Source organism: Eleutherodactylus coqui, chromosome 1 (genome assembly GCF_035609145.1).
Source record: "Eleutherodactylus coqui strain aEleCoq1 chromosome 1, aEleCoq1.hap1, whole genome shotgun sequence".
Classification (NCBI taxonomy): domain Eukaryota; kingdom Metazoa; phylum Chordata; class Amphibia; order Anura; family Eleutherodactylidae; genus Eleutherodactylus; species Eleutherodactylus coqui.
The window spans coordinates 176492794-176553741 of NC_089837.1; the positions used below are offsets into that span (position 1 = coordinate 176492794).

The following is a 60948-nucleotide window of genomic DNA, read 5'->3' on the forward strand; positions in this document are numbered from 1 at the left end:
CGACTCCAGCAGAAAACATCCACGTTCAATGCAGGAGACCCCACACATATATCCCGCAGATCAGTGCAGCATTCTTTAGCTTCCATGGTATATGAGAACAGAAGACCCATCACAGTGCCCCTGTTAACACTATGACACCAGGGCTCATGAGGTTGCTATCTGGACCCTAGAGGACTGGCAACACGTGGCATAGTCAGATGAATTACATAGTAACATAGTATGTAAAGACAAAAAAAGACATATGTCCATCCAGTTCAGCCTATTGCCACCCAATGTTGATCCTGAGGAAGGCAAAAAACTCCAATGGGGTAGAAGCTAATTTTCCTCTTTTTAGGGGAAAATTCGTTCCCGACTCCAATCTGGCAATCGGAACAATTCTTGGATCACTGACTCTTCTAAAGTAATTAGGGATTATAACATGTAATATTGTAACTCTCACGAAAGGCGTCCCCTCTAAAACTTTTTTATTGAATTCGCATCACCACGTCCTCGGGCACAGAGTACCATAATTTCACTGCCAGGGGCAGATTGGGAAATCAAAACTTTATTTTTTTTTACATTTACCCAAAAACTTTGAAACATGTCCTCCCCTTCACCTAGGACCAGACGAGCATTCCCGGTGGTTTGTATGGCCAGTCACCCCTGCTCACTGCTCTTGCAGTAAAGAACCCCCTTTTATATCAGTGTAGAAACCTTTTTTCCTCCACATGTAGAGGATGCCCTCTTGTTACAGTCACGGTCCTGGGTATAAACAAATGATGGGAGAGATCTCTGTATTGTCCCCGGATACATTTATACATAGTTATTAGGTTGCGCATTAACCATATTTTTTCTAAACTAAATAACCCAATTTTGATAACCTCTCTGGGTATTCTAATTTGTCCATTCAATTTATTACTGCAGTTGCCCGCCTATGTATCCACTCAAGCTCTGATATGTCCTTCTTGAGTATCGGTGCCCAAAACTGTACAGAATATTCCAAGTTTTGTTCAGTGACTTGTAAAGAGGAATAACAATGTTCTCGTCATGTGCTCCTAGACCTCTATTGATGCACCCCATGATCCTATTTGCTTAGGCAGCAGCTGCCTGACACTGGATGCTCCAGTTAAAGAGTAGCTGTACTCTCTAGTTCAGGCACAGCTGTTCTATAGAACAATGTATTAGTAAATGTCTGCTTTGTTGTTGTTAGCAGTTTAGTCGTTCACGACCCTCAGCGACCCTACAGGCTCCCTCCCTCCATGTTTTTCGGTTCTGCACTGCTTCTTTCAGTTGTGTGATATCCATGCCAGTATCAGCTCTGACAGTATCAGACATCGTGTCTTTTGGCTGCCAGGTCTTTTTTTGCCACTGATCTGTCCAAGCATTATAGATTTTTCTAGCGACTCTGTATTACATGGCCAAAATACGTGAGCCTGAACCGGGTCATCTTCCCCTCCAGTGATGTATCGGGTCTTATATGATTCAGGACTTCTCTGTTTGTTACTCTCGCCATCCAGGGCATACGCAGCAGCTTTCACCACCATCACAGCTGAAACGCATCAATCCTCCTTCTATCAGCTTTTTTCGCAGTCTAGCTTTCATATCCATACATGGCTATGGGGAAAACAGTGGTTTGCACTATCCTGCATTTATTTGCTATACCGATATCCCTACTTTTCTAGATTTAGTCCATGTTTAGCATCACGCTTCACCCCAATGCTATTCTACGTTTTATCTATGGCATTGAGTCTCCAACCTGGTCAATTTACAAACCAATGAAGATGAAGTCTCGCACGCATTCTATGGCCTCGTTGTCGATTTAGATTTGAATTTGACCATTTTTTGAAGTTGTCATAAGTTTTGTCTTCTTTAAATTTAGGTAGAGGCCCATTTTTTCACTTTCAGTTCTAATCTTCCATATCAGCTGCTTCAGGCCTGCTTCGGATAATGGCGATTACGTAAAGGTTAAAAAACAGTTGAAGTTTGATGCTCCTTTCGGTTTGGGCCACGCTGACCATACAGCCACTTCCATGCAGTGCAGCCTCCTGTCTGATACTTATCAGGCACCATCTTGATGGTGAGATTTTTTTACTTGCACTTTCAAATCAATCACATAATGCAGCAGCACAGCATTAGCTAGAGGCTATACCATTTGTACCTTCTGGGGGAACAGTTTAATTATCATTACCTTTTATATTCAACTAAATAAGCTACAGACTATAAGTATGCAGTCAGAAGGATGAGCTGTGATCTCCTCTATTATAACTGTGTAACAGTAGCTGTGTTGTCTTCATCAGTAACTCTGATAGGAGTGTTTGTGTCCTCCTCCATGCAGTTTAAATTTGCACCTATCTGAGCTGGTCAGAACTGAGATCATATCTGAGGAGAAGGTTTAAAGGGGTTGTCCCGCGAAACAAAGTGGGGGTATACACTTCTGTATGGCCATATTAATGCACTTTGTAATGTACATTGTGCATTAATTATGAGCCATACAGAAGTTATTCACTTACCTGTTCCTTTGCTAGCGTCCTCGTCTCCATGGTGCCGTCTAATTTTCAGCGTCTAATTGCCCGATTAGACGCGCTTGCGCAGTCCGGTCTTCTTCCTTTCTGAATGGGGCTGCTCGTGCCGGAGAGCGGCTCCTCGTAGCTCCGCCCCGTCACGTGTGCCGATTCCAGCTAATCAGGAGGCTGGAATCGGCAATGGACCGCACGGTGCACCATGCGGTGCACCGTGGGTGAAGATCCCGGGGGCCATCTTACTTAGGTAAGTAAGAAGTCGCCGGAGCGCAGGGATTCGGGTAAGTACTGGCCGTTTTGTTTTTTTTATTCCTGCATCGGGTTTGTCTCGCGCCGAACGGGGGGGGCTATTGAAAAAAAACAAAAAACGTTTCGGTGCGGGACAACCCCTTTAAGATAAAAACGAATAACTAACCAAGGTAACACTAGCTCACTTATATATACTCGGGGGCTGGATACATACTGAATGAAAAAAAATCACCAGAGTGGATCTTTATGCTTACAGTTAACTAAGATCCCCAAGTCCTTTTGCATGTCAGTGTTCCCCAGTGGTTTCCCATTTAGTGTGTAATGGTGACATGTATTTCCCGTCCCGTGTGCATAACCTTACATTTATCAGTGGTAATCCTCACTTGCCACTTTTCTGCTCACTCCTCCAATTTAGGGTGGCCACCCACTTGTGTTTTTCTTGCGCGTTTTTTTTTCATGCGATATCACTGCTTTTTTAACGCAATTGTCAATAGGACTTTCTAATGTTAAAAACACATTGCAAGTTTATGCTTTGCAATTTTTGTGTGATGCGTTTTTAACATTAGAAAGTCCCATTGACAATCGCGTGAAAAAAAACGCAGCGATATTGTGTGAAAAAAACACATAAGAAAAACGCAAGTGGGTGTCCACCCTTATCCAGATCCATTTGCAACTGTATATTGGGGTGTCTTGTGTTAATTACTTAGTTTTGTATCATCTGCAAATATTGATATCTACTGTACTTATTGCCCCCTGTACGTCTGTATTTAGCCCCATTGGTTTTCTCCTATTCCTAATTCTTTTTCTCTTGGAAGGCATGAACCCAGTCACAGTTAGTGGCAGGTTAATGGGACCTTAGGCCTGGGGCTGTTCACACAACTTGGGCCCCTCCACACACACACAATGCTTCGTCACTCTTCCCCCAGTAAAATATTATTGGTCCCAGAGGCTCCTATATTGTTCACAGGCCAGCTCATCACTCACATAATCGTTGCATCCCATCACTTCCTTCAGCGATTATTACTGCATGACTGGCACATGACTGCTGAAGCCAATGATTGCCTTCAGTGATCATGGGAACAATGAACAAACCCATGAACGCTGCCGTAGCTTATGGGACCAGAGTGGCAGCAGAGGACTAGAGGAGCATTAAAAAGGGAATATAGCTTTTGCTTTATTATTCACTGTTAGGGTGCATTCACATAGATCAGCTTCTGTGCAGAATTTGATGTGGATCTGAAGCAGATTTCATCCCTTTCAAATTAAAATGTGAAATCTGCTGCGAATCTGCATCCAAATCCACACTACAAAAAACCACTATGTATAGACCAATATTACCCTCGAGTGACCAAATGACAGTAGATACCAGCTCTATACAGTTGCTCTGCCAACCATGTCAGTAATTACAGTACTATTATATCCAGTGATCACAAGTAACATCCTCTCTGACTACAATCATTCACTTTCTCTTATCGTCTCCAACTGGCCCAGACCACCACATCTTCTCCTATTCACAATCTCTCTGCAGAATTTGACACACAGACACCGTTAACTCCTCAATTTCCCAGCCAACTGGCTTTGTTTTTTACAATCTCCCCAGTCAAACGCACAAAGTAATAATAATGCTGCCCATGGTGGTTCCCTGTAGGCCCTACATAGTAAGTGCCAATTTTAGAATACTCCTCCAGCCCTCCAGCCATCATCTCCTCCAGCACAGTCGCACCCTCTCATTTGAGATATTAATAATCTTTATTTATATACCGCCAACTTATTCCACAGCGCTTATGATAGAACCTGTAGTCAATAGCAGAGTTGGCCCAGTTCTCCAGGAACCCAACACCGTCCTTTCTACACCAGTTCTTGAGCCACATATTTACCTCCCTAATCTGTCACTGCCTTTATGGTGTGACATGTGGGACAGGTAGTATTTCAGAAAATACTACTTTGGTATTTGTGGCAGATTCCCCCCACCACCACCACCCTGTCTAGCCTGCCCTGTGCTCCTGCTCCCCTTCTTACTGGAGCAGAGTACCCCCTGGTGGTCAAAGGACATGTCATTCTACAGCAGCAGTGCTAACCCTAAAATGGCATTCCCCTTCTCTGCCAACTTGTTGGGGTGTGGCAGTTCAGGACCAAGCTTTCAGGCACTCTTCCCTTTGTGCCTCCTTCTGTCACCCAGCTAGTTGCCTGATCATCTTGCACTCCCTTGCTATCATCCACCCCCACATCTACCCCAGTGTATATCTGCTCAGTGGGCAGCCAACTCCTTTTCATGTCATCAATGGATCTCAGTATTGCAAGCTGTTCATTTTGATCCAGGACCTGGTCTTCTAAATGTACAACATGCTCACTTCTTGTACAGCAGTATGCACCCTCAAGCAGCTTTTCAAGGGCTGCATACATGGCACAAGATGTACACTGGATAACACTGTCAATCATGGGGCACTGTCTAAATGGGGATAATACAGTTACAAATCAAAGCAATTTGTACAAGTGAAAAATTAGAGATAAATAGTAAGCAGGTATGAGTGATTACCTGCTAAGTCGCTGAATCTAAATTCACTTGATCTTTAAGAGGTTCTGTCGGAAAAATAAAAAAAATTATACTCACCTGTGTCGCACAGGGCCGGTCACCAGGATCCTGCAGGTCTTCTCCTCTCCCTCCGACAGCCGTCCCATCGCAGGGCAGAAGCTGGCAAAGTGCGAGCTTCAGGCTCTGCTCCGACCACTGCCAGACGCCAAGTACTGCCGCCCGGGTCAGTGGTCGACGCATCACAAGTCGGGAGAGTTGATGGCGAGTGCACATGCGTCCCGCTTTTCGGCACACACGCGCACTCGCCGTCAACTCTCCATGGACGGCAGAGGTTAGATGCGGCCAGGGCGGCGGGAGAACGCAAGAACAATGGGATTCTGTGAGTGTGCTTTGTTTTTTTAACTTTTCTGTTTCCACAGGTTACACTGTAAAGTGATGCAGGGCAGGATGGAGGTGAGTATAGTTTTTTTTATTTTGCTGACAGAATCCCTTCAAGTCATACACTTAAGGCACAATTCACTATAAATCACAACACAGTCACACGCACCCACACTCACTTTTTGGTTTGCTTATATTGCTCTCAGCAGCTGTTACTCCTCTAATGAATCCTCTGATTAGATAGGAAGGGGGAGGGGGGAACAATTGTTTCGGCATGAAGGTAGGGTTCATGTGTGGCACAAACCCCATGAAGCCATGGATTCCAATTGTCAACAAGGCACTGTGCAGGCTGGTGGTGGTTCCATATTGGTATGCGGTGCCTACTACGTTTTACTGCTTGTTGACTATTTGCCGCCCTTTATGGACTTCATGTAGCAGGATCATATGCCATGCCATCAGGATCAAGTTGTCCAGAACTGGTTTATAAAAAAAAAGCATTCTGAAGAGTTCCTGCAAATGGTGTGGCCTGCATGTTTGCAGACATGAGCCCAATCAAGCATTCACTGGATGTGGTGAAGAGGTCCATTTGTACCCAAGACACTGCACCAATAAATAGCATGAAGCTGGGTGTGATTATCCAGACAGCATGACTTAATATCCTTCCAGATGTCTTCCGTTCACTTGTGGAATTGATTTGATGATGAGTTGCTGTAATTCACCAAGCTAGACGGGGTCCTACATGATGCTACTTTCTGTCCCATGGCTTTTGACAGTTTATTAAAGTGGTTTTCTAGGAACTAAAGATTAATGGCCTATTTGTAAGACAGAATGTTTGAATGGTTGGGGTCCCACTAGAACAGCATTTTGGCTCTGTTTTTTTTAACTTTTTTTAAAGCATTTGCCGTGTGGAATAAAAAAATGTTCAATTTATTGTACGGGATTTTACAGATACAACAATATCAAACATATGGCTTTTTGTACATTAAATTTTTATACATAAACTAAGTGCAAAAAAAATGATGCACATTTTTTACATAATTTTTTTTATGTCCATCTAGAGGACTTGAACTTATGATCGCTCAAATAATACACTGCAGCACTTTTAGACTGCATTGCATTGTTGCTATTATTCATATTGATAGGAAAGCCACCGCAGATCCAGAGGCCATGGTTAGGCCTTTGGTTTCCACAGCAACCCATCGGCCCTTTGTGATTTCATGGTAGAGAAACATTGAGATCACAGAAGGAATGCCCTCCCTCAGTTAACTCCGTACATGCCGCAATCAACATTGATTGCAAAAAGTAATGGATTAACGCCAGTGATTGGCGGTCTCACCGATCCCTGCCATTGAAGAATGAAACCAGCTGCTGGTCACAGAGGCTGCACCATTCATATACCTTAACTGTATGGCTTTCCTTGGGAATCCCCTCCCACCCATGCCATACATGTACATCATGGGGAAGTAACGAGTTAAAAGGATTTTTTAAATGCTGTATACCACTCAGTGAATCCCCTGACACCCTGCAGAAGTCGGCTGCAAACTTCTGGGTTATTTGATTTCCTGCATTCTTAGTGCTTCTCAAACCCATCACGACACCAAAGACAAAAAAGATCTTGTGTCTCTGACTTAATCAGCATTGTCAGACGCATTAATGCAGCACTTACAGATTGATGACTGTTACAATAACGTGGCTGACGACGCTGCTTTAGTCAGAAATAGAAGATCTAGTGACAACTATCAAGATTTTTGTGTCCTGGCAGTCTTGGGTGCCATGGTAGGGTGAGGGAAGAGCTGTGGATGGTGGGTAAAAACAATCTGGAAGTTTGAAATTATTATGATATTTGATAGATCATGAGGTTGTTTTTTTCATGACACATTGAACTTTGTTAGTGTTAAATTTTGGTTGATTTGTCTTCCATTTATTTCTAATCAAACCCCCCCATAGTGTCATGGCTAGAGATGAGCGAGCACCAAAATACTTGGGTGCTCGTTGCTCGAGTTGAACTTTTCGTAATGCTCGAGAGCTCGTTTCGAGTAACGAACCCCATTGAAGTCAATGGGCGACTCAAGCACTTTTGTATGGGACCGATGCTCCGCATAGGTGATGACTTGTCAAACACCAGAAAACATCAGAAAGTCATGGAAACACCACAGAAACGGATAGGGAAGGGCAGGAGCAGCATGCATGGCTGCATCTGAGGCTCCCAGGTCCAACTATTAAGCCAAAATGGGGGCCAGAATCAGGCATCACCCCCCTAACAGTTTACTTTGGACAAACCCTCATTAGCAAGTCACACGTGCTGCACATCTTAGCTAAGCACCACACTACCTGCAACCAAGGACAATCACTGCTTGTGGGTGACACCGCTGCCTCTTCTCCTGGGTTACATGCTGGCATTGCTGTCCAACCCCCCCGCATGATCCTGCGTCCACAGCACACACAAAATTTTACCTGCGCAGCGTTCAGCTGGCCTTATGCCACACGATCGCTTCATAGCCACACCACCCTCATGTCTATTTATAGGTGCGTAATGGATGAGGAGGAACCGGAGGCACGCAGTGCAGAGGGTTGGCAGGGCTAGGCAGTGACCCTCTTTAAAAGTGTGGGCAATAGCCCACAAAGCTGTTGAGAATTGATGATAAATTGACGTACGATCATCATTCCAATCCCATGCCACCTCCATCATAAAATTGTGAGGAGCCGCAAACGTGGGCATAAAGGGGACTCAGGTGCCAGCACTTCTACACATCTCCACAATGCAGCAATACTCTGTGTGGGAAGCATGTGAGTGGGCCCAGGGTCAGGCTCGGTCCCAGCCTCCACCTTGTGTGACCCAAGGTGCCGCGAGTTACATAGCAGTGAGAAATCCATGTGTCCCCACACAATTCATTCTGTGTAGGTGTCAGATAGCTCAATACCACAATGGGAAGTCTTTGAGTTCCTTGGGCTCGCCTATGCTGTCGGTACACAAAGATGGTATTACACAGGAAGAAATCAGACTGCCCAAACATGGCAGAGCTTCACCCCGCCAAGGACCTCGGCCTCGGCCCACATTTCTGCCCTAGTCAGTCAGTGTATTTGTGCCATATAGGTAAAACAACGCAATGGGAAGTCTTTGTGCACCCACAGCATAGGCGAGCTGCTGGAACGCAAGGAAAGTATTACACTTAGAGAAATCAGACCGCCCAAACAAGGCAGTTCCACCCTGCCAAGGACCTCAACCTCGGCTCACACGCTCAGTAATTGTGGAAATAAAGCGGACTCGGATGCTAGTGCAGCTGTGAACGTCTTATTAATGCAGTAACGCTCCTTTTGTTTGGCCCAAACCAGTGTCTCAGATAACTGTGGTAACACGAGAGAAAATACATGTTGCCCAGCGCTGATCCCCAGACCCCAAGCAGGAGGAGGAGGCGGCATAATAAGGCCGAGAAACTATGACCGTGGTAGGACCCGCAATACTCTGTGTGGGAAGTACGTGAGCGGGCCCTGGGTCAGGCTCGGTCCCAGCCTCCACCTTGTGTGACCCAAGGTGCCGCGAGTTACATAGCAATGGTAAATTCATGTGTCCCCACACAATTAATTCTGTGTAGGTGTCAGATAGCTCAACACCGCAATGGGAAGTCTTTGAGTTCCTTGGGCTCACCTATGCTGTCGGTGCACAAAGATGGTATTACACAGGAAGAAATCAGAGTGCCCAAACATGGCAGAGTTTCACCCCGCCAAGGACCTCGGCTTCGGCCCACATTTCTGCCCTAGTCAGTGCGTGTATTTGTGCCATATAGGTAAAGCACCGCAATGGGAAGTCTTTGTGCACCCACAGCATAGGCAGACCCCTGTTACATTTCCGTAGCAAGAGTATAAATGGACCCCAGTAACATTTCTGTAGCAAGAGTATAGGCGGACCCCTCAAACCATTCAGTAGAAAAAGTAAAGGCAGACCCTAGTAATATTTCTGTAGCCAAAGTATAGGCGGACCCCTGTAACATTTCTGTAGCAAAAGTATAGGCAGACCCCTGTAACATTTCTGTAGCAAGAGTATAGGTGAACCCCTCAAACCATTCAGTAGAAAAGGTATAGGTAGACCCCAGTAACATTTCTCTAGCAAAAGTATAAATGTTGATGAAGTAGTGGAAACAGCAGATCAAGGTGCAAAGCAATGAAGTTTCTTTATTTCTTTCCTCCCAGACAGAAAAACACGACGTTTCGACTACAAGAGTCTTTGTCAAGTAGCCTTTGTAGCAAAAGTATAGGCAGACCCCAGTAACATTTCTGTAGCAAAAGTATAGGCGGACCCCAGTAACATTTCTGTGACGCTAATGATTGCCGCATCGCCGCTCACCATCTGGGTAGACTCCTCAAAGTTTCCGAGGACCTGGCAGATATCTGCCATCCATGCCCACTTCTCAGTAAAGAATTGTGGAGGCTGACTATCACTCCACAGCCCATGTTGCAGCTGGTATTCCACTATTGCTCTACGCTGCTCGTACAGTCAGGCCAACATGTGCAGCGCAGAATTCCAGCATGTGGGCACATCGCACAGCAGTCGGTGCTCTGGCAGTTGAAATGTTGCAGGGTCCTCAGGGTGGCAGCGTCCGTGGTGGACTTGTGGCGGAAATGTGCGCAGATGTGGGGGTAGTTTTTCAGAAACTGCTGAACCACCAGATTGAAGATGTGGGCCAGGCATGGCACTTGTGTGAGGCTGCCGAGCTGCAGAGCCGCCACCAGGTTATGGCCGTTGTCACACATGACCATGCCCGGTTGGAGGCTCAGCGAAGAAAGCCCAAGGTCGGTCTGCTCTGTCAGACCCTGCAACTGCTCGGGGGCCGTGTGCCTCTTGTCACCTAAGCTGATTAGTTTCAGCACGGCTTGCTGACGCTTGCCCACCGCTGTGCTGCGGCGCACTACCGACTGCTAGCGACGTGCTCACACTTCTTAATTGAGAGGTAGAGGTGGCGGAGGAGGAGGAGTGGGAGGGTTTGGATGAGGTGGCATAAAACGCCGCAGATACCAGCACTGAGGTAAGACCCGCTATTCTGGGTGTGGGTAGGACGTGAGCGGTCCCAGGCTCTGACTCGGCCCCAGCCTCCACCAAGTTCACCCAATGTGCCGTCAGGGAGATATAGTGGCCCTGCCCGCCAGTACTTGTCCACATCTCCGTGGTTAAGTGGACCTTCCCAGTAACCGCGTTGGTGAGGGCACAATTTATGTTGCGGGAGACGTGCTGGTGTAGGGCTCGGACGGCACATAGTGGTGACTGGGGACCGAGTAGCACGAGACCGCCGCCGGCATCATGTTTTTGAAAGCCTCTGTTTCCACAAGCCTGTACGGCAGCATCTCCAGGCTGATTAATTTGGCAATGTGCACGTTTAAAGCTTGTGCATGTGGGTGGGTGGCGGCGTATTTCCGCTTTCGCTCCAATGCTTGTGTTAGCGACAGCTGAACGCTGTGCTGAGAGACATTGCTTGATGAAATGGAGGACCGTGGAGGTGAGGGTGTGGGTGCAGGCCAGGAGGCGCTCGTGCCTGCGTCCTGGGAGGGGGATTGTATCTGTGTGGCAGGTTGGGGCACAGGGGAAGAAGCAGTGGTGTGACCCGGAGGCGGTGAATGGCCTTCGTCCCACCTTGTGGGGTGCTTGGCCATCATATGCCTGCGCATGCTGGTAAGGCTGGTAGTGGTGGCTCCCTTGCTTATCTTGGCGCGACACAGGTTGCACACGAGTTTGTCGTGACCGATGCCCAACCTTTGGAAAGTTCCCGGAGTCGGGGTGATGAGGCTGGGGACTTCTGGCAACTGTCTCAACAGCTTTTTGTGGATGAGGATGATGAGACACAGTTGTCTGTCACTGAGGTAGTAGTAAGGGCAGTAAGTCCGAGGGAGGAGCGCACAGAGGATTCGGAGGAAGAGCAGCTGGACGATGAGGTGACTGACCCCACCTGATATGCTAAGCCTACTGAGGGCAGGGTTTCAGAGGGGGAGGCAAGTGCAGCAGCAGGACAGGTTGGAAGAGGCAGTGGAGTGGCCTAGGGGTAATTTACCGCTCGCAGAGACTTGTAGATAAGAGAGGCTGTATGGAGTGGGAGAAGACTCTAAAGCCAGTGGATAGTGCTGGTAGCTGCGGCTATCTCAACCCCACCAAGGAAAGGGTATTGGGAGACGCTCTGCACAGTGGCAGAGCTGAAATACTTTGCAGTGGCCCAGGAAATATTACTGTACTGTTTAGTGGGGAGACCTCTGTCTAATGCACTGCAGACACAGAACGGTATAACTGAAGTCGTTTGCAGTAGGCTAGGAAATATTACAGTACTGTTTAGCGGTGAGACCTCTGTTTAATGCACTGCAGACTGAGACTGGTATAACTGAAATACTTTGCAGTAGGCTAGGAAATGTTAGAGTGCAGTTTCAAGGTGAGAGCTGGTTGTACGGCACTGCAGGCTGAGAACGCTATTACTGAAAGGCTGGGAACAGGCCTAGATGCGTAATACAAAAGTTGGTGCACTGCAACTCCCAGCCAGCCACAACTGTAAAGCACACGGTCAGATGTAGCCATAAAAGGACCATTGGGGTTCTTGTACGGAGGATCAGGACTGTATAACTTTCCCTATAGAAGCACTTCTGTCCCTAAACTCTGCGTTATACACTGCAGGCTGAGAACGCTATTACTGCAAGGCTGGGAACAGGCCTAGATGTGTAGTACAAAAATGGATGCACTACTGCTCCCAGTCAGCCACAACTGTAAAGCACACGGCCAGATGTAGCCCTAGGAAGGAGCGTTTGGGGTTCTTGTACAGAGGACGCCGGTGGGGACTTCTGAGCGCTGCTGGACGAATCGCTGAGCGGTGGTCGGCACTTGTGAGCGCTGCTGGACGGATCCTTGAGCGCTGCAGACAGGGCGGTCGGGACTTCTGAGCGGAAGTGGTCAGTTGGCGGCGCTGTGGAGGCAGGTGACAGCAGGCTGTGAGTATCGGGACTTAACATCGCTGCAGTGCCACAAATCAGTGAGCGCTGCAAAGGGGGAGGTCAGGATTTCTGAGTGCTGCGGGGCACCGGCCAACGGCGTGTAGGAAGGTGACAGCGGCTGGTGGGGAGTTCCCTTCGCTGCTGTGCCTCGAAGCGGTAAGCGGCGGCGGTCCCGACTTTACAGCGCTGCTGCCGCACGGAACGGTGAGCGTAGCAGAGCGGTGGAGGGGCCCTGTTTCAGTTTGGCTGCAGCAGAGGGGCACGAGTGTATGTGCATGGACGGACAAGCAGCTTCATGATTTTTCCGACAGCTGCCTGGGGTCTATGTTTGGTTAGGGTTAGGGCTGGTAGGACCTACATGAATGTAGCCAATCGGGAGCTCGGGGTGTGACAGGACCGTTCCTGCCTCCAAGCCCTTTCACACCCCTAGCTTCAGGTGGCGTCAAGATACACTAATACCACATTGTTGTGCTCTTTTGCTTGCTGGAGTCGCACATTTCGTTTCTCTGGGCTCCTGCACCCTGGCCAGAAAATTGTGCGAGATTTGTTCGTTGTGAGACACACAAATATGAAACCCATTCTTTTGAATGGGAACAAAGACACGATTTTGCTGCGATTTTCTCGTGGCAAAATTGCGCTTGCCCATGTGAAACTGGCCTTAGGCCAGCTTCATACGGGTATAAACGCACTTATGCGCAGATTGCATTCTGTATCTGTGTGATGGGCATTGCGTTTTCTGTGCGCGCTTCATTGTATTTTTCTCATGCACATGCTGTGTGTATTTGCATGCGCAAAAAAACATGCAAGTCGGCTCCCATTGATTTCAATGGACAACTAGGTAAGTTTTATATGTGCTTGTTCGCCTGCGATACGCACGAACATAGAACATGCTGCATATTTTTTAGCACAAACGAAATGCGTGCGCAAAACACGCTCATATGAACAATGGGTTCTATTCACTGCACTGCGCAAATGCGCTCGTGTGAATAAGCCCTCAGACACAATGGTGATGGAACCGTTCTGCTGTTATAGCCCTGACAAACTAAGGAATGACACGTTCTGTGTGCTGGTACGCTAGTTGGACCTCCAGCGTTGTATTTAGTTGCAGTTTGCTTGACGGTTCAGCGCCTGTTGGTCAGAACGGTTTTTACTTTCTCCTCTGACCCCATTCGGTGACAAGAAAACCCCACGCAATTGGCAGTGAAATCCAGGCTAGTCTGGAGCCCCACTGACCAAAACGTATGACAGGTCCAAAGTTTTTGTAAAGTTACACTTTCAAGTCACCGATCCTATTGATCAGATGTTCTCAGGATGGGCCATCACCAGGTGATCAGCCAGAGTTTGTGGCCAGCTTACGTTGGGTTCACACTGGACGGAAATCCTGCGGAAATCTCGTGGCACAAGATTTCCATTGGAAAGCTTCAGCTTCAAAACTCGCAGCATTTCGGCACGGGTTTTGGAGCGGTTTGGCCACTGGCATTTTGCTGCAGCTTTCTCTCCCCATAGAGAGGAGTGAGGCCACAGCGGGGAAAAAAAAAGAAATGCGTGCCATGGAATTGAACTCCGCACCGCGTGTCCGTTTCCGCCTGGCTTTGCCGCAACGGATTGGCCGCTCTGTGTGGATGACATTTTTGCAAAATCTCATCCACATGGTTGGCTAATCCTGGCACTGGTGAGAAAACATAAAAACGCCTACGATTGCGTGTAATAGCCGTAAGACTGGAGCAGTGGCTTCCTATTAACCCCTGTGTATAGTGGCAGACCCCGCCTATCCTGAAGACACACCAATAGTACATGTGCCTGGAAACCCTCAATAATGCAGACTCCCACTAGGTTTTACACACAGTCCTGCAGGCGGCATGAGTCCTAATACACAGTATGTAATATTTCCATATCCATCCTACTGATGGGCCCCAGATACCCCGGTATCACTATGCGGGGAGCATATTATCAATTTCTGTAACAGCTCAGCTGTATTCAGCAATTTCAGCAACCTGATTGGTTCTGATTTACAATTCCAGCAACCTGATTGGTTGTTTGGGTTGGCTGATTCGACCTGATTGGTTGTTAGGGCTGAGCTGTTACAGAAATTATTAATATGCGTGCGGGGGACAGCAGAGCAGAACACGTAGATTATTCATAACGGTCCTGTGATTGGATCATCACTACAGCAGGATAGCGCCCCTAGAGGCCACCTGCGCAGTGTCAGGCAGTCCCCGTTCCGTGGCACGTGCTGCTGTCAGTGGGATCGGACTACATTTCCCGGAATGCCACTGGTCGCTCTCGTAGTGACGTCACGGGCGATCAGCGTGCGGCTAACGCGGGAAATAGACAAGTCGGGCGGTTGCCGGCAACGCAAGTGAGTGGGAGGGAGAGACGGACGTTGAAGGGGCGGGCCGCATCTGTCGGACATCCTGGGGTGAGATGCGGGTGATGTGCTGCGGTCTTCCTGGCCGTTATGTGCAGCAGTACACAGAGCGGGGGCTCTCCATACTGCCCCCTACTGACGGTCACGTCTTACCGCCTGATCTATGCCGGCAGGCTGACACCCGGTTTCTATCTCTGTCTACAACTTTTAATTTTGCCCCATTTTTACGTTTCTGGTGAAATTGTGCTTTAGGCCGGCGCACACGGATGTTTGGTAAAGCGCAGCTTAGCGGTCGGTGGGCTGCTTTATGGCAGCGTTTGTGCACGGCGTGCGACTGTAGCTCGTGCACGCCGGCATACGCAGCCTGACTGGTGGTGGATCCCCCCTCCCCCCCTCCCTATACTTCTTGCTCTGTCGCTTAGCAACAGTGCGTATAAACGCCGCACGGACGTAACGTAATTCTCTCCTACACAGTGTTATGGAGAGAGAGGAGAATGCAGAAGTCTAAATAAGGCTGGGTTCACACGGGGCGGATTCCCGTCGGAAATCTCGGGGTTTGGCCGCAGCAAAGACCGCGAGATTTCCGCCGGGAGAACCGGCGTGGTTTAAGCCGCGGCGGTTTGAAGCGGCCCGGCTGCTTGCTTTTCCGTTGCGGCCGGTGCTCCATAGAGGAGAGCGCGGCCGCGACGAAAATAAACAAAAGAGGAAAGGTAAATAGACCTGCTGCATCTTCTGAAACCGTGGCCGCCGCAGCCGTTTCAGACGGATTTACCGCAGTGGATTGGCCGCCCCGTGTGGACGAGATTTCTGAGAAATCTCACCCACATGGCTGGCTAATCCCGAGATTAGCGGCCGCGGCCAAATGCTGCGCGGCAAAGCCGCGGCAAATCCGCCCTGTGTGAACCCAGCCTAACTTCCAGTATTTGATCCTGTGATCACATGACCGCCGGGTGCCCCCTGCCGTGGCAGAGCTGCAGGTCCTAGCAGACCCCAATCACCTCTGTAACTGGGGCTCCTGTAGATGCTACAGTGGAAATGTGTGACATTAATAGACAATGTGAATGACCCCAGAGGTCTTATATGAGGTCATGGGGGGGGGGGGGGGGGGGGGGAAATAGTTACAAAAATAAGTTAAAAAAATGTACAGAATGAAATATATACCTAAAAATGAAAGCGACCCACCGCTGATGCCCAAGCAAAACAGTCGCTGTATGCGCCCGTACTCCAAAACTAGACATATTAAATATCAAAACTTCTTAAACAAAATGAGGAACCCGCTCCCATTCTTTATTTTAGTATAAATATACAAATTTGTTTTTTTAGCTCTTTACCCCTAAAAAAAAAAAATTCACTAAAAATAAATTAAATCATATCCCTATGTATCATGGAAAAAAAGTGAAAAAGAAAAAAACAGGGCAGTAAAACTGCCACATGGGTAAAATCCCTAAAAAGTGTCTGTTCCTCTAACAGAAGCGCTCTGGTCCACATGGGGTTCGGGCCAATGTCCACGGGATCGGATCCCACACACAGAATCCCACTGTGGCCGGGGACACTTCTTACCCGTCTGGGTCTTCTATTTCCTGGCCTGCGGATGCGTGCAGAAGCGCCGGCTGTCGTGGAAGCGCAGTATTAATTTTCCCTCCGTCTTTCCCGCGATGCAGTTGTGGATGGGCTGCAGATCGGACGGTATCCACTGAGTTCCATGGAAGCCGTCTGTGTGGGATCCGCACTGCAATGGAGCATGCTGCGACTTGTTCTCCGGACCAGAAGGTCCACACATCAGATCCACATGCCTTATTTCATTTGCGGACGCCCATGGAAATCAAACCCGCCCGTGGACATTGGGCCTAAAACTAGTTGGGCATTTCATTGGCTGAGAGCATCGCTGCGTGTTGCGCACAATTCCACATGACTTGTGTTCGCAGAAAGTACAAATAGGTTAAAATGTAGACAAACGCAATGAACGTTCTGCAGATACGCCTCCGTCCGTGTGAACCGCACCTTACAGAGAATTGGTCGTATGGGATTGTCTGGTAGGTCTGGGTGGGCTTTCTGTAGGTTGTGCCCCGGTGAGCTCAGTGTGGTCTCCAGCGGTGAGGTGGAGCTTGCAGGAGCGCACGCAGCACTGCGCAGTGTAGACAGCGGCCCGTGCCCCCATAACTGTCCTCCTTCCCCTACAGCAGTGACCTCAGCGGCGGCCGCGGTTCTCCTGTGCGATGGATCGCGAGGAGACGACTAACGAGGAAGAAATGCAGACAGAAGGAAGCCGGAACAGCGAGGATGAGATTGAGTTTGTCAGTGTAAGTACAGGACCGGGCGGCGGGGCGATTGGGCCAGAAATTAAAAACATTTTTCTTTTGTCTTTTAACTTTTTGGTCGATTTCTCAATTTTTGTTTTGCTAAATGAACTGAAGGAAAATACTAAGAGCGCTAACTGTGCGCCGGACTTCCTGGCATCGCTGCGTGCTGCCACCCAGAACTCTTTATTTTTGGTCAAATGAGCTGTGTGATGCTCCGTTTATTGTGAGCCCCGGTGTGTTTTCTATTGGTACTGTTTTTAGGTGCTTGTGATTTGATTTTATTTATTTATTTTTGGTTGCTGTGTTTTTTTGTTTTTGTTTTTTTTCTAGGAGCCGAATGAAAAAAATAGTAATTCTGTTACTTCTTAAAACTCCTCATATGCCGTGCACCTCGCAGGATATGATATTTTTATAGTACTGCTTATTACGAACGCGGTGTCACCTAATGTTCTTTTTACGTTCTTTTTTTCCATAGAAAAGGCGCTTTACACGGAAAAGGTTTTTTTGTTGTTGTTTTTTAACACTCATTGCCAAAAAAAAAAAAAAAATCTCTCCCCTAGAAAGCGTTGTTGGAACGGACTGAAGCTTTCAGTGTGTGATTGTCTCACTGCGAGAGTGCTGTACGAGTCATGAAGGTCCCGGTGCCTGCTTGCTTGCTGTGTGTCAGTTGTGCGTCGCAGCGACGTTACTGGACCTCTCTGGGCAGCAGGATGGCAGTTGGGATTTTATAGAAACCAACTGATGTGGCGCATGCTGACCGGCACACTGACTAATATAAGGAACAGTGGTAACCTGCCAGTTATACACCAGTCAGTAGCAGGGCACGGTGACTGCTGGATGTGTTTTCGGCTGGCGTGTGCTCCCCGCCCAAAAACTAACCAGGTTACGGTTCTGGAATTCCTGAAGCAGAGCTGCGGTGGGAAGCCTGTTTTAGTGGTCGGGGGGCGGGCTCATGAAGATAAAAAAAAAAAAAATGGAAATGCTCGAGTCCAGCCGCCTCTATTGGCTCCCGCTGTCTGTCTGCCACTAGAAGTGCCCTATCGGTGGCACTGCAGAAGTTGATGGGGGCAGAGTCAGCACAGCGGCGCTCATCATTATAATAAAATCTAGCAATTCTTTGAAAAAAAAAATGCAATCACAAGCCATTTCAAGGGCAGATTAATTATTTTGATTATTCATCCAGCCCTGTATTGGGGTATTCCCAAAACTGACAATTATGGGACAGGATTAGAGGTGAGCGAGCATACTCGCTAAGGGCAAATACTCGAGCGAGTAGTGTCCTTAGCAAGTACCTGCCCGCTCGTGAGAAAAGATTCAGGTGCCGGCGGGGGTGAGCGGTGCGGTGGGGGTGGGGTGAAAGAGATCTCCCGCGCTCCCCGCCGACACCCGAATCTTTTCTCACGAGCGGGCAGGTACTTGCTAAGGACAATACTCGCTTAAGTATTGAGCACTGTGCCATCTTTAATGGTTACATCAGTGTGATGCTTTCCATACCCGGAACGCTGTACTATTCACAGCAGCTCTTCTGAGTACTGCAGTGTTTTCCCATTCACTTTTATGTATATACGCCGCAGCCCGGCCGTGTAAAAGGGCGAGAAAACGGAAGATTTAGCCATGACTTGTTCTTGGATTTCTCCTGTTCATGTGATTTTCGGCCACGATGCGGGGACAGATGATAATCGTAACGTCTGTGTGAAAGAGGCCTTAAGGGGCGCTTGGACCAAGCTATTATTGATTAAAATTGCAGGATCATTCAAATTTGACCGATAATCAGTGTAAACAGCCAATGATCAAATGATGAACCCTAATTCATTTATTCATTTACTGCAAACATGAAAAAAATTGTTGCCTCGTTCGCTAATCATTCAGTTTAAATACAAATCATTCAGTCACTCTCATTCACTGAGAAAATCACCAAAAATTATTATAAAATGTGTGACACAAAGATGTGATTTGTATACTAGATAGTTTTCTGATGACATGTTCTCCTTAAAGGGGTTGTCCCGCGCCGAAACGTTTTTTTTTTTTTTTTTAACCCCCCCCCCCGTTCGGCGCGAAACAACCCCGATGCAGGGGTTAAAAAAACAAACCGCTCAGCGCTTACCTGAATCCCGGCGGTCCGGCGTCTTCATACTTACCTGCTGAAGATGGCCGCCGGGGTCTGCTCCCTCCGTGGACCGCAGCTCTTCTGTGCGGTCCATTGCCGATTCCAGCCTCCTGATTGGCTGGAATCGGCACGTGACGGGGCGGAGCTACACGGAGTCGGCATTCTGCACGAGCGGCTCCATTGAAGAGAGCAGAAGACCCGGACTGCGCAAGCGCGGCTAATTTGGCCATCGGAGGGCGAAAATTAGTCGGCTCCATGGGAACGAGGACGCCAGCAACGGAGCAGGTAAGTATAAAACTTTTTATAACTTCTGTATGGCTCATAATTAATGCACAATGTACATTACTAAGTGCATTAATATGGCCATACAGAAGTGTATAGACCCACTTGCTGCCGCGGGACAACCCCTTTAAGGCTAAGTTTGAGTGACTGTTTTGAGCGGTCATCTTTGCATAGTGTATAGTAGCTAAGTAGCTACTTAAGAGCTATGCAGGCGGAGCGGGACACCGCGGCTATTGCTCTGCGAACAATACAGCTGTTCTGCATAAGCAAACAGCTGTATTGTTCCCCGTGATTACAGTCGGCATCCTGCTGTGAACTACCAGCAGGACGCGGGCTATGAGAATCGTATCCGCGCTGCCAACTGTGATAACGGCCTACACCGCTGATAAGTTCATTGTTCAATTCAAGAAAACTAGAACTGAGCGAGGGACGACTCCTGCATGAAAACTTAACAATGTCCGTTCATTTAGACGCAATGGTTATCGCTCAAAAGACGGCTTCGAGCGAATTTCGAGCGAAAATCATTGGGGTCTAAATTGGCCTTAACACCCTCCTCTCCTCCTAGTACATTTTTAACAGTTTTTTTTTTTGTGCGTACCTCTGCACGCATTAATTTAGTGATGCATATGTTAACTTATACGCTAACATTGCCTTACTATAATAATAAGTAATATCTTGGGCAGTTGATCAATAAAGCTCAGTGCTTCTACTGTGTGGCGGAGCTGGTCTCCTCAGTCAGAGACCTCCGACCAGTATTGTGCTCGGATACTATAGCGGCCCAGTCAGCTAGTGTGAAGGAAGCTGACTCGGATCGGCTCCCTGACGTGACCGTGTGTTTTCTCTAATACAGGAAGGCCAGCTGAGACCTGTCCTGGAATGCGTTGACCTGCTCAGCAGCGATGATGAGACTCCGAACTGTTATGTAAATGTAAGTATAAAACACTATGCAGTTTATTACACCAGAAAGCTGTATTGCATGCTTGTCACACTTATCTGGTGGTGTTGGACACTTTCAGACAGTTATTCCAACTTGTCTGAAAAGTGGGCGTGGCCAGAATTGCACCCAAATTTCAGCACAGTTTTTGGTGAAAACTAAGCCAACTAATGGACTACACTGTCTTAAAATTCAACAATTTATTGTTCCGTGATTTTAAGACTATGTCGTCTGTTCGTACTGTCTAACTTTTAGTAAATAAGCCCCTTTACATGTCCTGTGGTGTAGTACACTGCTCCTCATCTACCTCTGCGGAGACCATCCACGAGTTATTACTGTGGGGCATAGGCTGAAAGCTGTTTATCTGCAGTACTGCTGGGTGTCCATATATGAGGGGGTACCAAAAAGGAACAGGAATCTTCTTCTGGTGGGGGGTGTTACTAGTACAGGCTTCTGTTGCTAAGTTAATGTCTGCGGAATGCTTCTGAGCGGTACGCCACCTGATGTTGGGGAAGGGTTGTGTTCGGCTCCAGTTTTTTTTTGTTTTTTTTTTTGTTTTTTTTTTCCCACAAGTTCAGTTTTTCGCCTATTTTGTGATGGCTGATTCATATAAACAATGTTCATTTGTTTCTTTGATTTGGGAGGAATAGTGTACAGAACTTGTAACTCGGGGTCACTCAACCAAAGTATTGAAAAGGTACGGAAAAAAATGCCCCAATTTGTGGCAAACGGGTGACTGCTTCCTCCATCATGACAACCTGCCTGCCCACACACTACTGAAATATTTTGCAATTTTTTGAACACTCTGTATTCACCCGCTCACTCCATGTTAATTTTTTAAATTTTATCGGGTTAAAGGCCTCAAAGGGAAATGTTTTGCTGATGTTGAAGAGGTGGAACAAAAACGGCACAAGTACTAAAAGACATCAATGAAGTAGAGTTTAAAAAAAATGCTTTGAGCAATGGAAAAAAGTTTTGCTTTTAAATGGGGAGCACTTTGAAGGAAACTGAAGTCTCAAAATTTACAAATAGATTTTTAATGGATTCCCGTTTCTTCTGTGTACCTCCCCAACCGGTATGTGGCAGCTCTTGCACTGCAGACCATCACGTTTGGCTCCAGTGTAGCTCTTAGCTAGGGGCCCTCTATAACGGACCAGTTACTGTTCAGATTATCACTAGATAATGCAGTGACTGAACCATAATTTGGCAGTATAGACAGGCATAAAAAAATCCAACTATGATTGGTCTGTGTAAACAGGCAGTTCACCTATAATAGACTGCCTGTTTACTGTGAATGGAGATGGATGGCTGGAAGTGATCTCCGGCTCGCTCCGCCACCATTTACTGAAAGATTATCACTGTGTGAAAGCGTAAGAGCGATAATCGCTGAGATGATTATGTCTTTAGCGCCCCACAATCGTCCTGTGTAAAAGGGCTCTAGTGTATACTGCAACAGTGTGAATCCAGCCTCCAGTAAAGAGGGATCACAGTCAGAATCTTACTTCACCATGCTGTTCTAGTTAGTATGAAAGGAGTTGTCGCATGGTAGGACTCCAGTTGTTACAGCAAAAACTAATATTTTCTACTTGTTATATTGAAATGTATTTCTTCTGGATCTTAGAGACCCATAAAGGACCATATTGATCGTCAGAAGGATCAGGTGGCTTCAACACTTGATCGTCTTGCGCGTGAGGTTGAAATAAAAAAGCAGCAGAAAGCTGACAAAAATAAAGCATTTCAGGTGAGTTAATGTCGGGTTTTTTAATGTATAAGTAAGCCTTCCTTCAGTCTCGAATGGGAAAACCCATAAGAGGTTATTTGGTTTGTAGAAATCTATGGCCAATCCTCAGGATAGACCATCAATATCTGATCAAAGTGGCCACATCCCTCGTGTGAGCACTGCCACGTCTTTAATAATTACATCAGAGGGGGATCCTTTCCACACCTGGAATGCCGTACTATTCACAGCAGCTGTTCTGAGTACTGCAGTGTTTTCCCATTCACTTTTACATATTCAACTGCTACAAACAGTACGGCGTTGGCAATACAAACCGGATATTACTCGGATATAAACATTGAAGATGCTGCAGTGCTTGCATGAGCAGCGTGGCCCCTTCAATCAGCTGCTTGCCAGGGGCCCTGGGTGGGGGACTCTCACTAATCACATACTGATTGTCTATCCTGGGAATACGCCATAATTTTCTACAAACCAAATAACTGCTTTAAAATTGTAATTTTATTTAAAAAATGTAAAATCTGTCAACCCCTGGCAGCTGTGCAGAGTGCTGCAAATGTCCATGATGGTGCAAGAACAGGAGTTGTGCCCATGCAATCACTATCAGCTGCTGGCTGTAAGTAACAGCCAACATCCTTCTGTAACAGTTGTTATCCCGATGTTCAGACCTTCAGTATCTACTGTGACGAGCGAGCATACTCGCTAAGGACAATTACTCCAGCGAGTAGTGCCTTATTCGTCTACCTGCCCGCTCGTCTCTAAAGATTCGGTGGGGAGCGGCGGGGGAGAGCGGGAGGAACAGAGGGGAGATCTCTCTCTCCCTTTCTCCCCCCTGCTCACCGCCGCAACTCACGAGGTACTCGAATAAGGCACTACTCGCTCGAGTAGTTTGCCTTAGTGAGTATGCTCGCTCATCTCTAACTGTGACAACTAAGTGGAGTTAGACTGATGGAAGAGGCTGCCTTTGTAATCCGGTCAGTACTCCTGCTATGTGATCGCAAGGTGCCAGTGGGTATCCCCAGCTGCCTGGGACCTAATACACTGTAATATAGAAGTACTGCATGGTCAAGTCCTAGTTGGGCAAATATGTTAAATAAAATAATAGACTTTGTGTTTATATGCTATAGAAAGATGGACCATGTGGTCTTTTTCGATCATCAATTTTCCATCTAGTCTCTTTCCATCATTTCCTTTTTATTGTTCTCTTATGCTTACCTCAGGAATTTATTGTTAATTTTCCAGCCAGCAGCAAATAGGTCATGCCTCGGGTAATTTCATGCTGTGGAATTCCGCAGCATGTACATTGAGCTATTGGGTTCAATAGAATCTAATAGCTGCAGTGAAACGCCGCGGAAATCCGGCCGTGTGCATTAGGCCTAAAGCTGTGCCGTTTAGAGTCCAACAGGTTGTTAGTCTTTAAGTTGAGAAATATCCTCTTTTTTCAATAGAGTTTCCATTAATTTAAGTACTAAAAATGTCAAACTAACTGTCGTGTAGTTCTGGCTATATCTCTGCTACCTTTCTTATGAATGGGTACAACATTGGCCAGTCACCAGTCATAATCTGCTGGAAGGGGCGGATTAAAAAAAAATCAGTTTGGTGCAATAGTCACATATTGGAGCTCTTTAGGAACTTTGGTGTTGATGCCAGCTAAGCTTTTACCTTATTCAGCTTTAAATGTGCATTTTTACCTAAAACAGCCTCCCCAAACACTGGATCAAGGGCAGTAGTTCATAGCTACTCCACCACTGCCTTTTTTGTACTGTATTTCCTGTACAACATGTGCCCAAGTATGGCTATTTCCCATTCATTATAATCCTTGACTCATGTCTGTTATGGCAACCAGATCTATTACAGCCATTAGCGCACAGATCTTATTGCCTAAGCTATGGGCATTAGTACACATTGTATAGAGAACATTACTTTTTGTTTTATTAGTAGCGTCTACATCCTTTCCTACTCCCACCTAACTTCGCACATGGCATTGCAGGAGCCACTATAAAGCCGTTTCTGCTTGGTAAATGTAAGGGAAAAAGGAAAATAAAGAAAAAAAATCAGATTTGCTGTTTGTTTATCCTGCCTCCAAAAAATGGAATAAACTGTGATCACAAAGTCGTATGTACCTTAAAATGGTACCAATGAAAATTACATCTCCTACAAAGAACAAACTTTCGCACATTCCATCAGCAGAAAAATAAGTTCTAGTGCGCAGAATAGAGCGACGGAAAACAAATTATTTTTCTCTTTCCAAAATTAAAAAGTTTCGACTTGAAACACGATAGAAAAACACAAAAGAAGGCCCCAAGGGGTTAAAGTGGGAGAAACCGCACAGTGAGAGAGAAGGCTGTCTTATACGAGGAAACAAGTCCTGCTGACGAATATAGAGGCCATGTGTATAGAAGGCGACTACTAATACTTTCTGCTCCATCCATTCTTTGTCTTGATAGGTACACTTTAATTCTAAGCTTAAATGCCATTTACCTTGTTTTAATGCTAGAATTCAACTTTGGGGCAGAAATTCAGACCTCCATTCCTGAAAAAAAAATCAATAGTTTTATGGTTCAAATAAATTTTATTTTGTTTACATGTCAAACAGATAAAGATGCTATTTCAATCTTTGCGTCGGTACCATGACTTCTTATTTTGAACACAAAAAACTGTAACCGTGCTAATGAAGGAAGGTAAAGTGAATATGAAATGAGGAGAGGTGGTTGAGAGGACAGTTCTGGGTGAGGAGCGTGTCTGACACAACCGTCTCGTTCTGGTGTTGGCTGTCCAACGGGGTATCTTCTTACGCACGTCCTCGACTTCTCTCCTCTACTTTCCTAATCTGTTCGAGACTGGGGAACTTGTCTAGAACTCGAGCAGGGGTGAATACGGAGTTCAACCTTTCCCTTCGTATAAATTTGTCTTAACTAAAACACATACATGGACAGATGGGACAGGGAGAGAGGATATGGAAGGGGGGGCGGGGGGGGGGGGAGGGGAGAGATGCATGTGGAGTAGAGGGTCTTCTAGGCCCCCGACCCTTGTGGTGATTTAATCCAGTGAGCCTTGGTCGACCCATCGTTTAAAGTCATCCAACCCTCTAAACACTACCCAAGGCTGCCATGTCTTATAGTAAGCTTCCCAAGCTTTAGGGTCCTCTGCTCCCAGTTCATCGAATCTCATAAGGGTGTGTAGTTCCTCTACCCACATGCCCCTAGTTGAGACGGTCGCAGAGCGCCAAAACCTTGGGAAGAGTCTTCTCACTGCTAGGATGAAAAAATCAATAGTTTTAGATTGCATGGTCATTAGAAGTGTGATTTGTTTTTGCATGGTGTCATTTTCAGAGGACATTTTTTTTGTAGGCAAAGTTGGAGTCTCAGCATGCTCATGGTTTGCAAGAGCTAGAATTTATCAAGGATCTCCCTGGCAAACATGCTGCACGAATGTGTGTCAACGAGTGGGTGAAGATGCCAAGTAAGCAAAACAAGTAAACTAATGGGGAAATAAAAATTCTCTTTGATAGAATACAGCTTGTCCTGATGGATGGTACTGATGAGAGCGGCTACATGGCATCTCATCTACTCCAGATTCCAGTTGGGGATGGATGACAGCCGACTTGGCCAACTGAGTTGGTTGAGTGCTGAGTGGCTTAATGGAAGAGAAAGATGCTAGAGGGTATTCCGGTGCTAAGATTTTGATGGCCTAGCCTCACAATAGGTAATGAATATCAGAGTGGTGTGGGTCACTGCTAGGGACCCTGACTGATCAGCTGTTTGAAGAGGTTGTGGCACTTGTATGAGCTTCTGAGCTTCTTCTCAGGCATGGGATTGTTGCCTTCATCTACCACATATCCTGAGAGCAGCTTAGTTCCATTCAAATGAATGGGATTAAGCCGCTCTACAATGTGCAGGACTTTGCCTTGTGTGTGCTGAAGTATTTCTGGTGTTCAGCTCAAACAGCTGATTAGGGAGGGTCTCCTGTATCAGCCCCCTACTGATGTAGTATTGATGACCTATCATGAAACTAGGTCATCAATATCTTGGTCTTCGAAAACCCTTTTAAGTGTCTTCTAGGTAATGTGTTTATATGAATATAATAGGGGTAAAATTCGTTCAACCGACCGAAAATTAGCAATAATTGTTAGATGTTAACTCGGGCATTGTGCAGTTTTCACTTGAATGATGATTTTAAGGTAAACTTAAAATCCATGGTTCAGCTTGTGAGAGATAAAGTACCTCTCACTAGACCTCAGGCTGGAATCTCCGCAGGAGGCAGCACATAACATTGTATTCTGCCAGCAGAAGAACAATGCAGCTGTGATTAGTCAGACAGGGCTCTGCAAACGACTCCTGGAGGCCCTTTTATATGCAAATGAAGATTATAAAATGTCAATGGCCATTAACACTTTATGCAAAAAGATCGCAAAATCTTGCAGTCATTTGAAAGATTATATTTGCGTGTAAATGGGCCTTAATTTGCTAGGTGAATTTTTAGAAAATTGCAGGAAACGTGATATAACTGCAACATGTGAATAGAAACGTAATGCTGTTCTGACATAAGGTACTAGTGTTAGTCTAGAATTGCTGCAGTTTTACAGTAGAATACATGTGACTGGGGTTTTACAAATCCCCATCTGCATGAAGTGAAAGTGTCAGCATGCTCATTATGTTGCAGAAAGCCGCTGAAACTTATTGCTAATTCCATCTTTTGCAGAACATATGGGGTCATAGATAAAATGATTCATCATAATTTTTAGAGCAGTGGTGGCAGATTCCTGAAGATCTCCCCCCACCCCTCATATGTTGCAGTTATTGGGTAGATGACATACACAGAAGAATGCCCTATGCATCAGCAATATGTCTTCATTCTGGAGATCACTTAGTGCACCTAGCATCAGTATAAGTCCAATACTAACAAGGTTGCCCAAGTTTAACATTTTGAAGACCTAGCCCATTGCGAGTAATAGAGCCAATTGTAATGTGTCAATCTAGTACAGAGATTTGCACTCACTTGCAATGTGAGGCATTGACACCTGGATTACACCATCTTTGACCCTTCTACTCCCATTTTTTTCCTTCTACCAGGCTGGAATATAAATGCACAGTGCACTCTCCTATACAGTGTACCTCCCAGGATGATGATTTTTCTTTTCTGTCCTAGTCTAGTGGACTCCCACGGGGATGTATGCCTATATAGTGCTGCAGTCTACTGTGCTATTCCATGCAAAATGGGGGGAGGGGGTTAAGAACAGTATCTCTTGTGTATACCATCTGACAAAGGTCCAAAGAATACTCTTCTGGACTTAGTTGGTGTAGTTGAAGCCTGTGGGCATGGTCAATGTGTGCATGGTCAATGCTGCAGCTTTCCCAGCATTTCCATTAAACCCAATGTGAAAGGAGCCTTACAATGAATACTATGTTTTCAAATTCAAGGCCTGAAACCCGGTAGTGTGTCTGCCAGCCGGCGAAGTTTCTGTAGGTCCAATGACCCCAGTCCTAGGCAGAGTCAGTCAATCACATGCCCTGTTATGAACTGCAACAGGAAATTTGAGAATGGACAACTGCTCCTGGGTCATCTCAAGAGGTAAGATAAGCGTGGTGTCCTATCCTGCGCCAAAATAACTTGTCCGTTTTTGATTTATACATGAAACTTTTTATTCAGGAAGTCCATTCCTAATTTAAGCCTTTTTGATGTGGTAAAGTAAACATGGGTACTTCTGTTCTGGTTGCAATTATTAGGATATGTTCACATGTGGCAGAAATTTCAAACACTTTTCCATTTGAAAAAGGATTTTAAAAATCCTTGGACCTGCTGCAGAAATGTCCCCAATTGGGTCATAACTTTTATGATCATGTAATTGTCATCCCCCACTAATCTGCACCGATCTAAATGCATGCTACAGACCATGTTCACACCACACTTCCTGAATGTGTCGTTATGTGGGGTCTCCATGGATCGGATTTGTTTTTCTGGAAAATTCCCCTAAAAATGCGATCAAACCCAAGCGGTAGGGAATTTGGTGGAGAAGTCAGCACCTTGACCTTATTTGTTCTTTAAGCTGTTCCTAAACTATTTTTGTAGTGTGGCTGGGCACATTCACCTGCTGATAGATGCCACTGCCATAAAGGGATGAACTTGGTCTACTAAAATGTTTTGGGTATGGGGTATGTGTTCCGCCAAAGTCCGTATCAACGGTTCAACCTCTGCTAGTTCTGAGACCTCGTCTGGTGTTCGACAAGGTTGCGTCTTGGCTCCTGCACTCTTCTGCAGGGCCATGGACTGGATTCTTCAGCGTCTTGTCCAATGTAATGGGGCCACTCTTCCAGAGTACTACTTCACCGACCTAGACTATACCGACGATGTTGCACTTTTGGATGTCATATCTAATAATCTGAGACACTCAGTGGAACAGTTCGATTTTGAGGCGTCCTGCCTTGGGCTTCACATCTCCTGGCAAAAAACCAAGCGGCAGAATCTAGGAGCCGGCACAATCCCTCTGGACCTAGACGTAAACGGACAGAGTCGACGCTGTCAGTGAGTTCGTGTACCTCAGCAGCGTTCAGCACACAGATGGGAGGGTGCTTCCAGACATCCTGCGGAGAATAGCGCTGGCAGCCTCGGCGATGAGGTCCCTGGATAAACTCTGGCGGAGGCAGAAAATAACACTCAGGACTAAGATTCGATTGTATCTGCGTTATGCCAATATAATTGTACGGCTCAGAGACTTGGACTTTGCTGTCGCATACCACTGAGCGCCTGGAGTCCTTTCACATGCAATGCCAACGCCAGATTCTTCGTGTCCGTTTGTTTGACTTCATCAGAAACAGCGAGATACAGGTTTGCACGGGGCTTGAGTCAATCACAATAACAAGGAGACAACTTGCACTTTTTGGTCATGTTGCACGCTTTTCAGAAGTTGTGCCGGCCCACGGTGCTCTAACCGCAGCAATTGCTAGGAAAATCGAGAGACGATCCCCTGCCGGATGGCAGAGGCCTCCTGTTCGTCCGCGGCGTTCGTGGGTGAAACGGGCAACGGTACCTCCTCCGACATCAATACCGAATGGAACAATGCCCTTGGTCGTGGTCATTCTAGATCAGTGCTACGGACCCCCGTTGTCCAAGCAAGATAACTGTGTTCTCCAGCAGAACATTGCTCAGAGCATCCGTCTGCCAGCTTGTCTTGTTGCCATAGGGCATCCTGGTGCCATGTCTTCCCCAAGTAAGCGATGCACACATCAACCGGCCAAAGAAAATGTGAATCGGGCACCTTCCATTTCTCCATGGTCCAGTAATGATGCTCACATGGCCATTGTAGGTGCTTGCAGCTGACGGGTCAGTATGAGCACTCTGCAGTCAGCGGATACCTAGACTCATATGTGGCAAGCAGTGATGCACTTGCTATCATGACAGGAGTTAACTTGCAATTTGTGCTATGGTAGCTTTCATGTAGCATTGGACCAGATGGCTGTGGTCAGCTCAGAAATTAATGAAGTTTCCAACATTACTGCTTAGTCCAAAAAAATTATAGACTGTCCCAATAGAATACATGTGGCTGGTCATGGGAACTAGAATGAAAACGCTGTTTATATTTGTGGCTGTAATAAAAAAAAAATTTAAAAAACCCCTAAGAATTGTGCAATAAAAAACTTATTGTGGAGTGACTTAAAGAAGGTAAAATCCTAGCCTAATAGTACATACGTTGTTCTTTAACAATGACCATCTTTTTCCCAAGGTTTGATCATTCACCATGTGACCCAACTATTGCTCTTCATGGGGTTTGTAGCAACCTGTACTCTTGTGTTCTGTGTCGTGCACGCTTTGCAAGCATTGGAGCGTATAACGAGCATCTCACAGCCAAGGTTAGTTAATTTTACTTTACTAAACCATCATAACTTAAAGAGGTACACCAGTTACACAAGGTTGCTGTTGAATGCTAATCAAAAGTTATTAAAATTTGCAGTGTGGTTCTGCTTTAGATTTTGTGCCTGGAGTTCTATAAACCATCTTCTCCTGGCACTTCAGAAGTGTTTATTCCCAGGTTGTCTCTGGATACTTGGATGAATTACTGACCAATAGCAGGGCAGCACTTAGTGGGGGCACACAGGAAGGAAGTGTGGATCAGGAAATTGTGTGAAATGTAGTTTTAAGCTGCTTAGCAGCTGGAATGCGGTGGACCTCTTGGAAAATAGTGATGCAGGGAAATCTCACAAAAAGGGCATTATAAGAAGGTAATGACAGCTTGATTTTAGCTTATTACTACCTGTGCATAAGTGTGGTGCAAAACACCTTCTCATATGTAGAATTTAAAAAAAAAATTTGCTTTGCAATCGGAATACCTCTTTAATGTTTGTACTGCTCAGTGTGTCTAATCATGCTTAAAAAACCGATGTCATCTTTCTTGGCTTAAACTCTTTAGGATGCAGCCTAGTTTAGTATAGTTTGTTACTCAACCCTTTAAGCCTAAAGGGCGTACATGTATGCTCTACAGGTGTGGGGTTTGTATGGATCAGGAGCTAATCCGGTTCCATACACAGCGGGTGCCTGCTGTCTTTCAAAGGTGCCACCCGCCCGCAACAGCTGCAAACGGCGCTCATTCTGATCGTGGTAGTTAGCCCTTTATAGCGGTTGTCCTTTCACCAGGCAGCCCTGCTTTAATAGGGCTACCTGCATTAAAACAATAAACTGATACATACTTCCCCCTCCACAGTCCTGCTGTGGTCCCAGGGATTGTTGTCACAGACTAGGTCATAGGAAGTCTGATTGCTGCCACAGTTGCCTGGTACTAGTTTAGCATGTCTCCACCGGAAGTATGGGTTGGTAGGCCACCACTACAGTTCACGCCCAAATCTCTCAAAAGCTCCTGATTGACACCCACACACACACACACCTTCACAGGTTCCTAAGTTCTGAACTGAGCTGACCAGCAATCAGCCCAGAGGCTACGGCCACCTCCGAGGTCCCAACCGGCTAGCATACGTTTTCTTCTTGCAAAATGTGTACTTATTTTAATCGGAAACCATTGCTCGGCTGCGCTCGGGAAGGGGCCGTGTCATTGTCGGGAGCTCAGAGGTGCGTGTGCTCAGAGCTCGGAGGTTGGCGTGGCTGTAGCCTCGAGGCTAATCGCTCAGCAGCTCAGCTTGGAGCTCGGAATTCTGTGAAGGTGGAGGTGGGCATGGTGGCCACTTGGGAGCTCAGAGATTGGCGTGGCTGTACAGCTCGGGAATTCGAGGATCTGTGAAGGGTGTGTGTGGTAGCCAATCGGGAGCTTTTGGAGTGACCTGGGCTTTACCTATATCTGACCCCGGCCAACCCATACTTCCAGTGGAGACATACTACACTAGTACCCAGTTGCCTGACTTCATCTGTCTCTACAATCACAGGGACCACAGTGGGTAAATGGACAACCGCTTTATATGCCATGGTCAATTCTTCAGGGGCATTTAAATGCTCCAATTGGTGTTCAGGGGAATGATTATCTGTCAGAATACAGTTTAAAGCAACACCTTTAGGGTAACGCTATGTGACTAGAATGAGTAACAGAAAAAAATTTACTAGAATGTGTAAGATAAAAGAGGTTTTAAAAATGGTTTTAAAAGTGAAGAAGAAACTGCTTTGGCTACAGAAATGTTTTTACAAAAACCTTGTGGATAGCCCAATAAATTAATGATAGCAGTCAAACTAAGAAGTATTAAAGCAACTAACCTTTTTGTATATTTTCCTGCCACTGACATGGAGCTTGTCACCTTTCCGTTGACCGTTCGTGAATGGGTTTAGTCCCTGAAGTACTGTTTACATGTCTTGTAGGCAGCGTTGGCTGATGGCCATGAGAAACGGCTGCCTTCACTGCTAATCCAGTGCTTCGCCTGTCCAGCCTGCTTCCTACTCTTCTACCAAAGAGATGACTGTCTGAAACACATGTCTGCGAATGATCACTTCAAGAAAACTATTGTTTTCAAAGGTATGGGCTAAGGACTTCACATTTGGTTGTATACTTTGTTTCATCATATTGTATTATTGAGATGGCGGATTCAATGCAAAAGTCATTGGCATTTAAAAGAAGTGCCCCATAACTAGCATTATTTTTTTTCTTTTCTTTTTAACCAGAACTAACCTATGTCCACTAGTCACTGGAGGCCCACTACTAGGGTGGCCCCTGATGAAGAAGGAATTTTTTTTTTTTTTCTTTTAGACCTGTCCAGTTTGAAGAGGTGAGGGGCTGTAAACGCATGGTGATCCCTGTGCAGGGGAACTTTTGCTATCTGCACTGCCAGCTCTGGAGGATCCCCACAGTAGGGCTGAATCCCTGGGTTGTAGTTATATTGTGCTGGTAAGAATGGAAGAACTGGCAGGCACTCTGAAGGTGAAATTTCCCTCCCCACCAGCAGGTTGCCAATTGATTTGCTTACATTTTAGTAGAGAAAGCAGTGTTGAACCCTTTCCCGCTATAGGACGTACATTTACGTCCTGCGGGTTCGCAGTACATGTGAAGAGAGATTGCAGGGTGACTTCTTTTCATACAGTGCGGGTGCCGGTTGTTTATTGCAGCTGACACCTGCAGGCAACAGCTGCAACCAGCCGCGCTGCTGATCAGTGCTATTAACCCTTCAAATTGTCCCATACGCCCCCTTTGCTTTCTCCCCGCTCCCCCCTTTCTCATATTGCGATAAATGTATTTTTTTTAATTTTTATAAAATCCCACATATTTGGCATCGTCGTATCTGTAACGGCGCGTACAATAAGTTGAACATGCTGCTTATTTTGCACGGCAAAAAGGCGTTAGAGAAAAAAAAATAACTAAACTAAAGACAAAATTCTAATTTTTAGCTTTTTGCCTCCCAAAAAAACGCAATAAAAGTGATTTTAAAAAAATGTATGTACCCCAAAATGGTACCAATAAAAACTACAGCTCGTCTCGCAAAAACTAAGCGCTTAGAGAGCTCCATCCATGGAAAAATAAAAAAGTTATAGGACTGTAGAAAAAAAAATTCAAAAAATAAAAAAAAAATTTTTGTATTCTAATCGTACCGACTCGCACAAAAACAGTGTCATTTATGCTGCATGATTAACGCTGTTAAAAAAAAAATTAAAATAAAGTTTTACAATATCGTCTATGTACCTAAAAATTGCACCAATAAAAACTACAGCTCGCCACGCAAAAAGCAAGCCCTTATACCGCCGCATCGATGGAAAAATAAAAAATTTATGGCTTTTGAAAAATGGAGATGAAAATCTGCCAAAAATCGTTGCGTCCTTAAGCCCAAAATAGGCCGTGTCCTTAAGGGGTTAAAGAGCGCTAATCATGCAACATAAATGACGTAATGACCTTTTCTTCAGGTTGAGATGATTATGACAATACAAAAAATAACTTTTTTAAATGTTGTTTTTGCCTTCCCTCCCCCTCTTCACTGGTGAGCTTGGGAACTCAAAAAGGCCTGGGCGTCCACGGAAGACAACGGTGGTGGATGATCGCCGCATACTTTCTTTGGTGAAGAAGAACCCGTTCACAACATCAACTGAAGTCCAGAACACTCTCAGGGAAGTAGGTGTATCTGTCTCTAAGTCAACAGTAAAGAGAAGACTCCATGAAAGTAAATACAAAGGGTTCACATCTAGATGCAAACCATTCATCAATTCCAAAAATAGACAGGCCAGAGTTAAATTTGCCGAACAACACCTCAAGAAGCCAGTCCAGTTCTGGAAAAGTATTCTATGGACAGATGAGACAAAGATCAACCTGTACCAGAATGATGGGAAGAAAAAAGTTTGGAGAAGAAAGGGAACGGCACATGATCCAAGGCACACCACATCCTCTGTAAAACATGGTGGAGGCAACGTGATGGCATGGGCATGCATGGCTTTCAATGGCACTGGGTCACTTGTGTTTATTGATGACATAACAGCAGACAAGAGTAGCCGGATGAATTCTGAAGTGTACCGGAATATACTTTCAGCCCAGATTCAGCCAAATGCTGCAAAGTTGATCGGACGGCGCTTCACAGTACAGATGGACAATGACCCCAAGCATACAGCCAAACCTACCCAGGAGTTCATGAGTGCAAAAAAGTGGAACATTCTGCAATGGCCAAGTCAATCACCAGATCTTAACCCAATTGAGCATGCATTTCACTTGCTCAAATCCAGACTTCAGACGGAAAGACCCACAAACAAGCAAGACCTGAAGGCTGCGGCTGTAAAGGCCTGGCAAAGCATTAAGAAGGAGGAAACCCAGCGTTTGGTGATGTCCATGGGTTCCAGACTAAAGGCAGTGATTGCCTCCAAAGGATTCGCAACAAAATATTGAACCAAAAAATATTTTGTTTGGGTTATGTTTATTTGTCCAATTACTTTTGAGCTCCTTAAATGTGGAGTGTTTGTAAAGAAATGTGTACAATTCCTACATTTTCTATCAGATATTTTTGTTCAACCCTTTAAATTAAACGTTACAATCTGCACTTGAATTCTGTTGTAGAGGTTTCATTTCAAATCCAATGCGGTGGCATGCAGAGCCCAACTCGCGAAAATTGTGTTACTGTCCAAATATTTCTGGCCCTAACTGTAGCTGGTGAAAACTTATAACAAAGGAAAGTATCAGTTTAGTACTGAGAAGATGTCAGCAGAAAAAGCAGCACAGAAGTCAAAACAGAGGGTGGTTGTGGGGGAAGGGGAAGCAGGGGTATGGGTAGGTGACGCGCTGTTGTCGTACATCAATATTGGTACTCGCATTGCCATATGAGGGGGCGTGCTGGTGTTTGGTCAGCTTCGCCAGGGGACGGTGTCGCTGCGGGCGCCGTATATGGCTGTCTCCCCTTTCTCTCTTTCCTGTTCACGGGCTGACCAGTGACGCGTCTAGGGTGGCAAATGTGGCTTTTTGATTTCTATTTTTTTTTTCTTTAATTCCTTCTGATTTTTAATTTTGGATAGAAACATTCCTGCACATTAGTCCTATTCTTTCTGTAAAAAAAACAAACTAATGGAATTGAAGCAAACTGAAATAAAACAAGTTTATATCAATGGGGATTTTCCTGTATCCATACCTTCCACTATTCTGGAAGAAGCAGAAAAATGTTAAATGTAATGGTGACGTTAAGAAGCTCGGATGAGACCACATGCTATAACCTGGCTGCTATAATACCCGGACTTTAGCGCAATAAGCTGAGCTTTCCTTCCACTGACCTGTTGTCTCTGCTTCTGTTACAGATGAGAAGGGAGTTCCATGTCCTATTCCTATGCCGACGTATGCAAAAAACGTTCTGATTGGTCTTTGTAAAGACGTGTCTTTCCATATCGTCTGTTCGTCTTGTCGCCTGGAGCTCCGCTCTTATCAGGAGCTCACCGCTCATTTCAGGTGCGTGTCGTCCTGTTTTTCATGTTTATAGAGTATTAGAGAAGTTTACATGATTTCTAGTCAAACTTTTTGCGTTGTTTTTTTCGTAATCCTAACCTGTTGTCTACCTGATGGATCGGGGCTGACGGCAAAAAGTATTTGTATACACAAGTAGCAGCTGTAAAGTGTCCCTGCCCGCTGTATGATGATGGGGAAGGCTCTAAGGCTTTGAGCTGCCGCTTTTATAATGGGGACAAGGAGGGATTTAATCTGACCTTTACGTTTTCAAGGAGGGCATTTTAAGCATTGGCTGTATTACTTGTACCAGGTGAATAAAACCAGTATGAACAGCTGTGTTCTCAGCATATTGCCTGGTGAGTGATTTGGCCGAAGGGTGGACAAGATGTTGCTGCGGATTTCATTCTATGTCTTGTGTGAAGGGTGAAAATCTGCAACAGAATTAACATGTCCTGTATTCTTTGTTGGCGTGTAAAATCCCATCCACATGCATTGCTCTGTAAATTGCTGCAGATTATAAAAAGAGCTATGTAAACACAACCTTTGTTGGTGCATGTGACCAACAAAATCTAAATGCTTTGTAGATCACAGGCACGCTATGTAAATGACCCAACCTACAAGTATCTGGTCTGTGTGGTCAAACAACTCTTGTCATGCTCCTGGCACCTCCCTGGAATCCCTGGCGGTATACAAGCACAAGATCTCGCTAACCAGGGCTGCTGTTAGTCCACAGGTTCTGATGACTACTAGTGAGGTCTCATGTTCTGACTCTACTTGCAGTCAGGGACATGATGGGAGCTGCTTAACCAGAAGTTCGGAACTGACTGCAGTCTGCAGGATAGCTAATGTGTTTGGGATAACCTCTTTACATGTAGCGGAAATGCTGTGGAATTTCTGTGGCAAATTCCACAGCATTTCCGCATCCAAAGCCGAGTCAAAATCTGCAGTCTTCAACTACCAGTGTTTCCTAGCACCCGGTGGCCTGCAGTAAGTGCAGCGTAATTGGTCAGCTGAAGTAGAAGTGGCATCACCTGATCCCAGCTATCACTTATCTCCTATCCTCTAGTATTAAAGATTTATGTGGGAAAACCACCTTTAATACAGTTATGTAAGGCTTCAGTACTAAAGGTTCCTGGTACTCGTACCAACATCACGCCAGGGACAATTTACTATTTATCAGTAGCATGTTCTCTAGCGGGCACATGCCATACTAAGAAATATGGTGCACAGTAAGGTTTTATTTTGTATTTATCTTTTGTATGTTGGTTTTGTTGAATTTAGAACACGGTGCCGAAAAGCCGGTCCAGTTTCCCTCTCGGAAAAAAGCATAGGAGATGTTGCTGCGGTCTTCCAACTCCACGCCTATTGTCCATATTGCAGACAAGCTTTAAGTACTGACGCTCACATTGCAAGGCATGTTGAAAAAAACAACCATAACGTAAAGCGGATTGCCTGTATAGAGGAATCTATCCTGGCCTTCTGTTATATCAATGAAGGAGCTAAAACACCATCTGATATCTGCTCGTCTGCTGCAAACGCTAGACTTAAACCTTGCACACTCAAGAGGACCTTACATGATAATATTTCTAGTAGTAATTTCCAAAAATGCAAAAAAGAAAATCAAACAGCAACTACTAATGACTGCCATGTGAAAAATGAGCCAGATGTCCTAACAAAAGCATGGTTTTGCGAATGTCTTCGACAATTTCCTTCGGAGAAAGCTGCTGAAAAGCATATTATGACAGCCAACAGAATTTTCCACAAATGCATGGTATGCGGCAAGCTTGCTGAAGACTTGGGCGTTATTCGCCTGCATATGAGCAGATTCCATGGGGGGGCACACCTGAGTAATTTCCGCTTCTCGTGTCAGATATGTCACGTAGAACTGGCAAGAATTGAAAAGGCCATGGCACATGTTTCAGACTGCCATGCGGGGCATTCGTTTTATTATGAAGATGATGTCTCGGAACAGCCTTCTACATCTGCTCCTTGTAGACAATTGGAAGAGGAAGAAAGCCCAGCAGTGCCACCGCAGTCTGCTAAAGGCATGTGGCAGTGTCATATATGTGAAGACATGTTTGATTCGGAAGAGACTGTCCAGCAGCACTGCAAGTCTCTAAGCATACATCAGTTCCACAAATACTTCTGTGATGCCTGTAAAAAGAAGTTTCATAAGCTGGACACCTTACTCAGACACTGCCAGGGTCAACATGATGGAGACCTGAAGATGAAGTTCTTCTGTGGCCTCTGTGAGGATCTCTACTTTGATGACGAAAAGGACTTTCTTGCCCACTACGAGAGCTTCCATGGCTTAGATTATGGATTTGTTCCAAATCAGATCCAGTCCCCATCTAAAAGACCAGAAGAGTCCTCTACTGGAGCCAAAAACCGCCTGACTTGTGGCTGTCTAGTACAATATGCTGACAAAGCTAAGCGGAAGGAGGACACAGCCCTATGCTTGACTCAACTGTTTGCGAAAGGAAGACTTTGGTACAGCTGCTCATTGTGCTCGACAACTGACCAAACCCATGAAGGAATAAGTAGCCATATTTGTAAGAAGAGTGGAGACTCTGGCAGCACAAATTTTATTGTCAAGTGCAGCATCTGCTCAAAGTCCTTTTCTGATGCTAATGGTGCACAACATCATTATCACACGAAGCACTGTTTCCATGAAAAAGCCCACATTGGTAGTAAGCCTTGTTCATCCAAGGATGAGGTGTTTAAGTTCACAGCCAGTGGCACCTGTGTATCGAAGAAGCCATTGAAGACAGAGCATGCCCATACAAGAAGGCTAAATTACGAAGCTCATGGCAGATCTCCAGAGTTTTCCAAAAATACGTCTAGTTCACACTCTGTGAAAAATGGAATAGAACCCATGGATATTTCTACAGATACAGGTATTTTATGGGTTTTTTTTTTTTCTTTCGTTTTGTTAGTGTTTTTTTTTTTTCATTTTATAATGCTGGGGTATTTTGTGAGAAATTCTGTATTACTTGTAATTTATTGATGAATTGGCTGTCCTCCGCTCTTCCACAACCGACCCACTATGAGTGGCTCTTCATTTTGGCTTGTAGAGGGGTCCCAACGTAAAAGAATACAGTTCCCATAATCTGTCTCCCTAATCAGATATTGCCTCTATTACAAGGAGTAAGAAGTGCTGTAATCACTTGGGGCTCCTTCACACCAGCGTTAACTGCCTGAGAGGGATTTTATATTTCTGTTCCATTTTTGGAGCAGAGGACGAAACAGATAAACAAAAATCCCTAATGGGGGTGAGCACTGATGTATACAAGCCCTAACTCCGTGTTCACAGACGACACGCTGCAGCGCTGCTCTGTTGCCCGACATGTAAAACATACCTCTCCAGAGAGGAGGGAGAGAACCGAGAAGGTGGGGTTTGTGACATCGAGTATTTTAGGGAGGATAAGAGTGATAACGAGGTATTCAGACTGCAGGACAACCTATAGATGCCAGACTAGACGTCTTTGTTAGATATGTTAAAAAAAAACAAAAACTCGTTCATATCATTGGGTGACACAGCAAGACCTTGGGTATAGTTTCTGCCACTAGGAGGCGACACTAAGCATAAATGTTAACTCTTCCTTAGCTATACCCCTCCTGCAGGCACCAAGCTAGCTCTGTTTTTAACCTACTGTTAACCTAATGTTTAATGTAGGTCTTCAGGAAAATACAGATTGTGGGACTGGAGGGAGACGGGTCTCTCTCTGGCCTCCCACGGGAAGGGTGAACAGTATAGTGTCTATGCCGTGCTGTTATGCCCCACCCAAAAAAAAGGTGGCTCAGTCATGCCTAGTGCAAAAGATCGATTCCCGCCAGCCATAGTATTCCCCACCCTGGAATAAGTCCCATCCTCCGTGATGGCGAGTGTGGTGGGGAACTCTCCTGGAAACGGAGGCCATGACAGAAGTGAGGCACGGCTACAATTAGATCTCTGCAGAATCTTCAGGGAAGGATGAGTATTCTTAGGTAAGTATGATCCCCATCCTCTCTCCTTCCTTCCCTGTCCTCTCCCTGCTTTAACCCTTTCCATCCACTGTCTCACTTCTTCCAACATTCTGATTGAAGCCTGTACAGCTACGATGTCTGAAGACGTCCGGCAGGGTATTCTTACTGTATATTACTGGCTGCTCTGTTGTCGGGGGGGCCTCTCCAGCATGTCACATACGGCAGTACTGGCTTTAGCCAGCAGATGGCGCCATTGTAAAATTACGGAAAGAGAAAGCCCCCTAGGAAACCCTGAATCCAAAATTGGATTGCAAAGGGTTAGCACCCTGCTTTCCCTAGACCCTCCACGTGGTTCCGAATGCTGCGGCACTGAAAGGTTGGGGGGGGGGATGACTGTTTCTGGGGCATCTGTGTCTCCATGGGTGGGGGGAACCTGCTGCAGTGTGTGTTTCTGGCATTACATGTGGACAGGGGCCGGCCAGAGCTACTTTGTGCGTTCTCCCTACAATAAGAGATTTACATCCAGCCAGAGATGATCTCTTTTTACAAACAGTGTTTGAACTGGTGATCAGGATTACTGTGGCCTTGCTGAGACCTGTGGTACCTTCCATATGAAGACAGTGTTCTGCACAGGAATTCGATTGACACATTGCTCCTCATCTCCGCAATCTCCTGCAGTTCCCTGCAGGCAGCCTTAGTGCAGTGTCCGTGTCCGGCATGACAAGCGGACAGGGACCGGCCAGAGCCACGTACAATGGGTGCTCTCGCTACAGTACAAGATTTACATCCAGCCAGAGATTATCTTGTCTGACGAACAAGATTGTTCGAACTGGTTCTCATCATTACTCGGGCCTTGCTGAGACCTTTGGTACCTTCCGTATGGAAAGAGTGCTATACACAGGACTTCTGCGGATACATTGCTTCTCATCTCTGCTCTGGAATGGGCGAGCCTTACCTAACTGCTAGCTCCCCTATCGTGGCCCGCCGGCAGTTACTTGCAGACAGCTTTGGTGCAATTTCAGTTTACAGGAGTGGCGCAGGCGGGGGGGCCGTACAGAGCCGCATAATATGTGCTCTCACCACGATATGAGATTGACGCCCAGTTGCAGAATGTCTCATCGTACGAACAGTCTTGTTCTGTCTACTTATAGTGTGAAGTTTGGGGTTCTACTGGCTCCCCTCTTGTCAGCTCTGAGACGCTGAACCACTATGGGTCCAATCCCTCTCGAGGTGATTTCAGGACCCAAACAGTATCTACTGCTTTTTAGATTGACTGCACAGCTAGTTCAGTTGGGCGTGGGTCACTCATGGAGTCTGTGATGCACGGATGAGTCCTGTTGGGACAGAATTCCCTGCAGACCTGATCTTGCTACTACTACTGGTGTTTTTGAGTCCTGTGTCTCCATATCCCATTCTCGTTGTAGCTCCCATGCATTTGCCTGTGATGCTTTCTTCTCACTCTAACAGCGGTACGGTCATTTAATGACAGCCTGCCTGGGGCAGGCTGAAGAATCGCTTGGCGCAAGTTCTTTTCACAACTATGCAGCCTTAGGCAAGGACAGTTGTGCCAGTGTTCTAAGTACCCCACATGTTGACGGTAGTCTATCTATATATGATTTCCTCAAGACAATGGACCCGGGGAAACGCGAGCCTCTCCCCTCAAGCTTTTCAGTCCTGGTCAACGTGGGACTCCAACCAGACACGGTTGTGGAACGCAACGTGTCTTTTCTCTTTTTGGCATCTGCAATCGATCCGCTTCCTTCTTCACTGTGGGGCTATGCAGGCTGTGTTTAAAGTCTGGATTTTTGTGGAGGCCGCTGTTAAACTACATCGACAGCTAGAAGGCCTCCAGCTCTCTGAAGTTTCAGCTCTGTTTCTTGCTGATGACACCTTGCTTCACTTATTGGGGGTGCCTTGCTACACTCATTGGGAGAGCTTTAAACTAGAACAATATGGGAATGTAAGTGAAAGGCCAGGTAAAAATATACAGCTAATTAATACATTTGAGAACCTTGCTATTAGAGGTGGAAAGAAAGAACGAACACAAAAATCTCAGAAGGCAAGTAGAGGAGCAAGAGACACCTATCACAAACTAAAATGTTTTTACACAAATGCACAGAGCATGGGAAACAAACAAGGAGAATCGGAGCTCCTAACACAGGAAGAGAAATATGTCCTAGACATCACGGAAACTTGGTGGAATGCACATGATTTGGAATACAAGGCATGAAGGATACAACTTATTTATAAGGAACAGACCAAAAAAAAAAGGGGAGGAGGTGTTGGGTTGTATGTTAGGAAAACATTCATCTTCAGAGATTCAAACTTCAGAGTGTGGTAGTTCTGTAGAAACTGTTTGGGTATGAATACAAGGAGAGAACAGAGAGGACACCATTGTAGGTATTTACTATAGGCTGCCTGGACAAGCAGAAGATATTGATGAACTCTTTTTACATCAGATGGCCAAGCTCTCAAAAAATCATGTCATAGTAAATATGGGAGATTTTAACTATCCAGACATTTGTTGGGAATCTCTCTGTTATAATTCTTATCCGCTCTTGCTGACAACTTTTATCTTTCAAAAGGTGGAAGAGAAAACAAGGGGATCTGCTATCTTGCACCTAATTCTTACCAACAGGGAGGGAATGGTTGAGGAAGTAAGGATGGCTGGGACCTTAGGAGGCAATGATAATGCTACCCTTTAATTTTTGGATAAAGGCGGGGGGGGGGGGGGGGGGGGGAGACCTGCAAAAACTCGGACCTCAAGGTTGGATTTCAGAAAGGCAGATTTCAATAAACTCAGAGGGTAGGAAGAAGCCAATGACTGGATGTTCTTACGGACAAATGTCCAAGAAGGTTGGGAAATATTACGAAATGAGATTCTCAAAGCACAATCATTAACAATCCCTAAAAGAAGGAAGAATGGGAAGCATTTAAAGAAACCAGGATGGATGAAAACAGAACTTGCACACATGTTGAGAACGAAGAAAAATGTTTATCAAATGGAAAGAGGGGGGAATATCTAAAGAAGAATATAATGCAGTCTGCAGAAACTGTAGGGCAAGTGTCAGAAAAGCTAATAATTGAGGCTTGCAACAGAGGCCAAAAGCAATAAAGGATTTTGGGGGTATGTCAAAAGAAAAGTCAAAGCTGCTATTGGATGCTTACGAGATGAAAATGATGAATTGGTTAAGAATGATGTTGAAAAGGCCGAACTTTTAAATTCCTATTTTGTATCTGTTTTCTCTCAGAAAGTAGATGGAACATCAGCTGATCTTCCCTGTGCTATTGGGAGAACAAAAGAATGCAGGCTATCTATAAGCAAAGAGATGGTGAAGGAACACTTGGCTAACTTAAATGAATTCGAGTCTCAAGGTCCAGATGAATTACATCCTAGGATACTAAAGGAAGCAGCAGAGGTAATTGCTGAACCACTCGCCATAATCTTTGAAAATTCCTGAAGAACAGGAGAAGTCCCGGAAGACTGGAAAAAGGCAAAGGTTGTCCCTATCTTCAAAAAACGAAAGAAGGTGGATCCAGGAAACTACAGGCCTGTGAGCCTGACTTCTATATCGGGAAAGATCTTTGAACGAATTATTAAACATGTATGGAAGTACTTGGATGAAAATTGAGTATTTAGAGCTAGCATGGGTTTGTAACAAACAAGTCATGCCAGACGAATCTAATTTCCTTCTATGACAGAATCACCGACTGGGTTGATCAGGGAAATGCGGTGGATATAGTTGATCTTGACCTTTAGTAAAGCATTTGACAAAGTATCTCATACTATACTTATAGAAAAAATGACTAAATATGGGATTGACAAGGCAACCGTTACGTGGATTCACAACTGGCTGAGTGATCGTACTCAGTAGTCATAAATGGCTGCACATCCAAGTGGAAGAATGTATCAAATGGGGTACCACAAGGCTCTGTCCTGGGTCCAGTGGTGGTCCACATTTTTATAAATGATCTTGAGGAGGGAATTGATGGGAAACTGATCAAATCTGCTGATGACACAAAGCAAGGAGGGATAGCTAACACTAGGGAAGAGAGAAAGTATTCAAAAAGATCTAGAAAAGCTTGCACAATGGGCAGTGACTAACAATGGTATTTAACAAGGAAAAAGGCAAAGTCCTACATCTGGGCAAAAAAAATAAAGAAAGCGCATACAGAATGGGAGAAATTGGGCTAAGCAGCAGATGTGAAAGACTTGGGTATACTAATAGATCATAGACTGAACATGAGTCAACAATGTGGTGCAGCACCCAAAAAGGCAAACGCAATTCTGGGATGTATTAAGAGAAGCATAGAGTCCTAGATCAGAGACGTTACAAAGATGGTGAGCGGTCTGCAAATCATGTCCTATGAAGAATGATTAAAGGATCTGGGAGTGTTTATTTAGCTTGCAAAAAAGAAGGCTGAGAGGAGACTTAAAGGGGTTGTCCCGCGGCAGCAAGTGGGTCTATACACTTCTGTATGGCCATATTAATGCACTTTGTAATGTACATTGTGCATTAATTATGAGCCATACAGAAGATTTAAAAAGTTTTATACTTACCTGCTCCGTTGCTGGCGTCCTCGTCTCCATGGTGCCGACTAATTTTCGGCCTCCGATGGCCAAATTAGCCGCGCTTGCGCAGTCCGGGTCTTCTGCTGTCTTCAATGGGGCCGCTCGTGCAGAATGCCGGCTCCGTGTAGCTCCGCCCCGTCACGTGCCGATTCCAGCCAATCAGGAGGCTGGAATCGGCAATGGACCGCACAGAAGAGCTGCGGTCCACGGAGGGAGCAGACCCCGGCGGCCATCTTCAGCAGGTGAGTATGAAGACGCCGGACCGCCGGGATTCAGGTAAGCACTCTCCGGTTTGTTTTTTTAACCCCTGCATCGGGGTTGTCTCGTGCCGAACGGGGGGGGGGGGGGGGGGGTTAAAAAAAAAAACCGTTTCGGCGCGGGACAACCCCTTTAATAGCTGTCTACAAATATCTGAAGGGCTGTCACAGTGCAGAGGGATCAGCCCTATTCTCATTTGCACAAGGAAAGACTAGAAGTAATGGGATGAAATTGAAAGAGAGGAGACACAAATTAGATATTAGAAAAAACTTTCTGACAGTGAAGGGTGATCAATGACTGGAATAGGTTGCCAGAGGAGGTGGTGAGCTCTCCTTCAATGAAAGTGTTCAAACAAAGGCTGAACAAATATCTGTCTGGGATGATGTAGTGAATCCTGCACTGAGCAGGAGGTTGGACCCAATGACCCTGGATGTCCCTTCCAACTCTACCATTCTATGATTCTTTTCTGGATACTTATTCGTACAGACGGTGTTTCAGACAAATTTTTTTTTTTTTTTTTTTTTTCCACGCCCTGAAGTCACGTACAGCTCACCTTAGCGACCAGTCTCCCGAGCAAGAGGCTCTATTGGGCGGACTTGTCTATGGTCATTTTGTCGTCAGGAGAAGGTAATTATTGACCTGTTGCATATTTCCTCATAGCTGGTGGTCTCGGGATCCACTTCAATGATGACTTCAGTTGCCACCTTTTATTGATGGCAGCTCGTCCCAGGGACCGTGCTGGTTTTTTATGTGGGCTCTATCTTACCACTCAAGTGGCATTTTTCAGTCGCCATGGCTCTCTGCTGGTACTCCTGACAACACAACTCCTATCCTAGATTTCCGAGGTGGGCTCCTCCATGCTAACTCTACTCCGCGGCAGTACAGGGTTACCATGCCAGGGACATCCTATCCTCAGGTTGTGTTACTGTACATGTTACTCGGACAGGGGTGCCTCGTCAGAACCTCCTTGTGAGGAGCTCTCTCCTAGTGAATGGATGGGACCGTTACTTGGGCCCCTTTTTACTTTCTCTGTGCATGCTGGGTGTGTAGGCGTCCATTACTGCTATTCTCAGTTGAAGAGCTGGTTATGCTTTCTTTGCACATGCTGCTTATATTTTTCCCACCACCGAGGGACTGCTCTGAAACGTCCCAAGGTCTTGCTTTGCCCCCCAATGATACGGACGAAAAACAGGATTTTTGGTATAGCTTACCATAAGATCACATGGCACCCTGTAATTAGGTCTGTAACATATACTCCTCTTGGTAGGAATGTACTCGGTGCAGTTGCACATGGTGTTGGAATGGGTTACAGTTCTTGAGCATTGTTATTAACTATTATCATATCCTACTGGCTGCTCCTGCTGCTTGCATACAAACTGAGCTAGCTTACTGCTTACAGGAGGGGTATAGATAGTAGGAGGAGTTAACACTTATGCTTAGTGTCGCCTCCTAGTGGCAGAAACTATACCCAAGGTCTTTGCTGTCCCCCCCCCTCCCCAATGAATGTGATGAGAAAGTGATTTTATCATAAGTTTTATAACAAAAATCCTGTTGTGTAAGGTTTCCGTTGGGTTCAGAAACTGCAGATTTCTTTCTGAGTGAAAATCTATTCCACACATAATGTGCTGTTTCTGCCGCGTTCGCGTGCGTTTTTGCAAGCTTCAGGTGAACTGGTCAGTTGCAACAAATCTGCTGCGTGTGAATATACTCGTAGTGGTGGTTATATGTCTGGAGAGACTTGGGCTTACACGTGGTTTTAACTACTGGCTATAATAAATGTTCTTTCCTTATCTAGGTGTTGATGAAGGTGAATTGCCGGATTTGGAATTTCTTCAAACAATGACCCACATAGTTTTTGTCGACTTGGACAACTGGGCACAGTTTTTTACTCATCTGCCAGGGCAGCTGAACCAGGGAACTTTTGTCTGGGGATTTCAAGGTAAAACTATGGCATATGAAGAGATTCTCCGGCTAAATCTATATAAAAAAAAAAGGTTAATACCCAGGCGTTAATAAGCCTTTACCAGATCTATGAGCCAGCGCCTGAAAGTAAAAGGCCAACAAAGACCCATTTTTCATGTCAGACTTAACATAACTTGGTTGCTACTTGTACTCAAAATAAAAGGGTGAGATAACAGGAACGTTATATTTTGTTGGATCCAAAGTAAATATTGTCCCCAAAAAAGTACTAGTTTGTGTTTTACTTTTTTTTAAATAGGTGCATAGACTCAATGTCTGTAGCTTTAAAGGGGTTGTCCCACGCCGAAACGGGGGGGGGGGGGTGTTTTCAACACCCCCCCCCCCCCCCCCCGTTCAGTGCGAGACAACCCCGATGCAGGGACCTAAAGAAAAATCCGCACAGCGCTTACCTGAATCCCCGCGCTCCGGTGACTTCTTACTTACCGGCTGAAGATGGCCGCCGGCATCTTCTCCCTCGGTGGACCGCAGGGCTTCTGTGTGGTCCATTGCCGATTCCAGCCTCCTGATTGGCTGGAATCGGCACGTGACGGGGCGGAGCTACACGGAGCCCCATTGAAAAGATAAGAAGACCCGGACTGCGCAAGCGCGTCTAATTTGGCCATTAGACGGCGAAAATTAGACGGCAACCATGGAGACGAGGACGCTAGCAACGGAATAGGTAAGTGAATAACTTTTGATAACTTCTGTATGGCTCATAATTAATGCACAATGTACATTACAAAGTGCATTAATATGGCCATACAGAAGTGTATAACCCCACTTGCTGCCGCGGGACAACCCCTTTAAGGCTATAGAAACTATTGTACATGAGAAAAATCAATACACAAAATATCTAGTAGAAATGTTATTGCCTGTAGTTTTACAAGTAAGGGCTCCTGTCCACAGATGACAGTGCATTGCGTTACAGCAATAATCCGGCCGCGAGTAACACAGTGCACACTTTACATAGCATTGCTATTGAAAGTGCAGCCCCCTGTCCACGAGCGGAGAATCATAGCGATTGCTGCGATTTGCTGCAATTCTCAGCGGTGAGCCCATCTGTCAGATAGGCTCACCGCAGAAAACTGACAGTCCTCTAGCCTGAAATAGATGAGCACAAATAAATTAAGGCTCCATTTTTACCTTGGTTTATGAATAATTTATATATATATATTTAGCTGGAAATAAAGAACTAAATCCGCTATGTTTTTTATTAAAATGGATGCCTGTCACTATTAATGAAGTTGTTGTTTCAACTGTTTTCTTAAGGTGGAAGAAATAATTGGAAGCCCCCTATCAAATGCAAGATTTATAAGTACCTGTCGAACACTGGCTGCTTCTTCCTTCATCCCTCCTGCAGTAATAGGAAAGATGCCGCTGACTTTGCTATTTGTCTGCATGTAAGTTCTGTTTAGTGTTTATATGTTCTATAGAGTGAAGGAAATAAGTATTTGATCCCTTGCTGATTTTGTACGTTTGCCCACTGTCTAAGACATGAACAGTCTATAATTTTTAGGGTAGGTTAATTTTAACAGTGAGAGATAGAATATCCAAAAAAATCCAGAAAATCACATTGTCTAAATTATATATATATTTGCATTTTGCACAGAGAAATAAGTATTTGATCCCTCTGGCAAACAAGACTTCATACTTGGTGGCAAAACCCTTGTTGCCAGGCACAGCAGTCAGACGTGTTTTGTAGGTGATGATGAGGTTTGCGCACATGTCAGAAGGTATTTTGGTCCACTCCTCTTTGCAGATCATCTCTAAATCATTAAGATTTCGAGGCTGTCGCTTGGCAACTCTGATCTTCAGCTCCCTCCATAAGTTTTCTATGGGATTAATGTCTGGAGATTGGCTAGGCCACTCCATGACCTTAATGTGCTTCTTTTTGAGCCACTCCTTTGTTGCCTTGGCTGTATGTTTTGGGTCGTTGTGCTGGAAGACCCAGCCACGACCCATTTTTAATGTCCTGGTGGAGGGAAGAAGGTTGTCATTCAGGATTTTACTGTACATGGCTCCATCCATTCTCCCACTGATGCGGTGAAGTAGTCCTGTGCCCTTAGCAGAGAAACACCCCAAAACATAATGTTTTCACCTTGACAGTAGGGACGGTGTTCTTTGGGTCATAGGCAGCATTTCTCTTCCTCCAAACACGGCAGGTTGAGTTAATGCCAAAGAGCTCAATTTTTGTCTCATCTGACCACAGCACCTTCTCCCAATCACTCTCAGAATCATCCAGGTGTTTATTTGCAAACTTCAGACGGCTCTGCAGATGTCCCTTCTTGAACAGGTGGACCTTGCGGGCACTGCAGGATTTTAATCCATTACGGCGTAATGTGTTACCAATGGTTTTCTTGGTGACTGTGGTCCCAGCTGCCTTAAGATCATTAACAAGTTCTCCCCCGTCTAGTTTTAGGCTGATCACTCACGTTCCTCATGATCATGGATACCCTACGAGGTGAGATTTTGCATTGAGCCCCAGATCGGTGCTCATTGACAGTCATTTTGTATGTCTTCCATTTTCTTACTATTGCACCAACAGTTGTCTCCTTCCCACCCAGCATCTTACTTATGGGTTTTGCAGCCCATTCCAGGATTGTGCAGGTCTATGGTCTTGTCCCTGACATCCTTAGAAAGCTCTTTGGTCTTCCCATGTTGTAGAGGTTAGAGTCTGACTAATTGAGTCTGTAGACAGGAGTCTTTTATACAGGTGACCATTTAAGACAGCTGTCTTTAATGCAGGTAACGAGTTGATTAGGAGCGTCTAACTGGGTTGGAAGAGCTGGAACTTTTAATGGTTGGTAGGGAATCAAATACTTATTTCTCTGTGCAAAATGCAAATATATATATATATATTACACACACACACATACATACACAATATGATTTTCTGGATTTTTTGGGATATTCTATTTCTCATTGTTAAAATTAACCTACCCTAAAAATTATAGACTGTTCATTTCTTTGACAGTGGGCAAACTTACAAAATCAGCAAGGGATCAAATACTTATTTCCTTCACTGTATGTATATTTTCAAGGATAAGCCGAGGCACCAAGTTTTACCGCAAAAAACTCAAGACTTGTTGATCTGAGTATAAGCCTGGGGTGGGTTTATATTGGAGTGCAGGTCTGTGCATTATTTCTTTCAATGGGCTGCGTGCAGTGATTTTCGGGGAAGGGCTTTAAATATAAGCCATTCCCTGAAAATCATGCGTAACGTGTAAAAAAAAAAAAAAAAAAAATACTCCCCTCTCCGCTGCCGTCGGGGCTCAGGCGAGTCCAGCCACTTGGTCCTCCGGCAGTGTAGTGAAGTTCTTTCAGCAGGAAGGGATTTAAAATCCCCGCCTGCTGAATGGGCTGTATCTGATTGGCTGAGCGCTTTGGAAATCTGACTTGTGTCTGTTTACCATAGAATAACTTCGTAAGGGTTTTGCATATCCCAGTGATTCTGACACTTTTTTCGCCACATTATTTCACTTCATTTAGGTGATTAAAATAGACCAAGAGAATTTGTGTATATTTATTAAAAGTGCCAAATTTGGAAAATCTCATTTTTTTTTCACACGTTAAATTGCTATTTCTCAAATACGTGCAAACATACTGTACAAATTTTTGCTACGATATATATATTTTCATCGGTTTACTTTATTCTGGCTCACATTTGAAAAGGTTTTTTTTTTTTTTTTAAACAATTTAGTAGACGGATAAATTTAATACTATTTTGAGGAACACTTTGTTTTCCTACACAAACTCAAGATTGCAAAGGCCCATAGGTGTCAGAATGCTAGATCCCCCCACAAATGACCCCATTTTAAAAAACGACACGCCTTAATGTATTCACTGAGGGGTGTCATGAGTATTTTGACCACACAGTTTTTGGGGTTTTTTTCAGGAATTAATGCAATTTAGAGGAGAAAAAATAAAATTTCATATTTTTGCAAATGTCATTTTAAAGAGATATATTTATTTTCCTATCGTGCTCACGAAAATAAGGATTTACACCCCAAAATGGATCCCCCTGTTTTTCCTGTATTCAGAAACATACCCATTGTGGCCCTAATTTTCTTTCTGTATGCACAACAGAATCTAAACTGGAAGGAGCAGCCTGTGGCTTTCAGAATAGACCTTTTGCTTTAAGGTGTTTTATGCCCCATTGCCCACTTGTAGAGCCCTTGAGCGTTCAAAACAATAGAGAACCCCCACAAATGACCCCATGTCGAAAACTAGACCCCTTAACGAATTCATCTAGAGTGTACTGTGTATTTTGACCCCACAATTTTTGAATGAATCTAAGCAAAGCAGAAGGAAAGAATTACGATTTTCATTTTTTTGGCAATTGTGTCATTTAAAAAAAACTTTTTTTTTGTACAGCACACATATAAATGAAGACTTTCACCCCAAAATGGATGCCCCTGTTTGTCCCGTGTTCATAAATATACCCATTGTGGCTGTAATCTTATGTCTGGCGGCACAACAGGGCCCAAACCGAAAGGAGCATTGAAGTTCAACTGTTTCTCACTATTACCTGATCGCCATTATCCAATGGATAACGGGGATCACGTGAGCAGAGACTGCTCAACGCTGCCCTCTATCACTGCTCCAGTATCTTGGTTACCTTTAGTAGCCAGGAACAAATGCTAGCGCCACTTTGCCAACAGGCGAATGCGCCAAAGTTTGGGAAAGATGCGCGGATAAAGATCCCATTGGTGGACATTGCCAGAGGCCTTAGGTAAGTAATTTCACCTCCCCTATCGGATCTGTGACAGGAGGTGTCATTTTAACTTTTTAAAATATTTTATACGTTAGTGGCGATCACGTGACCAAGGACCATGTACTGTGGCACCCCGTGAGATCTCCGGACTCTCGGCTACTTTTGGTATCCAGGAGCAGGGAGATTTTAAATTACCCGGGCAATCTGTGGCTTTTGCTCATGTGTCCGCCAACCTGGCAACAGGTGTGTGTGTGGTATGGTTCGCGGGTAAATCCAGGAGCATTAGGTATGTAATTTCATCCTCCCTCATGGATTTGAACTTTTCTGTGATCGCCGTTATTGGGTAGTGGTGATCACAGGCCTGGGGACTGGTCCCCGGTGACATTTGATGCGATCCGTGAGGGAACTGAAACATAGCTCTGGTCGGATGATCATGAATGGGGGGCCTTACTGCGGTGTCCCCCATGGCAGCTTTATGTTTCCGGCTACCTCCAGCGGCATGGAGCTGTCACGTCCTCAGCCTAGGGGCTTTAATCCTCAGAGGATGCATGTTGTTTTTTTTTTACGTCCCTCAACAATAAAACCCACTTAGCTAGGACGTCAAAAGGCAATGGGGTTTAAATTATTTTTTTTTCCTGTAAGTGCTAAAAAACTATATTTGGTGTCGCCATAAATTTACCAACCTGCAAAATAAAGTTAACGTGCCATTTTTACCACAGTGTGAACACTGTAAATGAGAAATCCAACCCGCTACTCTCCCCCAGAGGGAAAAAAAATTAGCACTTTTTTTTCATTTATCTCAGCTTAAAGGGGTTGTCCCGCGCCGAAACGGGTTTTTTTTTTTTTTTTCAATAGCCCCCCCGTTCGGCGCGAGACAAACCCGATGCAGGCATAAAAAAAACAAACCGTCCAGTACTTACCCGAATCCCCGCGCTCCGGCGACTTCTGACTTACCTTGTGAAGACGGCCGCCGGGATCTTCACTCTCTGTGGACCGCAGGTCTTCTGTGCAGTCCATTGCCGATTCCAGCCTCCTGATTGGCTGGAATCGGCACACGTGACAGGGCGGAGCTACGAGGAGCCGCTCTCCGGCACGAGCGGCCCCATTCAGAAGGGAGAAGACCGGACTGCGCAAGCGCGTCTAATCGGGCGATTAGACGCTGAAGATTAGACGACACCATGGAGACGGGGACGCCAGCAACGGAGCAGGTAAGTGAATAACTTCTGTATGGCTCATAATTAATGCACGATGTATATTACAAAGTGCATTAATATGGCCATACAGAAGTGTATACCCCCACTTTGTTTCGCGGGACAACCCCTTTAAATAAATTTGAAATGTTTTTCTGTGTATTATATGGTACTTGCTAAGTGGTACTGTAAGAAAAAAAAAAAGTGCCCTCAGTGATGCACTGCCAAGAGGTTAATGTTGTGTGAGCATAAACATTGACATGGCGCCAAAACATTTAAGCCGCCATGTATAGAAGTGTAAACGCTGCCTACACCTGAATCCCTGCACTGCACCTGTATATTGTAGATTACACCTATATGGGGGCAGATGCCACAAGTGTTTAGTCTCCCACAGCTGTTTGATTTAGAATGTGATCTAGTGTATAATAGTCGGTGCACATGACATTGTCACATAATTGTATACACCGTTTCTAAATTTGACTTAAATTGTTTGGGCTTTTCAGGCGGGTCGCCTAGATGAGACACTACCCAAGCAAATCCCATTCACCATTCTCTCGGGTGACAAAGGATTTTTGGAGTTGGAGGACCAGTTCAAAAAAACTCAGCGTCCTGCTCATATCCTTAACCCGCATCATTTAGGAGGCGACATGATGTGTGCCTTGCTGAACAGCATAGCGGAGACAACACAAGGTATGCAATGTTTACCATGTGCAAAACGCATCCGTTACTGAAGACAAGAGGCTGCACTTCTACTGCTCCGTTAATAAAGCTGCACATCTTCATTTTGATTGTTTACTTCATTGTTCATCAGGTTAGTGCTGTGTGGATGGCCTATACTGTCCAATTAGGACAGGTTGCAAATTCTCAAGTGTGAACTGAAGGAGTACTAGGAGTTTAGAATGATACTTTATTTAAAGGGACCTGCTGCGAGGTTCATGCTGCCTGAACTATGGGCAGCATGAACTCAGGACTGGTATGTACAGTGCACCAATCTATGTCTTATTGTGGCATATATTATTTGGACAGCATTTATAAGGTATATTCATTCTGAAATACCACCCCCAAAGGTGTCCATATCCTTTTAATAAACACCCGCATGGTGTGGGTTTTGTCAGAGCTGTAAGTTCGGTATATTTTCCACTGGAGGCTTTTAGTCTGTGTCCAGTATGGATCTTAATCTCCCTACTGATCCCCCTGAGCTCTGTTCGTTCAATAGGAAAAGGACATTACTGTTTTGGATGGACAGAACTCGTTCTACTTCAAACAGCTGTAGCTCCGATTCTATCAGTTCTGCAGACTTGTGTTTAACCCCTTAATGACACGGCCTATTTTGGGCTTAAGGACGCAACTATTTTTGGCGGATTTTCTTTATTTATCAAAAGCCATAACTTTTTTATTTTTCCGTCAATGCGGTCGTATAAGGGCGAACTGTAGTTTTTATCGGTGCTGCTTTTGGGTACATAGACTATATTGTAAAACTTTTATAATTTGTTTTTTTTTATGATAGCAGGGAGAGAAAATGCATCAATTCTGCCATAGGTTTTGTTTTTTTGTTTTTTTTTTTACAGCGTTAATCATGCAGAATAAATGACACAATCCATTTTTTTCTGCGGGTCGGTACGGTTATGATACCATAATTCATTTTTTTTTTTTTTTTGAGGTTTTTCCACTTTTCTGCAATAAAAACCCTATTTGGGAATTTTTTTTTTTCTAAATCGCTGCATTCAAAGTCTTGTAATTTTTAAATTTTTTTTATGTACGGACCTCTATGAGGGCTTATTTTTTGCGCGACGAGCTGTAGTTTTTATTGATACCATTTTGGGGTACATACGGCTTTTTTGATCACTTTTATTGCGTTTTTAGGGAGGCAAAATGCTAAAAATTAGCATTTTTCCTCAGTTTTTTAGCATTTCTTTTTAACGCTTTTTTTTCTGTGCACAGTCAAGAGCATGTGCAACTTATTGTACGGGTTGTTACAGACGCGACAATCCCAAATATGTGGGGTTTAAATTTTTTTTTTTTTTTACATTTTTCTTTTTTTTTCATATTTATTTATTTTACACAATTTGTGTCCCCCCTGGGGGACTTGCAACACTGCACTGATGATCGCTGTGATAAGGCATGGCAGGGCTACTGCCATGCCTTATCGCTTATACAGCGATCACAGGCTATGGCAATACAGGACGCCAGTGTCTTCACAGAGATCTTCTACATAGATCACGGCAGGGAAGGGGTTAACAGAGCACCGGGAGGCCGGCTATGACTGACAGCCGGCTCCTGCTGTGGGATAGCGCGAGATCATAAGTGATCTCGCTCTATCCCCAGAATGTAAGTTTACGCCCTGTTGCGGGAAGTACTCCGCTGCCAGGACGTAAACTTGCGTCTTGGAGCGGGAAGGGATTAAAGCTTTAAAAGGAGACCAAAAGCTTGTCTTTAGCTATAACCAAGCCAGAGCTACAGGCATTCGAAGTGAGGTCAGGAATAGGGAATTTACAGCTGTCTGCCTTTGTGCAGAGGTGGAAATAAGCAGACGACCGAGAACAAATCTATCGGTCTCCTATTTGTCCTCACTGTTTTAGAGGAAGGGTAACATGGACTTCCCCCACCCACTGCAGTGTTCTTGTTCCCAGACAAAGACAGAGGGTCTGTCCGGATGTGCTTTATTGGGGGGGGATATACCTGGCATTTGGGCTTGATCAGGGATTTGAGGGCCCTCCTTGATCTATGTGGACAGCACCTTGCTTAGAAATTCTCTAGCAATCCTTTCTCCTTCAGCGAAAGACATCCTCCTTTTGGATTTGTTTATCTGCAAAGTCCCCACTCTATTCTGCACATGCAAGCAGTCTTCAGTGCCAGCAGCGTATATATGCTGCAGGGATGTTGCATCAGCGCCTAACCTCACTTTAGGTGCCAAAGAATGTGCAGTCTTGGTAAACGTACTGAACGTTTATTTCCACTGCTGGTTTGGAAACCTTAATTTTAGTCCAGAGACTCAAAGAACAAAGGTAAATGGGTAGATGGAATTAAGGCCCATTTACACTGGACGAATGTCGGACTAACTATGCCCAACACTCATCCCAGCTAGTATCACTGGCTGGCTCAGCAGCTGGAGGAGATTTCACTCCCCGCTCTCCCCCACTCCTCTCCATTCACTTAACACAGCAGCCATTCAGTACCGAATGGCTGCTGTTTATACTGAACGATCATCGTCCAGGATTTTAAGCTGCATAAATCCTGAACGATCGTTCAGTGTAAACCGCAGCCGTTCAATACTGAACGGCCGCTGTGTTAAGTGAATGGAGAGTGGTGGGGGAGAGAAATCTCCTCCACCCGCCCCGGCCGCTTGCTGGCCGCTCAGTGAGCAATACAGCGATACTTCTGTGTAACAGCACAGGAGCGATTATAAGCAGGGACGAGTGTCGGGCATCATTTACCCGACACTCGATCCTGTAAAAGGACCTTTATCTGGAGAGAGGAAAGGGTAGATCTTTGATTTTCAACCCCAACCAATTTAATAATAAGCAATGACCACTGCTTTGTGATGGGTAAGATCTCTATTCCAGAATTGAATGCAAGAAACTCAAATAGTTGGGTTCTGCAGATTTCTACAGTTTCTACAGCGTAAAAATAGAATTTTATTCCCATCCCAACCCCAAATAGTTTTATATAACTTCCCAGCAGTCTCCATTTATTTAGCAAAAGCTAGAAGCAGGGATACATGAGCTATTAAAATTGGCAGCTGTCATACTAGTTCCAGTAGAGGAAGAAGCCTTTGGTCATTATACCACTTTACTAGTCCAGAAACCAAATGGCTCATACAGAACCAGTATAAACTTAGAGCGTGGAGAAGTGGGTTGTGCATCACAAATTCAAAATAGGAACCATCAGCTCAACCATGTCTCTGATAGAGAAAGGCTCAGTTATGTGCACCATATACCTCAAGGATGCAAATTAGCACATCCTGATAGTCTTTGTGGCAGATTCTGTCAATCATGCACAAGAAGAGTAGTAGAACACTCGGGCTGGATCATAAATCTACAGAAGTCAGGTCTAACCCCAGGTACACACAACCTTTTCTAGGTTGAATCCTTAATTCAGCAGTCCTTTTTAACCCAAAAGATGGAGAATATTCTGCACAGTGTCTCTGTGTTCATGATAGAAACAGTTGTACTATAAGTAAGCCTCGGTGGGGACAGAACTCAATATCAAGTGTGCAAGGACTAGCTAGATGTTTCCAGAGAAGTGTGGAATATCTATTTTCTATATATATATATATATTTTTTTTTTGCCAGCTTTTTACATATACCAACCATTCTGTCTTTTTACAGAGACGGATGAGATGGAGAGAAGCACAATTGAGCTGGCTGAAGGTTTGCCATCCCCCTTCCCTACTTCCTACTCTTATTTATTACCAAGGCCTATCATGCATGTATTTATTGCACAGTCACTCTGTCCAGTAATGCCTTGTTCTAGTGTGTACAGCTGTCCATATGCAATAGCCTTAGGCCTCCTGTCCACGGGCGATAGTTCATTGTGTTATCCGCGGCGATACTCCGGCCGCGGTTAATGAAGTGAACCCTTTCCATAGACTTACTATGGAAAGCACAGCCCCGACGTCTATGAGGAGAATCATAGGGATTCTCCGCGTGAGCCTGACAGCTCCCCCCGCTCCCTGATATTCTCTTATGGCCGTGGACAGGGGGCCTTAAGCAAACGTTTTTGTTGATTTTTTTTCCAATTTTTTTTTTTTTTTTTTTTTTTTAACTCCACCCCCACCTATTCATTTCTTGTAAGTTGCTTTGTGCCTATAACTTGTAAAAAGGCACAATAAGGCCGAGTTCACACGGGCGATATTTGTTGATTGCGAGATGCACGAATATAAACCCCATTCTTTTGAATGGGGTCATAAACATAAGCATTGCATCATACAGAATTTAAGGGAATAAACCTTGGTAATAAATTGGAGACCCATAGACTTCTATGGGTGTGCTGTATTAGTTGATATTCTATAGTTTGTATTCTAGTTTAAAGAACAATAAAGTCACTTGACAGTTGGATTTCTAATTGTCTTCCACAGAAGCCAACATTGAGGAAGCAATCAGAAGAAGTTTGGTGGAAATCTAAAAAGGAGTGAAATTGACATCTGCCAATGTCCTTTGTATGATTTTAAATCAATGCTTTACTTGGTTTTCCCACAGTTTCTATTGGTAACCTATCCTCACGATAGGTCATCAGTTATTGATCGGCTAGGGGGCCCCACCTGATCAGCTGTTTGGGCTCCGGCTGTCAGCACCCTAACAATGTATATGGGGTGGAAGAAGATGGCTCCGACCAATGCTGGTGATTGCAGGCACAACTTCTATTAAAAGCCATGAGAGCTGCAACTGCAATTACCAGCACTGGCCACTGCGCAGGGGTCGGAGCCATCTTCTTCCACTTCAAACAATATTGATTACAGTTATAGTACATTATAGAAATTGCCTGGAAAAACGCTTTAATAATAGAGTGTGCATCCTTGCAGTAATAGGAATTTACCCATACCTTTTATTTTGGGCTGGTTGTGTAAGAAGACAAAACTGCCAGTATTCTGAAAAAAATCTAAATTTATACTCCACGAAAATCTGTCCTGAAGAACGGCTTTATTCAGTAATGAAGTATGTGCCCATGTGTCTTACTGCCTTTGATAACGGTCTCTTATTTTCACTTTTTTTATAACTTTTAGACTACTAACAGGTTTGTTTTGTCTTTATTTATGTTCCTTCCTACTTGCGTTATAAAAGTTTTTTTGTTTTATTTGTGTTCTATAATGTGCAAATATATAATACATATATTGGCTTGTGGTCCAGAATAAATTTATTGTAAAGCTTTCTTTTCTTAGTGGATTTTCTCAACGGAGTATTGTATGCAGGAAGAGCATAAACAAATGGAAATGCTAAATCAAGAATAACATTCCACATTTATGGTAAAAACTCCACCGATTCTTATGCATCATGAGAAATATTTCTCTTGGTCTTACAGGACTGCATCCTAAAATAACTTGCATCATTATTTAAGCTGAAGAGAAAAGATTGAGTAACTGCTACAAGCATAGTGGAAGAGTTGAAGTGACCCTCTGGGCCTAGAAAAGAAACAATGCCCGTACCGCTTCTCTGGCTACCTGATCACCAATGAATAGTGTGCATTGGTAATCTGACTGGCCAGTGCTGCTCACATGGACAGCACTGGGTAATCAAAAGTGTAGTGTCTTAAGGGCCATTTAGACACAGCGATTATCGTTCACAATTCGCTCAAAAGCCGCCTTTTGAGCGATCATCGTAGCGTGTAAAATGTGCCCATTTTTCAGTTTTCTGCCGAACGACTGTTTTTAGTTCTGCTTGAAAACCATTGTTTGGCAGAACAGCTGATAAGCAGGACTGCACGCTGTGCTCTGCCCACAGAGAGCTGATAATGGCTGATATTGTATCAGCTGTCGGCCCAATCGGCAGATCAACGCGAAAGTAATGAGAAAACAGCAGGACTGTTCCCTGATTACTGCTTCCGGTGGCTCACACGCTGCTACTTTGCACTAATAGGCATTAGTGCCAAGTAGTAGTTTGTGCAAAATGATCGCTCAAAAGCCATCTTTTGAGCGATTATCTTTGCATGGTAAATGCACCCTTAGACGCATATTAATGTACAGTCTGCACCAGGCACTCAGAGGAGCTGGTGTGGCCATCTTAAGAAAGAGAATTGAGGCGGAAAGAGTTAGAGACAACCTGAAGCTGGAGAGGCCCATTCAACCAAGGTTATCCCACTTGGTATGTTCCGTAAATCATCTTACAGGGATTGAGAGGTTCTCCACTTTGCACAATACCCGCTTCATAAAAGAGTCTTTTGACCATAAGGGGATTCCAATGTGTCCCACTGCTGTGACGCCCAGCCGTTGGCTGTTATGTACAGGGAAACCTACTAGTAAGTGCAATTTACCTGCAACAGGTGAAATCCGTGCTCATTCCAACTATTGGGTTGTATGTGTAATACAGGTCGGGTCCTTCAGAGTACTTATAAAAAGCATCTCTTGGTCTTCACTATGGCCAAGAGATGAGGACACTCCCTGCCCACCCTCTGTTAAATTAAAGGGGGCTGTCAGCCACACCCCCACACTTCCCCCGAGACCAGTTTTACATCTGAAGATACTTTTAAAGAGAACCTGTTGGCTCACCTGACATGTTATTTTATGTAGAATATAAGTATTTACTAAAATAAAACAATTCTTTATCATCTTTTTATATAACTTTTGAGTTGTGCCATTCCTCCTAAAAATGTGATAAATTGACAGCTGGATTTTGCCAGTTGGAGGGGGTGTTATACAGTCTCTCCGATCAGTGCTGATTTTGACAAGGGGAATGGTGAAACCTAATTGGCAAGTTATTGAAAAGGAATAACCACAATGCATAACACCCCCAAGAGTGCGAACGTAACACTCCCATTACATGTCAGGAGTGTTTGCCTGACAGTGCAGAGGGAGCCCACTAGTGGAGGTTCATGTCTGTCCTCTGAACTGTAAAGGCAGTTGGAAGAGAGCCATGTACCACTCAGAGGCTTGTTTGCTGATGGCCAATCGGGCATCAAAGCTCAGAGGGGTAGAGGTAGTTGGGTGTGAGGATGACTGTTAGGAGGATGGAGCTGCTGACACTGAGGGATTCTCTGTTGCCACAGCTTTTATATAGTGAAATCCCAGAAAGCCGATTGTCTCCACAGCTCTGTGTACTGCTAACTGCCTGTATATCACCGTAGGATAATTGGTCAAAGTGCAAGTGTAGCGAGGTGCCTCCTGTGTATCAGAGCATGGAGGTAGAGAAGCGAGATATGCTGGAACTTCCAAAACTTCATGTATATGAAATTATTGAATACTAGAAAGGAATTTGTTCAACTGTAATATCAAGATCTTCAGCTGGAAGCTGTTGCTAACACTACATCCTACCAGAAACAGTGTTTAATAGAACGCTGACTGCACAATACACTGCAGTACAGAAATATAGAATTATATTATAGAAACAATAGCCAAAGCAAAAAGTTAATTTTCAAAAATAAGAGGGAAAAGAATGATTATGTAGAAAAAAAATTGACATAATTGGCATTATCTCGTCCATACTATTTACATGTCATGTTATTTCTCCTGCATAGTGAATGTGGTTTAAAAAAACAAAACAGCAATTATTTTAAAAATCAGATTGCATTACAAAAAAGGACTCTTGACTTCACCCGTACAGAATCTACACTGAAATGGAACATGCTGCTTTTTTTTTTCTGCAGAGGAAAGTCCGCAATTCAAATCAGCATGCTTAAATACAGTTGCGGACGCCAATGCTTCCCTATAGGCACTTTGACGTTCGGGTCTCCTGTGTGGATTTCGCAATTCAACCCTGCCCGTGGACATGAGACCAAAATCATCCCTTTCCCCATCTGTTCAGTCACTGTGGAATGCAATATTTTACCTCTTTTGGGGTTAAATATGTGAACCAAACGCTCTCCCTCGGGCTGGTATTATATCTGCCGCTGATTTTAGACCCTGCATCATATTCTGCACTTTGGATTTTTCAGGTATTTACAGCTGTGCTATGCTGTCCAAACA

At 44.8% G+C, this 60948-nt stretch overlaps 1 protein-coding gene across 3 annotated transcripts; it reads left to right on the forward strand.

Moving 5' to 3' along the window:
* The first annotated feature begins 14911 nt into the window (after positions 1–14911).
* On the forward strand, positions 14912–58196 carry LOC136628289 (E3 SUMO-protein ligase ZNF451-like). 3 transcript variants are annotated; one of them, XM_066604092.1, is made up of 15 exons: positions 14912–14977; positions 17167–17286; positions 20526–20603; positions 22231–22350; positions 25695–25806; positions 27765–27915; positions 30065–30191; positions 32137–32290; positions 35530–35677; positions 36956–38571; positions 46267–46410; positions 47700–47830; positions 52838–53024; positions 56663–56704; positions 57412–58196. In XM_066604092.1, exons 2-15 carry the CDS (start codon positions 17203–17205, stop codon positions 57456–57458), a joined length of 3141 nt encoding a protein of 1046 aa, XP_066460189.1. In that variant the 5' UTR covers positions 14912–14977; positions 17167–17202; the 3' UTR covers positions 57459–58196. The 3 variants fall into 3 exon arrangements, with proteins under 3 accessions (XP_066460189.1, XP_066460181.1, XP_066460172.1); XM_066604084.1 differs by having other exon boundaries at positions 14967–15037; XM_066604075.1 differs by lacking the exon at positions 14912–14977 and having other exon boundaries at positions 16126–17286.
* Positions 58197–60948: the final 2752 nt, after the last annotated feature.

Coding starts and splice junctions, on each gene's coding strand:
- LOC136628289 (XM_066604092.1), top strand. CDS start 17,203: ATGGATCGCGAGGAGACGACTAACGAGGAAGAAATGCAGACAGAAGGA. Junction 38,572..46,266: donor GGATATTTCTACAGATACAG/GTATTTTATGGG, acceptor TTCCTTATCTAG/GTGTTGATGAAGGTGAATTG. Junction 46,411..47,699: donor TTTTGTCTGGGGATTTCAAG/GTAAAACTATGG, acceptor TGTTTTCTTAAG/GTGGAAGAAATAATTGGAAG.